At 35.5% G+C, this 72,089-nt stretch overlaps 3 protein-coding genes across 3 annotated transcripts; 1 reads left to right on the forward strand and 2 right to left on the reverse strand.

The window, feature by feature from the left end:
- Window positions 1–11,937: 11,937 nt before the first annotated feature.
- LOC130614647 (uncharacterized) lies at window positions 11,938–19,756 on the forward strand. Its single transcript, XM_057436081.1, has 5 exons — window positions 11,938–11,967; window positions 12,656–12,744; window positions 16,278–16,415; window positions 18,580–18,786; window positions 19,207–19,756. The coding sequence occupies exons 2-5, from the start codon at window positions 12,700–12,702 to the stop codon at window positions 19,348–19,350; spliced, it is 534 nt and encodes a 177-aa protein (XP_057292064.1). The 5' UTR covers window positions 11,938–11,967; window positions 12,656–12,699; the 3' UTR covers window positions 19,351–19,756.
- A 16,990-nt stretch (window positions 19,757–36,746) lies between these two features.
- On the reverse strand, window positions 36,747–38,399 carry LOC130613477 (uncharacterized). The gene is made up of 3 exons (XM_057434815.1): window positions 37,993–38,399; window positions 36,903–37,889; window positions 36,747–36,828 (listed from the first exon to the last, which is right to left on the reverse strand). The coding sequence occupies exons 1-3, from the start codon at window positions 38,397–38,399 to the stop codon at window positions 36,747–36,749; spliced, it is 1,476 nt and encodes a 491-aa protein (XP_057290798.1).
- Window positions 38,400–38,887: 488 nt separating this feature from the next.
- LOC130613478 (uncharacterized) lies at window positions 38,888–41,245 on the reverse strand. The gene is made up of 4 exons (XM_057434816.1): window positions 40,553–41,245; window positions 40,229–40,446; window positions 39,569–40,155; window positions 38,888–39,519 (listed from the first exon to the last, which is right to left on the reverse strand). The coding sequence occupies exons 1-4, from the start codon at window positions 41,243–41,245 to the stop codon at window positions 38,888–38,890; spliced, it is 2,130 nt and encodes a 709-aa protein (XP_057290799.1).
- Window positions 41,246–72,089: the final 30,844 nt, after the last annotated feature.

The raw sequence follows: 72,089 nt of genomic DNA on the forward strand, positions 1-72,089 counted from the left end.
ATGTTTTCTAGCCATGTGTAAATCTGAAAACAAAACAATTTCAAGATTTTTTTATGTTGCGGTTGTGGCACTCTAGCTAGCTCTTTAGCTACCTCTAATGGCTAAAGAATAAAAGTAGCCAAAATGCAGTTTTTGACTAACTAACAACAAAATTCTTAATCAATATTTCTTATGCTAAATGCAGTTAGTAGGTATCGACACCTCTTGTTACTGTCATGAAAACTTACTCCTCAAAATAAAATTGCTGAGTATTTTTTTTTAGCTGGATGGGGTAACGACAGGCTGTTTCCCGTGTTTTTATTTAAACCGAAGTATTATTAAAGTTTTTTTGGAAAATTACGCCTATACACATGTGCAACACCTGTACTAAGCGCTCACTCAATTGTTAGCGACAGATTGTTCGCGAGGCGGAATCTTTAAAATCGCCTTGAGCGATACAGATAGAGACAGCACAGCTAGGCTGGATGCACGGGGTTGTAATATTTAGGCCTTAGGCTAAAATATTTGCGCTATTTGTTATTACCTGAGAAGCCAATAGGAAAGCTTCGTTTCGTTTACAACTAATAAGAGTACAGATTGTAAATAATCTGATCTTCACGATCTTCTAGTATTCTACATTCCTTGGCCAAAGCTTTGGGCTATGACCAAAAGCATTTTGAATTCTTGTTGTACGAATCTTGTCCTTTGGCTGTGCCCATGGGGAATTTCTTTTAGGGTGGGCTTGCTGCTGGGAACTCCAGAGTAGTTTATATTATAGTATACTTGATATAAGGTAAGAATTTTTGTGTTTTGATTAGCTAGCTGGTGTTTTTTAGCTGATCTGCACATGTTTTTGTCTAGTCACCAAGAAGCTAGCTAAGCTATAGAATAGGTAAAGCTAGCTAGCTGCCAGAAAGCAAAGTTTTTTTTATTTGTATTAATAGTTAGCCAACTGGACGTAGGTAGCTATACCCCTTTTTTCTTTAGTTTTACAAGGGTTATAATTATCCATTTCGGTAACTTTCATATTTTTTATCTGAAATCTAGACACTTTGTTGAACGTGCTTGGTACATTCCCTAACCAACCAGAAGCATTTTAGGTACAAATTATTTTTCTCGATTGGATAATATTATACTTGAATTTTGTAAAATCACTTGTCCCTAGCTACAGTAACCCCATCATATAGTAGCTAGCTAGTTAGACATGTTTCATTATGACACAATGGTGTTTATACTTCCAGACCCCAAACGCAAATTGACACGCTAAAATATGCAGGCGATAGCTGAGCCATAGACTATTTTATTTCAAACTTTATATCAAAGATTTGTGTATTGCTCACTTATATTCGGCGATTCGGTTTGACGTCATAATAATTTTTTGGAGGTGAAAAGTTTTCGTATTTTAGGTGAAGAGAGTGCAGAGCTAGACACATTTTGGAGTTTTAAGAACAATGTTAGGAAGTTTAAGCACAGAGGTTTTTTGGGAGCAAATTCTAGATAGCTATGCATTATTTCCAGACAGATTTTTATTGCGGTTACCTTTCGTTAGCTAATTATTCTTCCATTTCCACATTTTTTAGCATTCTTCCCCGTACGAACTAGGTTTGTTTTTCCCCTGCGAAAATTTAAAAATTGCGGATGTAGCACAAATGTGATTCATCAATTAAGCAAAATATCAATCATCACTACAGCAACAAAGCTGAACCGAAAAGCCGAATACTATGTTTTAATCGTTTTTTACATCTATATCATAACAGGGACATGTATGTTTTTCCGTAAGCTGAATATCCAGACCAGATATATATATATATATATATTTATATACGTTTAGCCTTTCTAATTCACGACATCGTCGACATTGGCACAGGCGAATGCCCAGGTGTTAACAAAAATTACCGATTCACGTTGGCATGTTTTCGCCGACATGGGTCTTATTGCAGTTGGGTGTGACTAAATTTACATATATAAGTTTTAATCTCATTTTCTTATAAATTTCTCTCTAAATGTAACTGCGATTTGTGTATGGGAGCATACAATCACAAACGAAATATAAATTGCCAACATAAAACGGAGTTTGCTAACTTAGAGCAGGCAAATGGTAGTTCATGTTAGGAATTTTTTCCAACAAGAAATAAATTGAATTAGAAAGGCTGATGTTTAAATACCTTCATATACTATAAGAACAAAATTATGAGTCTACAATTGCTAATACAATTAAAGAACACTTGAGGGTGAAAAAGCTTAAAATCTGCTGAAATTTAGAAGTTACTATAAAAAACCTGACGCTATTAAAATGAAAGCAGCCTTAAAATTGGAAGAAAAAATGTTTTTTCTTCTTTTTGGTAATATTTCACTGAAATTGTGTTTTACCGATGTTGTACAAATTTTTGAAGAAGTATAACTAAAAAAATCAAATATTTTTAATTAATAATAATTTTTGTATTAGTCTTTCTTACATGTGAAATATGTTGTGAACACTGTGAATAAAATCATGTATATATCTGTCATGTATATACGTTATCTTTTCTGATGGTTTTAAAATTAGATGGATGGATAAAAATGAGTGATAAATATGTTGTGCATGGAAAAGTATCCAATTGTATTATTTTTCCTCATTTTTTAAATGTTTTTTCTTTTTTAGATCAGCCTTTATCAAAACACCGTCGGCATTTTCAAATTAAGCGAGAGAGTAAGAATAACGCCTAAATTCCGAAACATTCAGAAGTTCATTGTTACATAAAAGAATTTGTATATCTCATAAAATGTCCGAAATTTTCCAGCTTAATTTCAAAGACAACAAGTTAAAGCTTTTATTTTTATAGAGAATTTTATAGAGAATGTTGATTGATAAGTTACTTAGAGAAAGAATTAAAGACAATTAATTCTGATACATATCACACCCAAATCTCGGTAGGTTACGGAAATAGCAAAGTACGGTGTCTTTGTTACGTGGTGTCATTCGTAAAGAGTGAGCCAATTACATAAATTTTTAGGATTTACGTACAGGACACTTTGGTTACACTCATAAGTGCAATAAATGCACACATAAAATTTGGTACTTATTACAAAATACCACTGGGTTTGTTTACAAAAGAGAATAGCCTCGACGTTGTTTGATATTGTACTTACAGGTAGCTTAGCTACCCTATAGCTAGATTTAGGATTATTCTAGCCTTTATTACTCAAAGACAATTAATTCTGATATATATCACACCCAAATCTCGGTGTAGGTTACAGAAAATAGCAAAGTATGGTGTCTTTGTTACGTGTCAGTCGTAAAGAGTGAGCCAATGACATAATTTTTTAGGATTTACGTACAGGGCGCTTTGGTTACACTCATTAGTGCAATAAATGCACACATAAAATTTGGTACTTATTACAAAATACCACCGGGTTTGTTTACAAAGGAGAACCGCCTCGACGTTGTTTGATATTGTTCTTACAGGTAGCTTAGCTACCCTATAGCTAGATTTAGGATTGTCTTAGCCTTTATTACTTAATACTCAGTAAAATAGTTTGAATATTAAACTTTTTGGCCAGTATTGTAGCTAGACTAAGTATGAAAGGACAAGGCTGAGCTTTTTGGCTGGGTTAAAAGTCAAAACTTAAAAGGAAAAGTTTTTAAAATTATATTACACATATTTTTTAGTTTTCAAATTTCTCGCTTTTCTCGCTGGAAATTTTTAAGGTTTAAAAACCATGTCCCACAGTAACTTTTTCATCCTTATCCTAATGTCATATACATAAGCTATGCAACAACTTTTGCAGGAAAATAAAAACACATCAGAAAAAAAGATTGTTATTAAAATATTATAAATTAATTTCAAACCCATTAGTCCCTGCAGTCATTTTGGTGTAGGCGGTGTGAAAAGCTAGACTAAAACTATACTAAGTAAAAGTCCTATTACTTCAGTAAAAATTGAAATAATGACTTAAAACTTGGTATTATATGTTTTTAGACCAGTTTGATGAAATGAACCCAAATATTTTTTTTTACTACTATCATAATTTCTGAGTTCCTGAATTTAGCCATTTTTGGAGATGCCGATAAACTTTTTTTGACAGTATATCAATTTTGACAAGCCATGTGTACAGAAAACATTCAAAGTGATTCTCAGGATTAAATATAATTCAAACAGATAAAATGTGTCCCAGGTTTAGGACCAAATACCTTATCCAGCTCAGAGAAAGTAGGAATGTGCTTCTAAAGCACAGTGCCAAATACATAATCTAAATTTTATGCCGTATAAATACAAAGTGGTTAGAAAGTTATTTTTTGTCCACCTGGATCTGCAACACGTTTACTTGCACTAATCGCTCAGCCTAGTGCCACTCACAATTAATTTTTGAATATCCACAGGAACTTATTATGCAAAATGAAAAATGCTCAACTGTATTTGCTTTGGAGAAGTACCAATATGCTTCATCGTAAGTCCTGTGAATGTTGGTTTATGAAAAATATACTGTATCTTTAATGCAATAAGCACTCCACTTGATTTGTAACACATTACACTAAGTGTCCTCCATGTGGCACAGTTTACCCTTTACTGAGTCTTAACCTGGACAGAGACTTTAGGTCTTCCCGCTCCAAGCGAATATTACTTCTGGCTATCACTACTCTCCCAAATTTTGTTATTTCATAAAAGAAACCGTTAGGTTAAAATTTATTTATGAAATACAGGTTTCTGTTCGATAAAAGAAACCTTAACATTTGCAGAAATTTATTTATGAAAAACAGGTTTCTGTTCGATAAAAGAAACCTGAACATTTGCAGAAATTTATTTATGAAATACAGGTTTCTGTTTGTTGCGACAACATATTTAACCAACATGCAATGCCTTACATACCTATCTAGCTATATACTCTAGTCTTGACTGCTCACTGTTATGGGAGGTCCAAATAGCTAGCTAGCTATCTTTATTTAAAATAACAGAATGCCTTGAAAAATCTTTTGTGTAACTAGCTACATAAAAATAATATATTTAGCTTTTGTACTTTATCACGTCATTGTTTAATAACATGGTACATGGCATGGTACTAGCTAGCTTAAAATCACGAAATAAATATTATCCAGATGCGACCATCTTTCATCATCAGACAACAGAAAGGCGTTTCTGTTCTTTACTTCTCATTGTGGGGTACCTCAAATTCTTATATCTAATGAAAAAAAAAGACTTCTTAGTTCCAACCGCGTCTCGTTCACAAGTTTCAGCGCTGGCCAATATGACGGACAACGTCGAGGAACCCTGGGTAATTTTGAAAAAATGTGGTTCTGCCTTATGATTTTCAGTTTTTTGCTGCTGATATCAGCATATTTTAGCCCTCGAGTGCCACACCTCCGTATATATAGGAGTTAATTATCTTTAATATAGATATAATGTAATTTGGTTTTGTTCCAGGGCGTGGCACTACAGATGCAATACTTTTACTCAGACAACTTCAGGAAAAGTATTTAGGAAAGAAAAAGAATCTCTATTTTGCCTTTGTAGATTTAGAAAAAGCTTTAAGCTTTTGATAATTATTGTATGCAGATGATTTGGTTCTCATAGCAGAGTCAATGGAAGAATTAGTTGAAAAGTTTGAGAAGTGGAAGAAAGGACTAGAAGAGAAAAGGCTAAGGGTGAACACAGCAAAGTCTAAAGTCATGATAGCATTGCAGCCAAGTGTGACCTTGTAGTTGGAAAGTGGCCTTGTGGAGTTTGCAGGTGTTGGTTGTAACTCAATTTTTTGTCAGAGTTCAGAGAGTTACTTCCTTTGTTGACTAGCAGAGTCTTGTCAATTGAGTTAAAAGGTAGGTTGTATGAGGCCTGTGTAAGAAGTGTCATGCTGTACGGTAGTGAGACATGGGCAGTGAAGCAGGAAGATCTTGACCGTTTAGAAAGGAATGATATGAGAATGGTTAGGTGGAAGTGTAACATCAGTCTGAGAGACAGAAAGAGTTCAGATGAGCTAAGAAGCAGGCTAAGTATCCGTAGAATTAAAGATGTTATCCAGATAAGAAGATTGAATTGGCTGGAGCACTTGGAAAGAATGGAGGAGGATAATTGGGTAAGAAAGTGTAGAGACTTGATAGTTCCTGGGGCAAAGCTCAGAGGCAGACCGAAAAAGACTTGGCAGGAGGTTATAAGGACAGACTTGATACAGAGGAAGTTGAGCTTAGATCTAGTCTAGATCAGATTGGAAGAGGGTCATTAATATACCCCGTCCAACCCATGCTAGCATGGAAAACGGATGTTAAGCAGAGAATGATGATGATGATGATGAGAATACTATATGTAAAATATTTTATTTATTTATTTATTTATTTATTTATTTATTTATTTATTTATTTATTTATTTATTTATTTATTTTTTTATTTATTTATATATATATTTATATATTTATTTATTTATTTATATATTTATTTATTTATTTATATATTTATTTATAGAAATTCTTTTTTATAAGAACATGAATATGGACGAAATCCCTTTCAATGTTTTTAACGTTTGAAATGCAGCCTATAAATATTCTTGAGATGTTCTTAATTTACCGTAAATGACGAATAAGCACCTGGGAAGGGAGCTTATTTAATTTCGCCCATTAGAGGGGGCGCTTAATTGGCAGGGCAGTTAATTAAATAGCAGTGCTTATTTAGCAGGGGGTGATTATTCTGTAATTTACGTTGTTACCTTAACTTGATGATAATGCTACAAAGTGTAGCACTTAATATTTTTATTAAAAAAATTTGTAGTCAAGCTTCACAAAGCCTTAGAATAATCTTATCATGTGCCCGATGATTTGAGAAGGATCTCCCGAAACGTCGCCTACTAAACTATCATGTTCAAGAAATGATAAACTTTCCACAGTAATATGAATACTGAACAGACAAACCGAAATAATATATCCAACACTTATGTTGTTGTAATATCATTTGTAATAATATTTTTAATAAAATATATATTTTTATAATACGTGTGTTAAACGGTTCTTCTTGGTTTCCGTCCGAATCGTTTAACACATATTACGCTCCTGTATCAATTTATGGTAGAGCACTCTCGTCTTCGTTGAATTTCATTCAAGTACGAAAACACAACAATCACATCATGAACCCGACAGACTTTGGATATTCGTTAAAAAACATCCCAGCGCCACAGAAGAATACCTATATAAAATCTATGATCGAGAAAACAGAAAGTTTTTTGAAGCGCCTCCGTTGGAAAGCACATTTTTTCTTGCACAGTAACCCCGATGAAAGTAATGACACACTAGGAAGCAGTAAGGAGAACTTTGGATTAAAAACAGATTCCGTACCACCACAGATCGTTCTGTTAACACCTTTTGAAAGTGACATGTATGAATTAGTACGAAACATACAATTCCGAAATCAAAACAACGAATTCCAGCAGAAACTGAGAAGAAAAGTAAAAGAAATTAAGTCATCCGACAACTTACTAATTCCCGCTAACAAAACAACAAACTTCTATAACATGACAACTGATCGTTATAAATCACTGCTCGCCGAAAATATCACAAAATCCTACAAAAAGCGCGAACTCAATACTAAACAAAAAACTGACCTAGAAACAAAGATAGCAGCAAAGTCGCTGCGCATAGAAAAGCGAATGGAGTGTTATGCTGAAAACCCAGCATTCTTAACTCTAAAGGACAATAAAGAGAACTTTCAGACGAAGCTGCCGTGCAGATTGATCAATCCTGCGAAAAGCGAAATCGGCATTATTTAGAAGCAATCAACAAAAAGGTATTAGAAGCGTACGGTTTAAACCAATGGCGTAACACATCTTCTGTCATTGACTGGTTTATTAAAATTGAAAATAAGCAGAAATGTCGATTTATTAAGTTTGATATTTTGTTTGAGCCGAATTTTACCCGTCTTTATCAGAAAAGCTGTTGAACAAAGCAATTCAATTTGCACAAACAGTAACAGATATTACAGCAGATACCGTTAACATTATCAAACTAGCCGAAAGTCGTTACTATTCGAACACAACAAATCCACATGGGTCAAAAAACGTGCTAACCCATCATTTGACGTCACAATGGGTAGTTTTGATGGCGCGGAAACATGTGAACTTGTAGGACTTTATATTTTAAATAAACTGTCCCCAATTAGCTATTAACATCAATAACGCTGGTCTTTATCGAGATGATGGCCTCGCAGTAATGGAAAATGGACAAAACACGGAAAGACCTTATCAAACTATTTAAGAAAGAAGACCTATCAATAACAATCGATACTAACCTATCTGCAACTGACTTCCTGGATGTTTCACTCGATTTGAATTCCGGAAAATACTTTCCATACCATAAACCAAACAGCAAGCCATTGTACGTTAATGCGCAGTCCAACCACCCACCAACCATCCTCAAGCAACTCCCTGCTATAATCAACCAACGATTAATCCAACTATCATGTGATAAAGAAGAGTTCGATAAAGCCAAACAGTTCTATCAAACATCACTTGACGTAAGAGGCTATAAAAATATTCTGAAATATGACCAGCGTGATTTAACAAGACCAAACAGAAATCGATTGAGAAATGCTATATGGTACAATCCCCCATATAATATGAACGTTGTTACAAATGTCGGCAAGACGTTCTTGCAGCTTGTATGAAAGCACTTTCCAAAAAACCACCAGCTGAATAAAATCTTCAACACAAATACATTGAAAGTCAGCTACTCTTGCACACCTAGTATGCATAACATCGTAAGTCAACACAATTCCAGCCTGCTCAATAACACGGATGAACAACAAAATCGATCCTGTAACTGTCGATCAAAACCAAACTACCCACTAAATGGTGATTGTTTGAAATCATGCATCGTTTACAAAGCAGAAGTAATTGCGGACGGATCTACTTTGGAGCAAGTGAAGGAGAATTTAAGACGCGCTACAATAACCATGTTAAATCGTTCCGACACAAAAGGTATGAGAATGAAATGGAACTACCGAAACTGATATGGAGACTGAAAGATGAATCCAAACCGTACCAACTGTCATAGAGTATCGCTGCAAGAGCATTCCCATACAAATGTGGAACACGGAGATGTGACCTTTGTTTGTACGAAAAAACACTCATAATAAGATCTGAACCCAAGGGACTCTTAAATAAACGAACTGAGCTATTATCGAAATGTCGACATAGAAATAAGTTTATAATAGGAAACATTAAATAACTAACATATTTCTTTTCCCTGTGGTAACAAACAAACTAGATGTTTTAAACAACTTTCTAAAGTTATGTTTTAATCGTAGCCTGATGATTGTACAAGATACATGAAACTTGAAGTTGTTAAAAAGTTGTAATATTCTTACTTGTTCAACAAACACTATTTTTAAAATACAATACTTATGTTCTTATATACTTTGTTTCGTCCTTAGAACAAAAGATATTTACGCTGGGCGTACTTTGTTTTTTTCTTTGTTTTTAAACTTGTTAAACTTTAGTTGCAGATAACATGCATCGCGTTTTTGTTCTCTGAGAATAATCTCACACTATATGACATATTTTAATGCCATACTTATTATTTCTGCTGATGGCGGAAATCTTTAAGCCATCGGGCTTCTTGTTTTTGTTTAAGTTAAAGCTGTGATAAGTTTTTTTGAAAACTGTTTGACGCCTATATGAATATGCAACACGGTATACCTGTACATAGTAAGCGCTTAGCTAATTGTTAACAGAGTGTATCCTGTGTTGTTTTGTAAATCGAAGTTACGACACAGTTTTTTTGGAAAGGATGATACGCCTAAACGCATTGGCGACACAGTTTACGTGTACTAAGCGCTCATTCTAATGTTAACGATGGCCTGTTTCCTGTGGTTCTGTTTAACTGAAGTTGCGATAAAGTTTTTTGCAAAAAAAGGTATTATACCTATATGAATGTGCGACATTGTTTGCCTGTACCAATCACTCAGGCCGAAGCAAGATTTATTTTTTAACATTTAGCGGGACCATTCTACGAAAAATAAAAAAAGTTGGCCGCCAGTTTGTGCTATGACAGGGTATCAACGAATTGTGAACTGTGTTTTTATTTCAGCTAATGTTGTGGAAAGTTATTGTTTGAAAAAATTAGTACACTAGAATCACCATAATGTTGTGTACCTGAAAAATATATTACAACGGAAACACCATAATGTTGTGCGCCTCACTCGATTTGCGACATACTGTACTAAAGCGCTCCACCTGAATGTGTGGTACAGTTTACGGTTTCTATTAATCGCTCTTCCGGGCGTTCAACGCCGGGTAACACAGTTACTGGTGGCTTAACCCGACGTATCGACGCCGGGTCCCCCGGCTACTCAAATATTATTACCATAGATTCGCATTTTGGATTTAGTCTCTTTTGTTAATTCTAAACTGATGACGTAGTCATAACCCTTTTGTTTCTTTCGCCCACTTCTATTCCTTGTTTTGTTTTTAAACTTGTAGAATCCAACTTTATGGTCAAATCTCAGATATCTTAAACATTTTAGTCATGTCGCAGGTATAATAAAACATTTCCAAAATGTCGCTACACCACAAGCAATAATATTAAATAAATTGATATGCTCAAAAGTCTTCGTATTAATTTTCAAAGATTACTTTTTGTGCATTTAGGAAGACCTTAATTCCGATACAATTTTAAAACTTTAAAGATCCCCGATAATTTGCGTTACGGTGGTGTATTGTTGAGAAAAATTATTCATTTCAAACCAAGATTTTTTAAATTTTTAACAGTTTACGAATATTTTGGTCCTCATAGTATTTTATAAAGTTGATTGTTAATTTTTAATGTTTTGAAATACGCTCGATGTTGATGTCATTAAGGTCGCTATATCTTGAAAAAGCCTTGCAGAAGAGGGCAGATTATACTATAAAGAAATTTTAGATCATGCGGCAAACGTTTTATCGTATTTACTTGCGCGCAGACCTTTTTATAAATGCTCGAAAGCCTAAATATTCAGCTTAAGGACACTGTAAAACCAAATTAATTCCTTGGTGTCATAAGTTTTTATTAATTTATCTTTTTAAAGTTGTAATTAATGCAGCAAAGTTACTGAAGTTTCACTTCAAACGTCAAAATTAGTCGAAACGCGCTGCAATGCCCTTATAATTTTTCTCAAAAAAAGATCGCATAATGCTTCAAGTAAAAATCTTTCAGACTTGTCGAAAAATTCAGTGAAATTTTCTTCGTTGAAGAAATTGTGCACGGTTAACATTATACAAACATTATACATTGATGGTGAATTATCAATGTGTTGCAAAAGCTTCGGGAGCACAGGTGTTGAAGACGCGTGTCTTTCTTTGCAAGTTTTTAAAGAAGAGAAAAAATTTTCCTAACCGATTGGAAAAAAATATAGGCTTTTTGCATTAAAGAATTGAAGAATAAGTAAAGTTTTCGCTCGTTTCTCGGTAGAAAAGTGTTAAATTTAGCATATTTTTCGTAGCCAATCAAAATGCGAGAAAACTCAACCATATGATAAATCTGTTTATCATATGTACATTGACAGTTGCTAAAAGGAATGAAACTAAATAAACCATTCCAGTGCTCAATGTTTTTCATTTTTCGAAATCTTGTAATTAAGATTTTAGATTACATCCGAGATCTTATTAACAGCTAAAGCCACTCAATTGCATCAAGTACTTCTATTTATTCACTATAGAAGCTACCATTTTGATTTTTTTCCCTGACAACACGCGAAATCACTGCCTAACCGCGCTACATCAATTTGGCTAATAAAGCATTTAATAATATAATTTGGCTGTGTAAGTAAAAGTAAAAGTCCTTAACAAAGCAAACATTGGAATCATTTCTAAGAAACGAATCAGCTATATTGCTTTTTTTGTCAAAAGTCATTCAACCGTAAAAATTGATTTGATTGATAACGGGCATGCGCATAGAATGATACAAATTCTGAGAACTCTTTGAACGCTATGTTGTTACTCAGATCCAGGCTTTTTTCTTTCTTTGCGAATTTACATTTAAACATTTCATGCGAGCAAGTATGTTTTATCATGTTTTTTTTCACAGTTTAAGTTGTTCTGTACTAAAAAGGGGCGTAAACGGGGTGAATTAAATACGGATTTGACCGTGAACAATATAAATATATTTCATTTTCTGAAGAAATATTGAGTTTCATAGTATTAACATTTAGTAACCTACATTTAGTAATAGTAATCTTACTAAAAGTAGTTTTTCTTTTTAAAATTTATCACAAAAAATTATTTTATTTTATTCATGGTCAGGGCCTTCTTAATTCATTCATTCAAACCTCGGTAATAAGAGCATTGAAATAAAATAAAGATTTATTTAAACAATGTTTGGATATTGTTAGGTGATGTTTTGTTTTTGTTGTTTGTGTAGAATTTACGGTGGTAGTAAGAAGCAACGTCAGCAAAATCAAAAACAAAATAACGACTTCTTATTATTACCGAAACTTTTTTTGTTTGCTAAACATTTTCCGCTTTTTCTTCTTCGTTAAGAAGTTGTGTGTTTATAGAAATGTACAAAACGTCAAAAAAATATAACATAACCTCTCCGACGGAGTTTTAACGAACATTAATAGTCAGCCACATTAATGACTCTCCATCGTAGATGTTATAATTTCAAAAACACTATGTGATTTCCCGTACCGATTGTTCATCAAGAGATTGCGCCTCACACCTTAAATGTAATTTCCATTTTTTTCAGATATGACCAAAATGTTTCGTGTTTTTTATTGAAATGTGCATAACATGGCTGAACGTAAAGAATGCAGTTGCAAAGAAGAAATAGCAGAGGTAAGCAGTATATAATATCATACGCTTCATCTAGCAAACCATCCATATAATTACATTCAATAATTACATTTTGTTAACAGAACATACTCTTATGTTGGTTAATTTTTCATATACTTACCCTCTTTCTGAGTTTAGTAGGTGCTTTCTATGTGTTTTTTATAAGTTTGTTGTTTAATGATCCGTTTTATAGCGGTGTTGACGCGTACTTAACAACAAGTATACTAACACACTCTATGACGCCTGCGTTAAAATATCAAAAACTTTTGTGTTACCACAAGACCTTCACCATAACGCTTTTAACCACGTTAACGCTGTTACGCAACGAGTGTAAGCAAGATTCTACATGGTCTTTTCTTTAAATTTGAGAAATGTACCCTAGGTTGAACCGAAGCTCGCTGAATCAAAATAGAGTTCAAAATATCTTAATCAACTCGTATCAATTAAGCCTTGTGTCCACTGAGGGCAATAGAACTAATTTCTATTTCTGAAAAGTGATAGAATCTATCGCTATAAATTTAAGTCATCGCTTAGTTTTAGAATCTATCGCTATAAATTTAAGTCATCGCTTTGTTTTAGAATCTATCGCTATAAATTTAAGTCATCGCTTTGTTTAAGTATCTATCGCTATAAATTTAAGTCATCGCTTTGTTTTAGAATCTATCGCTATAAATTTAAGTCATCGCTTTGTTTTAGAATCTATCGCTATAAATTTAAGTCATCGCTTTGTTTTAGAATCTATCGCTATAAATTTAAGTCATCGCTTTGTTTTAGAATCTATCGCTATAAATTTAAGTCATCGCTTTGTTTTAAAATCTATCGCTATAAATTTAAGTCATCGCTTTGTTTTAGAATCTATCATATAAATTTAAGTCATCGCTTTGTTTTAGAATCTATCGCTATAAATTTAAGTCATCGCTTAGTTTTAGAATCTATCGCTATAAATTTAAGTCATCGCTTTGTTTTAGAATCTGTCATATAAATTTAAGTCATCGCTTTGTTTTAGAATCTGTCATATAAATTTAAGTCATCGCTTTGTTTTAGAATCTGTCATATAAATTTAAGTCATCGCTTTGTTTTAGAATCTGTCATATAAATTTAAGTCATCGCTTAGTTTTAGAATCTGTCATATAAATTTAAGTCATCGCTTTGTTTAAGAATCTGTTGCTATAGCGCGTCCACTGAAATGATTTGGATACGGAAAGCGATAGGCGCCACAAAGATTATTGCCATGGATACAAAAATGGATAACAGCATTTCTTCGTTTACTGAATATTTTCTTCAGGTTTTCAAAGATTCTTTCAGGTACCCCTAAAACAATTAAAGCAAAAAATCATATTTCTTATTCCAATAAACCAGCTAAATGTAAATACTGGAGATTCACAATATCTTTTCTCCTTCGATTGCAAGCTCTTTCTCAATTCTTTGCCAAGCATCCTTTTTGGCCCGCTTGTTCTTGTAAAATTGTTTCCCCTTGTCATACAAAGAAGGAGATTTCTTAATACAATTGGAGATTTTCTCCTATCCAAGTGGATTGATTGTTTTTTTGCCCATGATGCTAATCCGACGACTGAACGTGTAAAAATTTCGAATGTTGGAGTTTGAAAAAAATCCTTTGATCTTAGGGATAGGTCTATTTTTTTAAGCGATAAAACTAATTCCGTGTCCACTAAAGCAAGTTCTAAAATTTTAGCGACGGAACAAAGCGATGGGTTCTATTGCCTTCAGTGGAATACAAGGCTTTATTAGGCCAAACATAAAAAAAAAAGCACAGCGGCTTAAAGATTTCCGCCATTAGCAATAGTCTGAAAAAGTACTAAACTTTGAAGTGGGCTGAGTAATGTGGGGGGAACAAAATCATTGAATATTTTAAAGTTTTAAAATTCAATTTTCGATTATTATTGTAACTTTAAATCATAGCTAATTAAATAAAATACAATTATTTTCTCTATAAGAACAATATTAGAACAACAACAATAAGGCTGGAAATTTTTGAACAATAAAAAAAAAGAACAATGGTAAAGCTGATTTCCTCCTTTTCTCTGAAAAACAACATGGAATTATTTTTGAACGCAGCATTTTTCACAGAATCAATTAATACATTTTAGGTCTCAAATATTTGTAATATACTGTAAAATACCAGGTAAAAAAGATAAAATAAGTAAAAAAGAACATTTAGCCAAATTTTCTGATTGTAATAAACAATACAACAGAAGAAATAAAATATTAAAATTACAGATTTCACACATGTAACATTTAAAAAAATTTTTTTGATTCGGGCATTCTAGGAAATGATGACAAAAGTGTAAAACCAATCTTAGCATTTCAAAAGAATGTTAAAATTAGCAGCGATGCGGCAGATATTGTGGATAAAATTGCGCCTAATCACGACAGTGAAGAATGTAGAGTATTTAAGGATGTTGATGACGCAAGTAGAAGTCGCCTTATCAACTTAGTTGATTGCAAAATGTGGGCCTATTTGACGTGTGTCAAAAATGCTGGATAATTGCATCTTCAAACAAATAATTGGTTGTAGAAAAAAATGTAGAGAAAGACAGTTCAAGGACGTTACTTGTATTTATTTGACAAGAAACTCATTTTTAATGTTTTAAAGCTCAAATTATATTCATGCGCGCATAAGAAAGTGAAAATGTTTCTACTTATTTTTACGCCTGACCTCTCTCACGCAACAGAAACGGCAAACTTCAATTCGCGGGCTCGTAAAAGCATCTTATTGGCCCATTTATGTAAGCTGTATGTTAATTTTTTCAAAGTAATGAGCGTTACACCAAATTTCTTGAGTGGCAGAATTAGGGCCGGTGTAAAAAAGGACTAATGAGGTAGTTTGAACAAACATGACGGCAGCTGACTTTAACTATGCGAGATGCTTGTTATTAAAATAATCTTTTTTGAAAAAATTGCTTCATGTTTATGACCAATTGACCGAGCTAACCTCTTCTGGACCCTCAAAAGGACAATAGCTAAACATTTTCTTGTGTCATACACCTTAACGTTTTAGGCATATACACAACGATGTTCTAAAAAAGAAAGAAAATATGGTGTCGTATGAAAGGCTAACATATATACATGCATACTTCCGGCATATAGCCGATAAGCGTGAAATGTTTGGTAAGGACATTTCCCCTCTTAGATACCCTATCCCTTACAACGACGTCAGACAAAAACATATGGGCGAAAATGCCATGATAAAGCATCCAGAAGGATGGGTAAGCTGAAGGTTTCAATAATGAAAGCCAATTGTCCACTCCCCCCTATCCTACAATTTTATATTACTAAAAGCAGGTACACAGGGCAATCAACATAGATCACTTCCAAATATGATATTTAAGATGATTTAAGTTGTTGTTTTTGTGGTCAATGAAAATAAACGTTTCCATCGCCATTACCTTGACTTTCGTGTAAGTCACTAAAGTCGAAAACAAATAGCCCTTTAAGTTCGACCTATATCTCTTTCAACCAATTAATCTGGCTGAGCTTATAAAATGTGTCCAAATTTAATTTAAATTGTGTTCCAGCTTCTTCGTGTAAACTTATGTTGGAAAAGGGACTATGAAGAACTAATGAGGGAAAACACTGGGTTGAAGAAGAATTTTTTTACACCTGAAAAGATAAAAAGTGGCAGTGTGGATAATTTTGAGCTATTCAAGCAACAAGTAAGTGGTTTCTTGAACGTTATTGGAATGTCTGTAGTAGCACAAGTTTATTTTTTAATCTTTGTCTCAGCAAATCTGTTAGAATTCTTGTACTTTTTTTCTAATTCCACATTTTAGTATTACATACATTGACAAATTAGCCTATTTCAATATCCATTTCCATTCTACAAAATACACGGCCGAAATAAACAAATTAATATGAAAACGAGGTTAGTTTAGGGAAAATTTCAATTTTCCAGCGAAGTGATGCACATATAGTTTGTTTACCTTTATTATTTCTCAAATTAACTTGTCAAATGGACTAACTATGAACTTTTAGTAACAAAAAAAGATAATAGCATTTATTTTATATCCACTGGGCTTATTAAAAATGTTGGTTTACATTCTTTAATGGTATTCACCTAGCTAAGTTGGTTGATTTATATTTTAGCTACACTAGCATTGGTTACTACTAGCTAGTTAGAGCTTTAACCAATGTTGTTGACATTTACACTTTATTCTTTGTTAGTGGATATCGTTTATTTTTTAAAACATCTTTAAATAACATTCTGACTTGGCTATCCCGAGCGTGTTGATTGGTGGAATTAGGTTCAATATTGGTTTTCATCGTGTTATATATTCAACAAAATGTAATAAGAGCAATACAATCTTTGAAGGCAAAAAAGCGCTTACTCATCAGTAATTAATAATTAAAAAAATGTTCTGTCAATGACCAGCTATATAATGTTATTACCATAAGTATTGCTAGATTGTTATCCCACGGGTATAACTATGGGTATTGTAATTGATTTGTACCTAAAAGCAAAGTTTAACAATTTATGTGAAAATAACTTTTTTACAGGGTGCTTTTCTTAGACAAATCTGATAGAATTAACATAAAATTGTTTTGTATATACTTCTTAAGTTTCGGAATTCAAACATATTACTACAAAGAAAACTATGTATTTTAATCAAGCAACAATAAAAAGGCATTTTGTGGGGAAACTGATTTCTTTAAAAGCTAAGAGAATTGAGATAATAAAATAGTCATGTTTTGTTTCAAGCCACATGTTGTTTTAATACAATAACATATTTGATCAGTTGGCAGGCGGACAGCACTACTTAACATATGTTCAATACTCGATCTATTTACCACAATAACTTAACCTAATGGTCTAAGAAAATTGAGAAAGTTTTATATATTTATAGATCACCTTACAACTAATAAATGACTTTGTTTTATTTTTTTTTGAGAATAACCTAGACAACATAACAAAAAGATTACAAAATAGCTAATAGAGACCCAATGTTGCTCTGTCAAGTTAATTCCAAATAGAATGAGAACAATTAATCAAATAACATCCCTGTGTGCATAGCTAGCTGTAACATCTTACCCATAATATCTTGCTCAGATAAAAAGCTGGGTAAATTTTTCAGAAAAATAATTATAACCCATGTCATATGAAGTTTTAGTAAACGAGGTAAACATATTAGATCTTACAGTATAGAATGTAAACATTTTAGATGAGTAAGAAACAAATGTTTGTTGGCTATAGCTAGCTAGCTAACACACTTAATATTAATAAATATTTATAATTTTTATCACACTACCACTACTACCCTCTATAAACTTGTATCCACTACGATTCTCCCAATAGGGCAGTTAAAAATTACAAACATTTGTTGATAACTAAGGTCAGAACAGCAATTACAATTTGGCGTCCTGAACTTTATCTAAACTAACCTCGTTTTTATGCAATGCTTTGATTTTCGGCACCACGGCTGATCAAAGGCAATATTGAAAAAGGCTTATTGATACGTTGAAGCGTACGCCTCAGGGATCCACGCACATTTCTACGAAATCATCCGCCGGAAGATAATAATTGCAGCAGGAAAGTAGAAAATATGCCGTCAGTTTAATTACGGTTAAAATTACTGGCTTGTAATCACCCTGTTTACTTTCGTCCATTGATTCCCAAACTTTTAAATATCATAGTTTCACCAATTACGATTGAACAAAAATATTTTCGATTTTTGATTTCGCCAACGAGAACAATATTTCTACATACTCTTGAGAAGCAAGAAACAAAAAAAATTTCGAGAGGAAAAATAAAAATTTACAATGCGCATGCTTAAAACTTTTTGTGCTCGGAATAGTAGAAATTTACCCTTAAGTTTTCTTTAGTTGCAAGAGTGTAAAAAAAAGAATGGCAGAGAAAGGGAAAAAAATCAACAACTCATCTCTAAATGTACTGAATTAGAAGTTCGACTGGATCATATATCAAAAGAACTTGAGATAGCGAGAAGTCAATTGCAACAGAGTAAAAGTTACCGAACTTCCTCAACTAAAGTTAAAATGTCAGCAAGAGATGTAGTGAAAGCCCAATCACAAGTAAGTCGGCGTGTACTCTTCCGCAAGTGCATTAAAATCTTAACATAAACTTTGTTTCTTTTTGAAACAATAAAATAGTAAATAAATTGAAATTTTTTAAAATTGTTACATTTACTTGAGAGGGCCGTAAGAAATGAAATTTATAATAAAAAAATCGCCTTTATAACTTATATGATTTTCCCCACTCCCTCCTGCCTTCCTTCGGTGTAGAATTTAAAAGATGGATGACAGGCTAGTTTCTTTAATTGCCCTTTTGTTTTAGAACATTATTCAGATTGACATTTTGAACTTTTTTTTAGATTTTTTCTTTCTTCCTATATTTTTATTTCACCAAGTACACTCACAGGCCTTTTGTTTTATTTTATTCCTAATTCTTTATTAATCCAAATATTAGGATAGATTCAAATTCCTTTTTTTTAGGCTACGCAGCTGCATTCAGTACCAGGATTACATATCCCAGGATCATTCGTAGCAACTGGGGTAGAGAGAGATAATTTGCGCAGAATAGGCGATGCAACACAATGTATCCAGCAAGTTTGTTATAAACGTTCTAACTCCTTTTAAAGAAGTTACATCTTTGGTAAATTAAATTGATAACTATCCCTCTTTCTGCACTAACATATAATTTGTAATTTTTTAACACAAACTTCCAATCTTAAGGACATGATCGAACTACAATGCCGCATTTTAACAGGTTGTTTCTCCAAGAAGTACTTCTGTTCTCCTAGAGATTTCTTACATTGACATTTCAATTGTTCTGTTCCACATTAGCTCACAATATAAAAAAGGTAATAATAAAAATAAAAATAAAAACGATTGTTATATTTTTTTGTAAAAATATACGCCAATGACATCTAGTTGTACATTCAGGCGAATTTGTTGCAGCTACACAACGCAATGTAGAAACAAGTGTACGCAATTTATTACGTACAGAAAAATCAAAAGGGACATCAGCAAAATAACAACACAAGAGCTAGTTATAGATGCTATGGGGAATGTGTTAAATTGTATATTGCCTAGTAGCGGGATATTACCTGATTGTATTCCCCGTATTATAAATAACAGGAAAACACGCCCTTTGTTTCGTTCTCACTGGCATCTTCGGTTTTCAACTTCTTTGATCTAGATATGGTAAAATAAAAGTGGTAGTTAGGGCGTCGACACCGGGGTGAGGGGGCAAATGGCGCAGGTAGGCATTGCATCCCCACTTTTTTTTATAGATAGAGTTGTTTTAGAAATCACAGGTAACATTGTCATAGTTAGTAGTTTATATTTGCTATTATCAACATCACTGTGGTCATTATGCCTATCGAAATTGTCAAAAAGACGTTTTTCACTTTTTTTTTAAATTTTTATCAAATGTAAAAGTAGGAAGGACTTTTATATGCTCAAAAATATACAATTTAGGGTAGTTTAAAGTTATTTAAATAGAAGCCCGAATTTTTTTTTCGACATTTTAAAAGTGAATTTCTAAACCTTTTCTCTACTGCATCGGAACCAATCATTGTAGGTACTCATGCTTTCTCCACTTTTATTTCTGTATCGACAAGCTTGCAATGATATTTCACCTTCCCCGCAACGCGACTGCAAATTTGAATTTTTGAAGTTATTTTGGTAAAATATATCAATATCTCTCTTAATTCCGAAAATCAATTGTACAAAGGGTCGAAAAAATGACTAATTTTCATCACTAATTAATAATAAGAAAGTTATGAGGCAGGCATTGTTTGGTATCCGAATATACCGTACTTTATTTCACCGCCAAAAATCAAAGTGTTTTTTTAGAAGACATTAATTTAAAAATAGTAAATTCGTCATAACAGGAAAGGTTTGCTGCAAACTTTCTAACTAAGCCATTAAGATCTATAAAAGATTGTATAACGAGTTAATGGTTTTCATGCATTTAAAAATATTAGCTGACTCATCTTTGCAACCACATCAGTTTTTTGGCGACCGAATTTGAGCTTTCCTTACTTTGCATAAAAATGTTTTAAGTGTACCGGTCTTTAACAGACAGCAGACTGAAGTTTCGAATATATGTAACTACGGTGCCGTCGCGCGAGTGATGAGGCTTTCTGAACATATTTCTGGAAAGTAAGAAATCAAAAAATCCAGTATGCAGTAATTTTTTAAATACTTGTTTATGGTAAGCCCTATTCACATTTATCTGATCTACCTAGTATATTTAGAAAACATCCGATAAACCTGATTTTGCAATCAAAACCAAGTTCTTTTGAGTGAGTTTCCATGTTTCCTGCGACAAACCTGGTATTTCGCTCGAAAAACCAAGTAATTCCATCAGAATGTCCCCCAAATGTGCCTTCAAAATATAGCTAATTGATGTAATTTAAATAAAAAAACATTCTGCCAAGCGAGATACAAGGTTACTCGTTCGAGAAACTTGGTTTCTCCAGAAATTAAATCCAAACAGATTTCTGCCATTAGCCTAAAACACTTTAAAATTTGAGGTAGACCTTGAAAACGGAGAATTATGGGGCAAACAAAAATCATTGAGTATTCTCAATTATTATTGTAACTAACCTGCAATGTTATAATACAAATTTTTTACATAGCTATATAAAGTATAATTCTGGAAATTCTAGAATACAAATGTTATGTGTAAACTTCACGATTCGAATATAAAAACTTCTGAACGAGCTCGATAATTAATTCAGCAATAAATACATATCAGCATTTGAATATTTCAGTATTTAGGTCTTTAGTATTCAGGCCTTTAAAATTTACTCTCTTGCTGAAGATTTTTTGAAAGTGCTGATGGTGCATGGTTTGATAACAGATGATCTAAAAAAGAAAGTACGTTTTTAAAATGAGAAACAAGAATACAATTTTACATAAACTGCATTAAAATCAGGTTGGTTAATTATTGTCTTATTAACCTTTCTTTGCCTGTTTGATTTAAAAAGGGAATTTATTAAAAAGATACAAATCAATGCCGTGATACACAAGGTATATAAATATATGTATATAAATTTAATCAAGCTGGCTGTTGATCTTTGTTAAACAAGTAACATACACGTTTTTTTATAGGAAACCTAAGCATTTGGTTGAGCCTGGAGTCTCTTTAATTTTCGATAATTTGAGTCTGAAAAGTTTTTCTAATTTTCCTTATTTGAGCCTAAAAAGTTTCTTAAAAAAAGATTTTTTATTTACAATGCTTTTTTGAGGTATGGACTATGGTTTGCACAGTATCATACAGAAATTCATTAATTCGTTTCTTACTTCTGACCTTAGTTTCTTTCTGACGCAGTTTTAAACGTTTTTTTCTTTCTTGGAAATTCAAACAGTACATTCTAAAATGGCCTTAAGGTCTTCTTTTCCATTGCATTGTAGAATAACAAACATGTCTAAGAAGCAGTTAACACTTTTTATTATGTTTCCTCCCCTTTTTCTGTTATATGTATATAGTTTCTTAATGTTAGAGATTTTCTCAGCCTGCTCAAGTTTCTTAAAATTTTGACTTTCTGAGTCTAAGATTTCTTATAGACTGGTTTCTTATGAAAAAAACGTGTATTAAGCAGGTCATACGTGATTTTGAAACCTGTGGACAATACAGGACTTATTTTGTTAAAATCGATTTATTGAATTTAACAAATTTGATCGTTTATTTTCTTTTTTTGATTCAAATTCTAAATTTTAATTTCTTTCAGGGAGTCGGATTAGTTGCAATTTTTTATTTTTAGGAAACTGATTGGTCATTGTCTTGTTTGACAAACCCAAAAAGTTGAACAAATCTAACTTATGAAATTTCAAATTGACAAATTGAATTCAACAAGTTGAAACAAAAAACACACAATTAATAAATTTGCAGATTCAATAAATCGATGGTCCTTTCGTAAGATTTTTAATAATCTAAGGAATGTTAGAAAAATATTTTGTGATACTTTGGGTGAGTTCAAGAAAGGTTTTCAAGCGAACTAGGCACTCAAGGAGAACTAGCCAGTAACAGAATAGTTAGCCGTTCTCAATGGCATGATAGCTTAGTGGTTATAACTCTGGATATTTTGTGTGGGAGAACGGTATTCGATTCCCCTTGGTGCAATTTCTCTCAGGGGAATTGGGGAGAAGACACAGTGCGTGGGCTGTTGAATGTTGCAGGGAGTTGTCTAGTAGAGCACAGACCCTAATGGGGTATGCATAGCTTAAAATGAGCATTAAATACTCTAGGACTCCCCATCTAAGCCATGGTCCCTTCTGGAAATAATAGACAGGGTATATTCGTTGATAATTGTGAGGCTAACCATATAAAATATACAGATCATCTAATTATCTATGCAGATTAATTGTATATTTTTGTATACTTGTATAATTAGCCGCTCATACAACTACTTTTACCATAGATATTTTTTACTTAAATTTCCACACTTTTCTTCGTTATCCCATAGCCATCTATTTTTATATAGATTCACATAAAGTTGTGCTTTGTAAAAAACCTGTTTTTCTCTGATTAAGTTATCGAACAACAGAAATAAAACCACGAGGTAATTCATAAATAAACACGTCTTACTAGAGGACTGTATAAAAAAACAAAAAAAACAACAAGAACTCAAAAATGCAAAGAGCATGCGTAAACTATACAAAAATAAGAACCCGTCAACATATAAAGCGCATGCGTAAAACTTAATAATCTTTAACAATCCCCCCCGTGACGCTAGTCACTTTCTTCGTTCGCGAAACGTCGTTTTAACTCCCCCAGAATTGCCGCAGTTCGTTTGGGGCGAGCTAAGATGTTGTTTTCGTCTTCGTCTACTTCTTCGTTCATTTGTTTCTCGATAACAGGGCGACCACATTTCGTTCCCAAGAGATACAATCGATTTACTGGACGATTCACTATTGTTCCAGTTCATCCTAGCTTGACTTGTGCAGCACGTACTTTGTCATCGCTTCCAGGAACCAACTTAACCACTCTACACAATTTCCACATGTGCCTAGGTAACTTACCATCATACACAATAACAACGTCTCCCTCACTAATCTTTTCGGCACCACTCTTTGATACGCGGTTCACACTCTGACGTAAAGATAACAAATATTCTTGAGACCAACGCTTCCAAAAATGGTCCAGCATTGCCTGCAACATACGTCTCCGTCCTTTAAATTCCGAATCATCCATTATTATCTCCTCACTTCCCAAACTGCTACACTCCAGTCGTCTACCGTACAACAAGTGGTTAGGTGTTAATACATCCTAGAGATAGGAAAATGCGGATGTTAGGACAAAAATCCCTTAGCACTTTACCATTTTACGTCAAATCATAGATCATACCCGTTAAATCAACAATAGAAGAGTCCCCCAATCCCCCAATCCCCGCCGTGTCCCCCCACCCCCACCCCCAATCCTCGCCGTGTCCCCCTATTACAGTGATAGGATTCAACTGTGTCTAGCGTACGTGGTAATACCATCAATGATAATAAAACATAAATAACAACACGCAAGCAGTTTTTGTTATACAATTAAAACATCTGTCAATCAAACGCTTATAACAATAGGATTTTACATACCAGAAAGTTGTTTACATAAGAAAAAGTCAAAACGAAAGTAGCCGTTGCTAAGGATATTTGGTATGTAAGGAATGCATTGTTCTCTATTGTTATTCTGGTTTGATTGACATTTAATTGACGTCATTCTTTATCTAAACAAATACCATATGAAATAAACTGTTGTTATAGCCATCACAAGAGCGATCTTCTCATCTTCATGTGTAGGGGTATCTTTGTGTTTATCAGTAGTAATGTGTTTATCAGTAGTACTAGTAGTAATAGTACTATGGATAGGAATATGTCTATCGGGGGTCTTTTTATCGGTAATTTGTTTATCAGAAATCTTTTTATGTGATTCAGCTGTTTTTTCAATAACATTAACCTTTCGATTAATCCCAATGGTCAGATCTTCACCCGATATTAAAATCTTGTTGTTGTAACCTACCACCCCTGTTTTAATTTTGAGATTCATGTCACTAGGTAACATATAAATGCCTTGTCCAACCGAATAATCAACCTTACTTGAAGCGTAGTTTAACGTATCCTGATAACGTTTAATGTCCTCTTGAATATCAACTCTACGGTTAACAATGTCTTCAAGGTTGTTCATAAAAACTCTTTGAGCCGTCAAAGCGCTTGAATCATTACCCAAGATAGAAGAACGGGATGAGGCTTGCGAACTAAGAACAAGATAAGCATACGCCCTAACACTGCTTGAAATCTTTACAAGGCCTGTTTTTGTAAAGCCATTAGATTTTTCCACAATCCATCGTGTCATGGAGTCGTCTGTGAAATAACTCAAGCCCGGAGTTGGATAGTTTTTACGTCTTTTTTGATATGAGCTGAAAAAGTATTGACCTCTGTATTTCATAGGATTAGAATCGACGTCATATTCACCACATATTTTTAGAAATTCTTCGTTTGAATAAGGATTGTCATATTGATTAAAACTATCTTCAAAAGGTAGAGGTGTCTGCGAGCGCTTAATGATTCGTCTAATGTGATAATAGACATGAAAACGATATACCGATCTGATCATAGATCTACCTTCTTTCAGGTGTTCGGAACTGACTCCACAAGCACTTGAAGCACACCAAGTGGCAAAATTGAGTTGGGTTTGCCATAATTTAAACGGTTGTTCATTCCAAATTTTCATACGTTGTTCGTTTTGATTCAGTTCGTAATTGGTAAAAATATTAGGCAAGACAGCAGGAAAAGAGCCATTTTCGGAGACAATAATGGTCTGTTTGTATAGATCCTTCCCATCCAATATCTGAAGGTCCAGTCCTCCATTTGGCTTATAGGCCGCATTTGGGTTGTATTTGAAAATGCTATCCATTCTTTTTGATTTAAATAATTCCACTCTCTAATATAAGAATGTATATCACAATAAATGACGTAAATAGTGAAAAGACAATCTATTTGTATCACACCATATACAACGAGACCGGCAAAAAAGAAGTTGCAATCATAGAGACGTTTTCGGACAATGTTACATATGAAATCACAGCTCCACTAAAAGTGACCATTGGAAAAGACGAAAAGTTGCTACCGAAAGGAAAATACACCGGCAGGGAGCTGAACGCATCTTTAGCGGGTGATGTCACATCCACACCATTAATCAAAGACCCTCGAGTAATCAAAACAAATAAGCTAACCAACATAACAGAATTACATTTCAATCTGAATGAATTGGAGGATGCATTAAATCTTAAAAATGGTAGATATAGCGATAACCTGCTAACATATCATATATCTGAGTATGGTGATGTTACACATATTGAGCCAAAAAACCCACAATATAAGAAACTAAAGGGTGGTTACCTTCAATCACTTACTTTGAAAATAACTGATCAAAATGGAGATCTGGTAAAAAATCTCTGGGAACAACAGTTGTCCTTCACATAAGAGAGACGGCAGACAATAGGTTTGAATAAAAGGTCATAGGTCTAATGAAGTATACGCTAACTGAGATAAAAGTAAAAATAAAATAAAAGTAATAACAAACATGGAATACGGAAAAAGGTTAAATCCTGAACGTTCTCTTAGAACTGCTCATGGTGTAAAAGGCTCACACCAAAAAGTAATTGTGACACACAATCTAAGTGAGATTGATCAAAACCAGTTACTTTTGATTAGGTTTCCTAATTTAGGTAGCGATGATGTTATTGTTCCAGGGACTTCAAAAATAAGTTTCGACGTTGAGCTCGAGTCAAAAGCCGACACGAAAAGAACATTAGTCTCTAACATTGGAAGAGCTATTGTAAAAAAGTTGGCCATCAAGTTTGAGGGTACCGAGATTTTGAGCATTGATGACTTTGATCTTTTAGGATGCTACAGAGATTTATGGCTAACCAAGGATGAAAAGAGAAATGCAATCAGACAAGGCATCATATCCAATGATGGGTGTACGGAAAACTGTATGAAATTGAGGGTAAGCGCTTCGGATAAAGACGCATCTGATGTCTCAGACAAAGCCATTGCTGATGCATACAAAAACAAGTTCACCATACCACTAGATTTTGAAATGTTAGATAACACGATTCCATATTATCAAGCTGGATTAGGTAATAGGTTATGTTATGAAATCACATTCAATAATTATGACAGGGTTGTATTATCAACTCCAGCCAAACCTTCGGGTTCTGCCACGGCACCAGCACCGGATGCTAAATACAAAATAACTAACATATCTCTCGAATATGAGATTGTGACACAACCAACCTTAGCCAGATTCATTTCAAATGAATACGAAAACATGGCTTTACTATACGACAGGTTTTTGAGACATAGACAAATAAGAGTGGATAAGTCGGACACAACGTGGAATTGGTCATTCAATACACCTTGTAAATCTTTGAAGGGTATATTGGTTTTGTTTGAAGACGAACAAGCCTACAAACAAGATACCGGTAAGTTCTACAATCCGAAAATTAAAAAGGTATCCGCCATAGTTGAGGGTAAGCCTAACCAACTTTTTGCTCAAGATATGCAGCCGTTTGAACATTACAATGAAATTTGTAAGTATTTTGCCGAGGGTAAACCAAAGAATGGCAATGCCAGCGAAATCAAAAAACATCTGCAATTACATGATGTAAAAGTCTCCGATTACTTAACTAACAAATATGCTCTATGGTTAGATTTCAGAACCATAGATGAAAACTCCCTGCATGGGACCGGCCGACGGATTGAAAATGCAAGTAAGGGGATCACCCTACAAATTGAAAAGACAGCAGAAACCGCAGAATCCCGTAAACAGAGGGAAGAATATAAAGCGGTCATGGCACAGCAGACGCCTCAGACACAGCAGACGCCTCAGACACAGCCATCTCAAGAAGACAATGCCGGAGAGGCAGAACCTACCATCGTCCCAAATGAAAAGCCTATGAACTACGCTATAGGGGGAATAATAGCCATCGGTTTGGTTGGTGCTTATTTTGTGTATAAACAGAAAGACAATGTACTATTTGCTATAACTGGGCCTAAGGGTACCCCACCACAAAAATCCAAAACACCTGTGAGAATAAGTAAACTTGAAATGGAATAAAGGGATATTATTGCGATATAATAATCTCACAGTATATAATAACATGGACAAGAAAAGTATCGTCAACGATTTATATCACGCATCGGTCGTCTGCGTTTTCGCTGTCGGCTATTCGATGCTAGGAAAAAAGGTGTTAAAAATGTCACCACCCTCAATTCAAAAGTTTGACTTGGAAGATACCGGAAAGCTAGTAGCCATCGTCGCCGCTAGTGAAATGTCAAGGGAATACTTAATTAAGCAAAAGATTATACCTGAAACTATAAATATCTAAACATGGCTTCAATTGCGATGATGTTGGGAGGGGCCTTAGCCAATGCTTTGGCTTTTACAGGCTCAAGCTATCTCTTTTCAAGCTTATCAAAAGACAGAATTGATAAGGAAAGAAAGCGTCATGATCTGGCCATAGAACAATTACAAAAAGCCCAGGTTTTGTGGCAACGTAAAAGACAAGAGAGAGTAGACTTCATCAATAAGCAGCTCAGACTTGAAAAGAAGGCCGAAGGAAAATTCATAGAGCTAAACGATGCAATGCGTGAATATAAAAAAGTGTTTGGAGATAAACTTGAACCTTTACCGCAGGAACCTGTATTGAGCGACTTTTATGCACCGAGTCAGGATCAACATGAAAGGGAATTGGCCTTTATCGCGCTAAGTATGATCGGTGTCGGTGGTGCTGTGTGGTATTTCGAAAGATAGCAAACTGTTGCTAGGTAGCACAAAAAGTATGTTACATGATGCGTGTAACATATAATCTATACAAGGATCTAACGCTTTGTCATGAGATAGGTGTATATCAGACCTCCGATTCTAACTATCAAAGCCCACAAATTTTGACTCAACCAACCTACCGCTTCTTTCGCTCGATTGAGTATCCATGATACTATGGATCCTAATATACCCGGTAGAGCCGCAGCGGCCGTCCCCGCCAACCTTCCCAAGAGAGATCCCAACGCATTCAACTTGTTTTTTATCCAGGACCGGAGGTCCTTTGCACTGCCCTTTTCATTATTTTGTGCGTTACCGGTGGATGACCCCCCACCCCCAGGTGACAAAGCTTCTACGAGAAGGCCGATAACCATACCAAATGCCGTTAGCACACTGACAACAGTAATACCCTGCTCACGGAATAGTGTTCGTATCTTTTCAGACAGTGTTGTATCTTTGTCAAGTACTTTGGCAATAGTCTCCTTGATGCTTTTTATTCGACTGTTAAGTATACCTTTGAGAATATCGATAATCTCTTGTCGACCTTTCAACTCATTTTGCAAACCTTTCAACCTTTCTTTCGCTTCATTTTGTTGTTCCTCGGTCATATTTGGTGTGTTTTCCATCTCTTCCAACTTGTTTTTTTCTCTGTCAATATGCTGTTCGAGCTGAACCTTTTTTGCAACTTCATCCTGAAGACTTCCTCTTATGTGTCTCAATGATCTATCCAATCCTAGCAATTCACGCATAGGATATTCAAATAGATCACCGGTCTGGGTTGCTTCATGGTCTACAGATTGTTTGACCAATGAAATTAAATCTTCCGTACTGTTTACCACATCCCCAGATATAGCTTCTAATTCTACATCACTTGCTGTTGTTATTTTAGATGACGAGGGTAGTTCTTCTTGTATTTTGTTTAGCTTAGCAGCCTGTCGGGCTGTAATCTTACCTTTTGGTATGTCAAAGCCTAAATTACGCAGCCTTCTCTTGCCTAATATATCTGATATAGTACCGGTGGCCCTTAGTCTTCCATTGTTTGTCAAAGGTTCGTTTTTACCTCTGTAGTATAATTCACCATCCTTAATTTCAAAAAGGTCTGTATGTAGCACCTCAGGTTTTGACAGGGATCCTTCAGATAATCTATCATACAACACATCAACCATTTCCCGCAAAACTCTGGTACGTTGAGTGGAACCTCCTCCGAATGATGTTTCTTCCTCACCCGGTGTGTTTATTTGTACTCGCGTACGGTCCCTGGTGGGTATGAGTGGTAAAGTTTCATCGGTACCTTCATCCGGTCTCCCATGGTCTCCAAAAGGGTCAATGTCTGCCATTTTTTATTATTTAGAGGATAGTTTTTCTTTTTAATAACCTAAAATGGCCGATCTTAAGATTTATCTAAATTTACCCACCGCTCCTGAGTATTCGAGTGAGCAAGACAAGTTTAACACAAATACAGTTAATTCCCAACTTGAAGAGTTGGTAAAATTACAAAAGAAATTCCGGGACAAGGAGTATAAATATAACAAAGCACTAGACCGATTAGCTATTTCACTCTACATCTCAGAAACCTTAGCCATTTCCACCGGTATTGGTACGATAGCAACCAGTGCTACCCTTGTTGGAATTCCCATTTCTATAGGACTTTCCAGTGTATCCATAGGTGGAGCTATATCCTGTACTATTATCTCAGCATATATTAAGAGATATCAAAAGAAATTAAATAAAGTCATGAAATTATGTGATGTTGCAACATCTGCTATTGCTGTGTTTGAAAACTCTTTCTCACGAGCATTGAGTAATGATAATATTAGCCACATGGAATTTCAAACTTTGTGTGGTATATACTACGAAGCTCTGGAAAAGATGAGCAAAACAGATAGAAAGATGGAGAGTGAAACACGCAATCAGTTTGAAAAAAGTTTAATGGCGGAAGTCTAAAAAAGGCGTTAAATCAGGAACAAAGTTAGTAATGTGTGCCTGTATACCACTCACATGTTTCATGTGCTATTTGAAAAATTAAAAGTAAGGCGGTTTATGACATTATGCGGCCTTACCTGCCGGCCGCCCTGCGCGATCCCCGGCACAATCATCTTTACCAGACAGGTAAAGATACTTTTTGTCATTGTCATGACTTCGTCCCCCTCACCAACCTTGCACATAATCGGGAGGTAAATCTGTATCTTCAGGTATTAACATCAATTCCTCTTTTACAAAAGCTCGTCTGGGTCCGTCTTGAACATAGTACATTACACGGTTACCGGGTTGCGCTATTACCTCACACAATCTATATGTGTTTTTCGACCATATTCTATCGGTTGCCCGTCTCCGCCCATCATCATGCTCTTCACCGGGTTGCAGTAGATATCTATACAAGCCATATTTAGGTAATTCTACTTCAGGTGGATAACTCTCTTGATTAACCAAAGGCACCTCTTTCATTATAATAGCATCTTTTGGTTTCATACCAATCATCTGCGTCTTTGTATCGTTTAGCCTATCAATCAGTTTATACAGATGCTTAACCCATGTAGATAATACCTTTTCCGAATCATTCAGTTCTTGGGCATCTTGTATTTTGAATAAATTTTCAGCAAGTATCTTGTTCAACGCCTCAACAAAAGCTGTGTGCGTATGCTTATATTTTGTAGTCGCTCTTTTAATTTCAACCTTATGCTTCTCCAACAATTTTGATACATCTGCCTTGAATTCTGAACCGTTTTCACATTGGAAAGTTTTCGGATAGGTTAATGGTCCTGCCTTGTAGATGTCCTCAATCATGGCGGCAACCTCTTTGGCTTTCTTACTCCTCAAAGGTCGGGCTACTTTATATCTGGAGGCAGCATCGATTCCCGACAAAATGTACTTATATTTATTACCATACAGTATGTCACTGGGCATGTACAATAAATCGAATTGATGTAAATCATTAGGGGTGGTAACTTCATAATGTGGTCTTTCAACATGTTTTGGGGCGGGTAAATGTACTTGCCAAAATGCTTGTTTTGATAGCCACTTCTTAATCTCCTTTGGCTTGAAACCGAATCCTCTTAAATTCTGAATAGCCTTTTGTCCTTTCCATAAATTTTGAGGTTGATAGTAAGTCTCTTGAAGTTTTGACATGTTTTATTTATGCACACCTTTATTTATCTCCTTTTTGTTATTATGTAGTAAAAGTATTTTTACTGATTATATATAAAGATGTCTGACGTGGCTACTCAAACTGATCTACATTGTGATACCACCGATGGTGGTGTACCCGACTACAAATTAATGAAACTCAAAGAGTTGAGAGAAGTGGCTAAATCCCGTGGGATTAAGTATATTTATGGAATGAATAAAGCTATATTGCGTGAGGTGATTGCGAGGAATGATATTGATCCATCCTACACCATCGACCTAGATAGCAAAAAAGAATGGTATGGATACTGTTCCAACTGGAGGGTAAACAACAGAGAAGCATATCTAAGATCTCAAAAACGTTATAACGATAAGAGATCTTCCAAAAGGTTATTAGACCCAGAACGGTTATAAAACCATCTTAAAGATTCATAAAATCGTATATCACAAACCAATATGACTTCAGCAATCACATACATTAGAGAACACAATATTAACTATGATCTTTTAGGGGTCCCCGAATTAAGAGACCGAGCGAGGTACCTTGGCATACGTGGATATTCGTGGCTCGGAAGGTCCGAGCTTATCGAATTTATCGAATTATTGAGACTTAGACCCGGACCCCCCAGACTGGTACCGGCGCCGATACCAAATGGATCAGCACCGATACCCATGTATCCAATCGATGAGTATAATGTTGATACCTTGGATGAATCGGAAAAATGTATAATTTGCTATTCGAAACGAAAGGAAGCAACTATTGTTCATGGGAACACCGGGCATTTTTGCTGCTGTTTATCGTGCGCATCTATATTGAAATCGGGGTTGGGGGGGGGATAAATGCCCCATATGTCGCGCATCCATCGATCTTGTCATTAGACAATATAATTGATTTGTTGGGGTCAGATTGTTTTTTTGTTACTCACGCGAGTAACAAATGTTATGAATCTTTTTTTTGGTTTCACGATTGTATAAAACCATATTAAAGGTCCACATATAGTATATCACAACCCGATATGACTTCGAGAAATACAGTTTCCGAATTAAGGGATCTCGCTAGAGAACGCGGTCTACATGGATACTCAAGGCTCATAAAGGCTGAGCTGATCGAATTATTGACAACCACTACCGTGTCAGCACCGGTTAGACCGTTACCCGTGCCGAGATCCACCAGACCAGTACCAGCCCCGAGACCGAATAGACCAATACCGGTGCTTAGACCCGTACCAGCGCCTAGACCTGTGCCAACTCTTAGAAACGCACTTCTCCAAGGTCTTATTAATAGTGGAAAAGTTGTTCAAAATGCGGTAACCAAAACTTTCAAGCGTGTGGTAAGCTCTTCTAAGACGGGAAAGAGAATGCTTTCTAATTTTATCGACTCAGGGAAAAAGTTTACAAAAGCTTTACCTAAAAATATTCCTGATGGACTTTAATCTGTGAAAAAAGGTGTCAATAAAATTATAAACTTGTTCCAATCAAACAAAAAAGAACTAGAAGGTGTAATCGATGAAGAACAGAAAAGACGCTATAATAATGTTTTGAAGGAACTAAATGAAAAACAGAAGAAGAGTGATGAGGAAAACCCATATACCCCTATTGAGGAAGCGTTTGTAGGTTCATACAAACGCTTCAAGATAAGCTCGGATGGTAAGAAGAATGTCAGGGTATTTTTGAAAAAGGTTCATCCTATCGTCAAGAGGTTGATGGGTGACGTGCTCGGGCAGAAGAAGTCATTGAAGACTCAGGCGACCTTGTGGGTGAGGTGGGTAAGGGATGATTTATCCAATGAGGTAATTTAGGATGGGAGAGAAGGGATGATTTATCCAATTTATCTAATCCTGAATCCATAGTAATGTATGTCGATAAAGCTTTCAACAGCTATATGGAGATGCTGCACGCCCACGATGACATTTCCGATGTTTTCGATCGGATGTGTAATAAGATAATCGAGCAGATTGAAAACCCTTCTCTACCCGCCAGCGGGTTCACAATCGAAAGGATCCTACATATGCATGTGGACTTTCATAAACTGAAATTAACCAGAGGTAGTTCTTACTTGCCGCTACCCAAGAATTTCAGTGGAAAGCGATCTGTGATTAACCCTCATAACGAGGATGATGATGATGAATGTTTCAGATGGGCTATTATCGCTGCGCTTAACCACAATCTGATCAATAATCATCCTGAGCGTATCTCAATTCTTAAGAAGCATGACAAGTATAATTGGGATGGTCTAACTTTCCAAATGGCGCTAAATAAAATAGATTTGTTTGAGAGAAGGAACCCCGATGTCGCTGTGCATGTTTTGACAAAGGATGGGAGAGAAGGTATCTACATGTGTCGCAAGTCGAAGCATCTGGATCGTAAGGAGACGGTTGTTTTGTTTTTACTGTGTGAGGGGGATAAGAGACATTATATCGCTGTTAAGAACTTGAGCGGTGTCCTGAGCAAGGCCAACTCGAAGCACAAAAATAGGGAGTATTATTGTTTGAATTGTCTAAATGGATTCTTAAGCGAACAGAAAAGGGATGAGCACTTTGAGTATTGCAAGAATAACGATCCCGCTAAGATTCAACTCCCTGAGGAGGGTAGCACCTTAACCTTCACTGATGGTAAGTTTCAGCTCAAAGCTCCATTTATCATGTATGCCGATTTCGAAGCTTTCACAAAAGAGTTGCCCGAAGAAGAGAGAAAATGTGGATCATCTACTGAGAAAGTTGGTAAACATGTTCCCACGGATTTCTGTTGTTATAGCAAATATGCTCATGGTGAAGTGCCGGACCCTTTGACGCTTTACCGCGGTGAGGACTGTGTTCCGCGCTTTGTAGATCATGTAGTTTCTGAGGCGAAAAGGTTATTTAACATGTTTCCTCAGAGAGCAATGGATCCACTGACGGAGGAGGAGCGTGACAGTTTCAAGAGAGCCAGGGTGTGCCACATTTGCATGGAAGAATTTGATGACAAGGATGACATCAAGGTTAGGGATCACTGCCATTTCACCGGCAAGTTTCGCGGGGCTGCCCATCGAGAATGTAATATCCGATACAAAGTGCCTAATTATATTCCAGTTGTCTTCCATAACCTGAGTGGATATGACGCACATCTATTCATCGAAGAGCTTGCTAAACAGCATGGAGAGGAAGGTATAAGCGTCATTGCCGAAAATAAGGAGAAATATATCTCTTTCTCGACGGGTGTTAAGGTTGGTGAATACATTGACAAAAATAGAGAGACTAAAGCCAAAAAGATAAAATTAAGATTCATCGATTTGTTTCGTTTCATGGCTAGTAGCCTGGATAAGTTGGTAAACAATCTCTCTGATGATCAGTGAAAAAATCTTCGAAAATTCTTCAATGATGATGAGCAATTCAAAATAATGAGAAGAAAGGGTGTATACCCATATGAATATGTTGATTCATTCGATAGGTTTAATGAAACTAAGCTTCCGTTGAACGATGACTTTCATAGAAAGTTGAACATGAATGGTATCAGTGATGCCGATTATGCGCATGCCCAGAAGGTGTGGAAGGACATGGAAGTTGAAAATATGGGTGCTTATCATGATATCTATCTCAAGACAGACGTTCTATTGATTTCTGATGTTTTTGAGACTTTTAGGGAAACATGCTTGACAAACTATAAACTGGATCCTTCACATTTTTACACGGCTCCAGGATTAGCCTGGCAGGCCTGTCTGAAAAAGACAGATGTTGAGCTAGATTTGTTGTCCGATATGGATATGTTACTCTTCATAGAGAGGGGTATTAGGGGCGGTCTCTGTCAGGCTGTTCATAGACACGCCAAGGCCAATAACAAATATATGGGCGCTAGATATAAGGTGGATGAAGAGGACAGCTATCTCCAGTATCTTGATGCAAACAATCTGTATGGATGGGCTATGATTCAGAAGCTGGCGACAGGAGGGTTCAAGTGGATTGATGCTAGTAAATTTACTGCTAAACTCATTTCAAAGTTAGCTGCAGAAAATGGTGAAGAGGGTTACTTCCTTGAGGTTGATGCAAGATATCCACGGGAGCTTCATGATACACATAGCGATCTTCCTTTCATGCCTGAGAGGAAGGTGATTAATGGCGCCGAAAAGCTGACACCGTGTCTTTCGGACAAGAAGAACTATGTCATTCACATCCGTGCACTTGATCAAGCATTGAAGCACGGTCTCATTCTTGAGAAGGTTCATAGGGTACTGAGGTTTAAGCAAAGCGCATGGGTGAAACCGTATATCGATTTTAATACCGATCTGCGTACCAAATCAACGAATGACTTCGAAAAGGACTTTTTCAAGCTGATGAACAATTCAGTCTTTGGTAAAACTATGGAGAATCAACGTAGACACAAAGACATACGCTTGGCTACCAAGAAAGAACAATATGAGAAGCTGGTGATGAAGCCCAACTTCAAGGGTGCTATCTGTTTCTCAGAAACACTGATGGGCATAGAGATGTCTAAGATCAAGATCAAACTGAACAAGCCAATCTACCTAGGACCGGTGATCCTCCATCTATCTAAGATGGTTATGTATGAGTTTCACTATGATTACATGAGACCGAAATATGGTGGGGATGTAAAGCTTTGCTACATGGATACAGATTCATTCGTGTACCACATCAAAACCAACGACTCCTACAAAGATATCGCCGACGATGTAGCTTTGAGATTTGACACTTCAGGGTACGATAGGAGAGATGGTAGACCTCTACCATTAGGTTTGAATAAAAAGATCATAGGTCTGATGAAGGATGAGTTAGGTGGTAAGGTAATGACGGAGTTTGTCGCTCTTAGGGCGAAGAATTATGCTTATAAACAGCCAGACGGAAAAGAAGACAAGAAGTGCAAAGGAGTCAAGAAATGTGTGGTGAAGAAGACCATAGGGTTTGATGATTATAAGAGATGCTTGTTCGATGGTGAGAATATTTACAGAGAACAGATTACCTTTCGATCCATTAAGCATGATATTCACACGGTAAAAACAAACAAACTCACAGTCAATGCGGATGATGATAAGCGCATAATAGTAGATGGTATTACTACGTACGCTATAGGCCATTATAGACACAGTTGAATCCTATCACTGTAATGGGGGACACGGCAGGGATTCGGGGGTGGGGGTGGGGGACACGGCGGGGATTGGGGGGGGGGTGGTGACTCTTCTATCGTTGATTTAACGGGTATGATCTATGATTTGACGTAAAATGGTAAAGTGCTAAGGGATTTTTGTCCTAACATCCGCATTTTCCTATCTCTATCCTCACAATCATCATCATAGTCATCACAAATAGGTCTGTTATTCAAAATCAGTTCTATCTCATTCATCAATGTTTGTAATTCGACAAAATTAACGATACTTTTACCTACAGCCTTTTTGATACAACGTTTCACACAAGCTACAAGTCTCTCCCATATACCACCCCACCATGGAGCATGTTCGATATTAAATTTCCACGTGATAAATCGATTTGCAGCAAATTGATGGGCATCGTCAGCTGTAAAAACGGATCCATTATCTGATAATATGGTTGAAGGGCACCCACGACGAGAAATAAAACGTGATAATGAATTTATGAAGGATTGAGACTGTCCATTATGTACAACGTCCAAAGCAAGAGCACGGCTTGATGCACAAGTATATATTACAACCCAAGTTTTATAAAGCGAATCATCTTCTCCAAACACTGGTGAACAAAACAACGGCCCGAGATAATCAACACCGGTAGTACAAAACGGGCGGGAACCTTCGAATCGAAAACTTGGTAAATCAGAAAGTTCAGGGTAATGAAACGGTCTTGCATTATAGCGTTTACAGATGGTACAAGGACGCAAAATTTTCTTAACAAAACTTCTACCTTTAGTTATCCAATATTTTGATCTTAATTCGGTTAATGTTTGTTTTACACCTCTGTGTAACACGTTTGAATGACAATAATTTACAATTATTGCGGCTAAACGATGATCACGATTTAACATTATCGGAGCTTTGTTATCAAAGGGAATGTTAGCATATTTATATCTACCATACGAACGAATGACTCCCTCTTCGTCCTCTCTTAAACTTAAATTCTTTTTTAACTCTTTGTAATCACCTTTGCTTTTCAATTCAATTTGATTTTGCTTCGTCCATAACACTTTAGCTTCATGCAACTCTTCAGCGATTACGTAATAGTTTAATGTTAGCTTTTCTTTTTTTAAACTTTTTCTCACGTTGCGAATAAATCTTAATACGTATGACGTAACAGGTAACAATTTCAAAAAAACTGTTATGCTTTTCAATGCTTATTAAGTTTTCTACAGTGTTTCGTTCCACATCAGCGACTAACAATGACTCAACAATCTCTTCTTTCATTTCCAGGGAATCGCCAAAATCGATGTTTTCATTTGAATCTTGTAATGAACTTTTTGCATTAAAAAAATTTGTTTCTTCTTGTAGAAAGTCTGGACCCCTCCACCACAGCTCATTTTGTAAAGCATCTTGACTATGGTCTCTGGTGATAATATCTGCAGGATTGTTCTTAGATTTTACGTACAACCATTTTCCCGCTTCGACGTTTTTTCGGATTTCAACTACTCGATTATGAACGAAAGCTTTAAAAACTTTATTTTCTGCTTTGATCCAACATAAAGCAATCTGTGAATCATTCAAACAAATGACGTCATGAATATCTACCTCATCTTTTAACGCTGATGAAATTGATACAATCAAACGATTCAGTAATAAATTCCCCATTAACTCCAATCGAGGTATAGTCAATTGTTTTATTAAAGGAGCGATTCTCGACTTTGAAGACACCAACGATGCTTTTATCGTACCACTGGACAACGTAAAACAAAAATAAACACAGCAACCATAAGCAGTTTCACTAGCGTCAGAAAACCCATGTAATTCTGTTCTTTTTCATTTTAAATAATGCTATATTATTTGAATTTTAACGCTCTCTTTACAAATCTCTTGAAATAATATTTTCAACTTAACCACCAAAGGTTGAATAAACCCAATCGGATCCTAAAACCCAGCTATCACTTTCAACACGTTTCGTTTCGTAACAACAATTTCCTCCGCTTTGGTAATGTAGTCAGACAACGCTGTAACTAACAAACCTTCTTCATCTCTTCATGTGATTCCTAGTATTTTATCGTTGATGTTAGCGACATCCTTTTTATTTAAGATCTCGTCACCCTCATCACATACTTGTTCTTGTTCGGCAATGTATTTTCTCAAGTGGGCGTTGTTCGTTCTCCACTTGCGCAAATCAAACCTTTAGCAAATCTCACCTTCAGCTTTTTATACAACTTGACACCTTCGGAAACATCTTTGACACCGTTGTTAAAATCGTCCACATAAAAAAAACTAAGGACCTTTTTCATATACTCTGGGTCAATTTTGCTGCAACGTTCGTTATGTTTTCGAACTGTACCATTTAACAGAAATTGCGAACTACTAGAACCAAAAATTACTCTCGTATATCTAATTTTGGCCAGCGTGCTTTCATCAAAAATGTCATTATACCACAAAAAACGTAAATAATCACGATGTTCAGGATAAACGGATATCTGTAAGTAAGCTTTTTCAATATCGGCAGTCAATCCTATGGTATGGACTCCAAATCTTAATAAGACATCATATAGCAATGGGTTTAAACAAGGACCCTTGTACAAACAATCATTGAGACTACAGCCTTTGTTTTTCGCACTCGCATTAAAAACCACACGCAATTTTGTTGACTTCTTATCTTCGCGGACAACGGCACGATGCGGCAAATATGTTACTTTCCCAATTTCGGCAGGTGATGTGACACGTTCAACAATACCTTCTTCTAGTTGCTTGGTAAACACTTCGTTGTACTGTTCTAATAAACTCGAATTTTTGTTTAATTTCTTTTTTTAACTGCGACAAACGTTTTATACTCAACTGATAATTGTCCTCGATCACTGGATGACTTTCTTTAAACGGTAACTTTACTTCATAACGATTGTTATTAAATTTAATCTCACCAACAAACCTCTCATACACACCCACTTCACCCTCTGACAGAACTCCCACACTATCCAAATCCCAAAAACGTCCAACCTTTTCATTCAACAAAGAATCATCAGTGTTCAGCTCGACAGCAACTTTCATAACATGTGTTAAATTTACTGCACTTTTCTCAATATCATCACCACTAACAAACGGACCACTCAACAACCACGCCAATTTCGAATCAATAGCTACGAATCCTTCATCACTACACTGTTTAACTTTTCCAGTCACGACCTTCCAATAAAAATCAGACCCAATCAATACGTCCATTTCACTACTACCAGCGCCCTTATCAGCCAAACTGATATTTTTCAAAAACGAAAACTGTGCTCGTACAACATTAATTCTCTGTCCATTCAACGGAGAGCAAATAATTGGCACACCAAAATCCTTTAAACAAACCTTTTCTTCTCCAAATCCCTTGTTGACTTTCCTGGGTTCATCTGAATTATTTCCAAATGTTCTAATAACAATGTTTTGGCTGTTTCCCAGTTTTAATTTTAAATATTCCACGACTTGCTCGGAAAGATACGTACGCTGAGATCGCAGAATCCATCAAAACTTTCACTGACATATTATTACGACTGCACTCCGGTGAGTGAACGATACAACTAGCGGTTTGCAACAGTACAGAATTTATCGAATGGATCATCATGTTGGTTGCACTTTCTAACTCGTTTTCTTCACCTGCAATTCCGGACTCCTTCCGACTATCTTTCAACTTATCACTTTCAGATCTATCGCACAGGGCTGTCTGGTGACGTAACGATTTGCATAAAAAAACAAGAATTCTTACTGCGACAATCTCGTATTTGATACCCCGGTTGTATACATTTGAAACAAAGTTTATTTTTCCATACGATATCGCGTTTGGTTTGTAGGTCGGTAACAACTGAGCATTTGTCGTGAAAGTGATCTTGTTTACAAAATGCACAACGTAAAACTCGGTTTCCGGTAAACAACGATTGTGTACTGAACTTCGGTACATTTTCGTATTGATCTCCATCGTTGAGGTTATTTTTAACAAAGACACAACTTTCTCTGGCGGTTATCTCCCTTTTAAAATTTTCCATAAAGTCAGTTATTTTCCAATTTTCTTTTCCCAAATTCCGACTAATTTCTAAACGGATATCATTTGACAATTTTTCTATGACGATTGGAATTAACATCGGCCCGTAGTGCTCAGAATTTATACCCAAAGCGAGGAGAGATCGCACATGACTTTCAATGTGATCGTAAAGGTTACGTAATTCTTTAACTGAATAGCTGTCACCTGCTATTGCTTTCAATTTCAATAGTTTGCTCTGCGACGATGTTATTAACTGGGGATTCCCATAGCGTTCAGAAAGAAGTTTTAGAGCGTGTTTGTGATTTTCGTTAATTAAAGATATACCTTCAATGCATTTCTCGGCCTCTTCTTCCACATAACTACTTAAAAACGTGAATTTTTCAACGTCACTGATCGAATCACTCATGTTTACTGCGGCTTCAAATAAATCGTAAAACTGTTGCCAGCATAACGGATCACCACCCAACTTTTTGATTTCCACCATTGCCACGCAGGGCGGAATCTTTAAAATCGCCGGATGGAAGATAGAGATATATATAGATATATAGAGACAGCGCAGAGCGTGGAAGCGGCGGGTAGTTAGTCCCAGTATAGATACTGTGAACTTTTTCAGTTCATTGCATAGTTTACAGGCTAATAGTTTTCAACCAATGACAATACAGTATTAACATTTTCGACCCGTCCCAAAGTCGCAATTTTTTAGGTAGCCAGAAAGCCAATTTTCTTGCTGGTGAAAGAGTAGAACTGCTATATCTGCATTAAAAAAAAACGACGAAAAAATACGTATTAATATTGAATTGTCTGTTAAACGTTCCAGAGCCAACCGAACATACCGAAAAGTTGAGCTAGGTATCACCTAGAACATTCCAAATAGCTAGCTAGCTAACATTGAAGAAATTTTAAATTTTGGTGGTGTTGAACTGAATTATAGGTAATTAATATTTTAATTTAAAACTTCCCTGTAGCTACAGTATTTTTCTAACTTAACAGGGAATAGTATTTTAAGTATCTAGGCTAGATATATAAATCTTTAAATATTTACAAAGTTATGCCGTGCCATCATGATGTATACTGACTGGGAAAAAATAAAGTATAGCTAGCTAGCTATATATGTACCACTTTTGCTAATTACATACCTTCCAACACTGGAATCCTGTAAAATGGGAGATTGGGTGAACTTAGTTTAGGGTTTCTGTGAGGTGCTGCCATAGTTAGTGCCAAGGGAAAAAATTTAAGATTTTGAGCCTTACTCTAGATCCTAAGAAAAATTTTGCTGAGTTTAGAAGAGGTTGCCGATAAGCTGCAAACGCCCGCATATGTGGAGGCGAATTTGAGAAATTTTCGAATTAAATTGGCCCAAAACCGCCTGCACTTTCACGAACTCGCCCGGAGCATTCCTGAAGTGCAATTTCTTGTAACATGCAGACAAGGGTGCCGACTCGCCGAAAACGCTGTGTATGTCAGGGCGGCCGCAGGCGTTCTTTTCGGGGTTTTTGTCTGTAACGGCCTAAAATGCCTGGGTCTGTCTGAAACCGCCTGAAATGCTACGCGGGCAAGCTCCTTGGTTCTCATTTAAATTCTTACGAGAAGAAGGGAGGTGCTATTTTGTCGTCGGACTTACAGTTTATTATTTGTTAGATTTTATTACAGCTATTTATAAAATAAATGATATGGAAAACAGTCTTCCACTACCATTCCTCAATATTAAAAGAATAAATTATACATGGTAATAAATGTTTAAAAAATGTTGTTTCGGGTTGATCTCGGGTTTCTCCAGGCGAAATTTCAAGTTTTTATTAAATTGCCAGAACTCGACCGACAGGCGGCGTTTCCGACAAGTCGGCAACCTCGTTCATGCAGTCGATAGTTGAAAGAAGGCACTTGAAGATAAAGAAGTTAATAAAGTTAATATATAAGTTTTTATCAAGTAAATTTTATTGAAAACTATCGAAAACAGTTCTTTTAAGAACTTCACTACCATTATATTATATAAGTTTATTATTTAATTTTGTGAATCATTATTAGTGTCCCTTTTTCTTTGCTTTTTGGAGCATTATTCGGGTCTATACAGGTTTTTGTCAGGCAAATACTTGAATTTTTTTTCAGACACCAAACTTGCTCGAAAGCACCTGCACTTTTTACGGCATATGCAGCTTATTAACACCCTCGTTGGTTAAGGGGCTGCTGAAAAAAATTTTTGGGCCGTGTTTGTGGGATATCTTCGTGTATTTCACGGACGGAAATCCGCTAAAGAGGGGGAGGGAGGTCGTCTGAATCCTAACTGCAATATACTGCTAACGGGGACAAAAAAAAGCCCCTTAACGTGTATACCTAACGTAAATGTATGGTTTTTATACAATGAAATGCGATATATAAAAGTAGGGTGACCCTATGGATTTCTCCATGGGTAAACTATTAGTTAGCCATATTTTGTTTGTTTGTCAGTTCGTATTTTGTCTGTTTGTCTGCCAAAAGCGTCTTGTGTAAAACCACACAACATGTAATGCGATACATTATGGGCAGCCCTGTGAATTTTTCCATTGGTAAACGATTAGTATATATTATTAATAGCCATATTTTGTCTGTTCGTTGGACACCCTTTTGTATGTATAGGAGTCTATACTCTATAATAATAATAGCCATATTTTGTCTGTTTGTCTGTCAAAAGCATCTTGTGTAAAATCACGCACAAAATGAAATGTGTTATATAAAGGACGGACGACCCCATGAATTTTTTCAGGGTTAACAATTAGTCTTTTTATTGATACTAGACGTATTTTGTCTGTTTGTCGACTAAAAGGGACTTGTGTAAAACCACAAGCGAAATGAAATGTAATATATAAAGGACGGGTGACCCCATGGATTTTTCCACGCATAGACGATATAGCATGATATATGCTGTTTTGAAATTATGTGATTAAATAACTATATAAAAATGTAAATATGAAGGTCTCCAGGAATTAAATCCTGTCATACTGAGGCTGGGCATTTCTTAACATTTTTAAGATTTTTAAAAATTTCTTATATTGAAAAAAACCCTGCGTATTTTCAATTACAGGTCAAGAAGCCACACAATTTTTTTACTGAAGTTACATCCTGAAAAATTTATTCTAAAAATAACAGTCTTTTTTTCTCAACGAAAATAGTGTTTTAAAACAAAGAAAAGAGAAGAATAAAAAGTAAGACAGTTTCGGCCTAGAAGCATTTTGCTAGTAAAATTGAAGCAGGTCAAAAATAGGAAAAAAAACGTGTATACAACCAGCTAATCTAGCAAACTTCGGATTACAACAGGTTAACAGCTAGTATTTTATAAACGATTTTCAGGTTATAATTTATTTAGGAGTGGGAGGTAAGCTGTTTTAAGTGCATGTTTCAATTAAAATTAGCGTCACATACTTTTTAACTTGATTTTCTGAGGTATTGGTATCTTAGCAGACATAAGTTTGTTAATTTTTTTTATTGAAACAAAAAATTACAATGAATTTCTTTTCTTTTTTTAGGTTCGACAACCGTGACTCGGCAGAGTATAAAAGAGAAGAAACTCGACAGAGTATAGTGAATTAATAGTGAAATTATTGGTGGACTTGATAGTGAACTTATCGGTGAATTTAGTAGTGAATTTATTGGTGAAATTACAAAATGACAGAGGTTTCTCTAGCTTTTAAGATTTTTTTTTCTCGATCACACGTTACCACCGCTAATATGAACCCCGCATATAAAAGCTGTCGCCGTATGGTACTTTTACTTTCTGGTGATGTTGAAACTAATCCCGGGCCTTGCACTATTCTAAAGTCGGTACAGGGATCCTTTCATCAAGGGGATGTTAGGCTTGGAAATGTTACTGGTACACAATGTATGTGTAATTCCCTGTTTGCGATCGTTTGGTCGGCTCTTAAAAAAGTTTCTTTTTGGAATCCAGGTGATCTTGATCATATCCTCTGCGAAGGAACAAAGTTGTACACGAGCCTAAGTTACACAAACCAGTACTTGAGTACAATTCACCTCCCAAATAGTTTGACTGTTAAAAACGAGGTCATACAAATACAAAGTTTAGAAAATATTTCTCATATTATTACAGACGATAGCACTTCATTACGCACTTTTCATAATTCATCTGAATCCGATAAAGGGCAAGGAATGCTGGGCATTATTAGCGGCGTTAGTTTTGCTATAGTTTGGGACCACCCACAAATTTATTTATTTGATCCTCATAGCCGAACTAGTTTAGGACAAATAACTGAACAGTGCGTCAGTCGTTTTAAAATTTGATTCATTGCAACATGTTGAAAGCTACATACGCGAAATATACGTCACCTCTGGCAAAGCAATGTGTCTTGAAACTCAATATTTCAAAATACTCACAACTGAACAGATATCTGGTAACATTATGCTTAACATTCGCAGCAAAAGAAAACTAGAACAAAACAGGAAGTACCGTCAATCCGAGAGAGGCCGAGTGAAACAAAGAAATTCAATAGGCAAATATCAGAAAACGGAACACGGCCAAGCTAAGTTGAGCGAGTCGATAAGCAAATATCGGAAAACGAAACAGGGACACGCTAAGATAAAAGAGTCGATAGACAAATATCAAAATACAGTAAATGGTCGATCCAAGCTAAGAGAGTCGAAAAGTAAATACAAAAAAACGGAACAGGGCCAAGTGAAGCAAAGGGAGTCCGTAGGTAAATATCGGAAAACAGAATACAAAGATGCATTATTAAATCTTTCACATTGCTGGAAATATTTTAAGATTGCTGAACTAACGGAAGTTATGAGACAGCGTGTTGATCAACATTTGATTGAATTATTAAACAATATCAGAGTGGGAAAATTAGAAAGGCAATTAAAATCTAAATTTATTTCACCAAATGACCCACATTACCCCAAAAATGCAATTCATATATTTGCTGAAAATCAACCCGCCTCTGAGCATAACAAAAAAATGCTTAATAGCATAACATCGGACGAAATAAATATCGAATCTATTGACAAAATTCCAGAAAATATACCCGTCCAATTAGTACAAAATCTTAATTCTCGCCCTCAAATGGAAACAGGTGGACTTGCGCGAAACCTTCTGTTAAAACTTCATGCAAAAGTCATGTTGACGTCAAATATTGATGTATCTGATAAACTCATTAACGGACAGATAGGTACTGTTCATCGGTTGAAAACCGATAGCTCAGGAAATATAACAAGAATATATTTCAAAATGGAAGACATGTATACTGGACTTAAAGCTGTGAGAACAGATCCATATGCTATTCAAGAAAATGTTGTTCCAATTAACAGAGTAGAGAAAGAAATCAAATTTAACAAACATAATCCATCTTCACCTTCTATGAGACGACTGCAATTCCCACTAATGCTGTCATGGGCCTGCACTGTTCACAAGGTTCAGGGAAAAACGTTTGATAAGATTGTTGTCTGTTTTGATTTATTAAAACAACGAGCCTTTCACTCAGGACAAATCTATGTTGCATTAAGTCGAGTCACAAGTTTAGACGGTTTATACCTAACGGATACATTTGCTAAATCAACCATTAAGTCAGACACACGAGCAACAGAGCAATACAATTACATGCGAGAACATTCAAAATTGACACAAAAAGAAACTGGTGTAATTAGCGAAAATTCTATTATGGTCACTTTGCTTAATACAAGATCCTACAACAAGCATAAAAACGATATTAAATCCGACCGCGTTCTCATGGAAAGTGATTTATTATGCCTAACGAAAATTCAGATACCATGGAACTCACATTGCGACTCAAAACTAGATTACTTTACTTTAATTCCAAACAACAATGTGGACAAATTTTTTAGTTGGTTATAATGAAACTATAGAATTGTTTGATATTGTGAAAATTCCTGGTCCAATATTTTTTAGAATGACAAAAAGAACGTTTCACGAAAACGCTATTATTGTTTTGCTTCTATATCGTAAAAATTCCCTCAATAGAGATGAGTCATTATACCTTATTCAATATTTTTTGGGAAATGAAACTGTTGATATTATACTCGGAGATTTTAATGTGAATGCATTTAGCGATGAAAACTATTTCCTTCATTTTTTTACTGGATATAAACAAGTCGTAACCTCGCCAACCCATATATCAGGTTCACTTATTGACCATGTCTATATCCGTGAGAATGTTTTAAATACTCTTAATGTCGAGACCTTCGTTAAAACTGTCTATTTCAGTGATCACGATGCAATCAGGCTTAAACTCTCTCTCTCTGATTTGAAAAAAACAACCTATGGAACATAAAATCTTTACAGACGACTTCAAACAACTTTTTTCTTCGTGTTTTCAACCTCCTTTATTTTTTTTGGCATTTTAAACTTTTAAATTAATACTGTCCTCGATCGCAACGCATATAATTGCTTTCCAACATGTTTGCTTAAGGCGGAAATCTTCAAGCCACAGGGCTTCTTGTTTAGAGTTAATTTTGGTAGCTTCACTCCAGTTTTTGCTGTATAGCTAACGGTACTTCTTACAGATAACGTTTCCTCCGACGAAAATCGATTTAAATACGTTTTCAGCTTCAATTTAACTTCTCCTTCCATGTTAAAATTAAATGTACTTTCTGCCTCTTCTGCTAACACCTCCTCGACCGTTTCCTCTTCCGAGCTTAAAATTAAATTTTCAATTTCTCTATCATATTCTTTGTTGAGTATGTCTAAATCGATACTGGGAACTAACTTGTTCCGTCATTTTATGAGGAAGTGTAACGAACAAAGGTACCGTTACTTCTGAAACACAAAATAAAACAACATCGTGACATGAGCTACAATATACAAACTCTCTCAAAAAGAAGAGAAATCCATATCACCATAGCAACTTATTGTACTCATGATATGAAAAAAATATTTACAACTCGTCGAATCAAACGACATTTAATAACGCTCTGTTACCACAGCCATCCAACAACATAGAGACATAGTGCCCAAATCAACTTCTAAACGACACTTGACACCTAAACTGTTTTTCAAACCAACTAAAATTTATATTACCATAGCAACAATATGCACCACCATTGTGCTTCAAAATATCAAACAAAAAATATACTTTAGAACGGCCTGTTGACACAAATGTTCAACAAAACGTAATGCATTTAGCCGTGTCCGACTCTGAAATTAGCCGTACTAAAATCCTAAATTGTGTTTTACTTATAAAAGAGACCTGAGTACAAAGTTGCAACCGGTTTCTTAAATTAATCATAACCCATATCGCTATGGCAACAACTAATACTCACATTGCGCTTTTTTGAAAAACACGAACAACAATCGAAAACGGCCCGTTTAAACGGCCCTTCAACTATATATGGCTGCACATGTCTTAAAATCGACCTCTTTTCTCTCGAGTAGCTGTCGTAGCAAGACATACATACGCAAGATATACATACGCATCATGAATCAAAACGATCCTTTGAATTTGTTTCAGTTGCACGACAATAAGAACGGTAAGTTAAAAAAAGAAAGTTGTTCTTACTAACTGATGAGAATACCTAAACAAAGGTATGTCCCACTATCACGAGGAGTTATTGATTAGTCCGTGCTAGGACGGGGCCGAAAACTCCAATGACGGTAGAAATCAACTGATGATCTCATTATTCAGTTAGTTTTTTTAAAAAGAAAGAAACACAAATTGCCAATATCAACACTTATATATTGGTAGATAACCAGAGCAAACTACAACAACATGTTCGCTCGAACAAACTGAAACTAAACCAATTTGATCGTTCAATGTACGATGGGGAAAGCGAGAGGGAATAACACACTGATTTTCACACATTGTTTTACAGACTTTATGAAAGAAAGTAGTGAAGATAACAATCCACTTTGCAAAAGTGACAGACAGACAGAACTGGCGTATTATTATATAGATTACCATGTAAAAGATTGACCATGTAAAAAATCTGTTTTTCTCTGATTAAGTTATCGAACAACAGAAATAAAACCACGAGGTAATTCATAAATAAACACGTCTTACTAGAGGACTGTATAAAACTAAAAAACAACAAGAACTCAAAAATGCAAAGAGCATGCGTAAACTATACAAAAATAAGAACCCGTCAACATATAAAGCGCATGCATAAAACTTAATAATCTTTAACATGCTTCAATTAAAACCAAAAAAAGGAACAAGAAACGATTGTGCAAAAAAGTTATTAATTTTACTGTAGCCAGCAGTATGTTGTATTATTAAACAACAATGTGTTCACTATTCTGATTTCAAGAAAAAACATGGAAAAGACGCAGTTAGCTGTAAAGAACACAAAGCTTTTAATGGCTAATTATACTAAGCGTAGCGTCTAAATATCCTGCATCGGCTAACTATACATTCTGTTGCAGGCTAATCATCAGTTAACCCTGACTGTTCGGTGGAAGCAACAATAAACTTTTGTCACGTTTCTACAACTTTTTCGCAAAAGACATAAAAAAAATCCTGTGCGAATATATATCTTTTTATCTGATAGAAGTTAGCCTCTTTTTCCCATAAAAACAGGTTCACTTCACTTTTATAGTTATGTTCACAACTATAAAAATTGAGATAGCTAGCAGCTATCCAGCACACTTTTCTCACTTAGCTATATATAAAATAGCTAATTCCTGATAAAATACACGAATTTAAAGAATAGTGTTTAGCTTCCCAGCTACATCAATAAAGCTACAACATACGACTAATCATACCAACAAGGGACGACAACAAAATTTTAGTCATGGCCTTACACAAAATGTTCTGGCCACACGGAGAGTACACAAACTCTGTTCAGATTGGTTATTAAATTGGCAAAAGATTAAAATGAAGCATCTTTATTGGCTTTCGCGAAAATAGAAATTTTCTCAAGATTTTAGCCTGGACACAAAATTAGCAGCGTCTAGGCTCTGGGCTGTCTCTATCTATCTCTCTATCTCTCTATCTCTCTATCTCCCCAGGTTATTTTAAAGATTCCGCCTTCGCCGCCGGAAATAAAGAAAGAAGAAGAAAATCGATAAGAAGAATGAAAATAATTGTGCGCGCGTATTTTATTATGGGCGGTAGGAATTTTGTCATCCCACTTGATTTTGTTTCAAGTGCTCTTTCACAATCATCGAATCGAGAAGAACGTACAAGAAGTGTAAAGGAAAAAATTAAAAGGAACAAAAAAACGAACCAAGAAAGAAGAATAAAATGCCTTCAAACAACACAACACAACGTGGTGATACAGGAAGAGAAAAGAAGGATAATCAACTCTCCTTACTTTAGAAGGACAGAAAATTTAACACCAGTGGCATTGGCACAGAATCCCAACAGCACATCAACAAGACAAGGTTTGTTGTGGATGATATTCTTCCCTTTTTTAATTAATCGTGTGTGAAAGTATTCTTTTTTTTAACTTTGCTTATTGGAACCATTACATTGCTATCTTCAAAATTATTTTTTTTATATAAATAAAAAGCTTGCACATAATCATGGTGTGCAGAACACCTAACTTCTTTCGTACGGCTATATGTGCAAATTTGTCCTTCGACCGGTACATGGATTACCTTAAAGTGATAAATTTTTATGTGGATTTATTTTTGCGAATTCAATATTTGTCGCATTTTATGTGGATGTATTTTTAGGAACTTATTTTTTGCTGAGTTTGTTATGTGTTAGATTTGGTTGGAAAACATATTAAAACACAGTTTTATCTCTTAATTTTGCAAATCCAGAATTTTTTGACATTTTTCGTGGATTTATTTTTGCCATTTTGCATGGATTTATACTTTTATTTTTCACCCTAATCTCTAAAAAATTAATCCACGCCAAAATTTATCACCATAAGGTAACATGCTAATAAAAACCACTATTTTGTAGATGAAAATAGTTATGTAATACATATTAATTCAACCAATTTCTTAAAAAAAATGTTTACATAAAATATAACAAATTATAGCTAACTAATTGACTAATTCGCAAAAATTGATACCCCCAAAACACAATTTGTTTAACTGATTAGTTAATTATTAACAGCAGTGTGTAGTAAGGAGCATAAAGTATTAGAGTACTCAAGGCTTGGGGAGGAAAAACTAAGGTGATGACGCACCCAATTTTTCAGTATTTATTATGGCGTGAGGGATGAGATTGATGAATTGTGGGTGTTCAATGCAGTTTTTATGATCATAACAATCTAAACATGTATGGCCAGGAAAGAAACCATAAACATTTAGCTATGCCAAGATTTATGTCTCTGTTGAAATATTCTGTCAAAATAAAGTTTGAAGAGTACCTTTAGTTCTGTTTGAATATGAATAAACAATCTATGGCGTGTGATGCATAGCATCAAAGGAGGCATGCGTTGAACACATACCATATTATGAGATAGTGTATGGCTGAAGCGTGAGAGTGATCACACACCATTCCTCTCCAGGCCACATAGCTCATTCAAGCTTCTGTATAAATCTCCATACAAAAAAGAAAACACTCCACCATATAGCTTTACTATATAAATTTTCATAAAAAAAAATTTTTATTGTGAAGTTTTATGTTACACTAATCTCGTTTCCAGAGCTCTTTGATGTTATTTGAACAGTATTTTTTTAAAAGGGGAAGGTTTTGAAAATTTTTTTGTTTTCCTGATTTTGTGAAAAAGATTGCTCATCAAATTTAAGTTTCCTTAATGTTTAGGAAGGGAGAGGATTGCAAGGGAAACAGTACTTCTGTCACTTCATCAGGTTGTCTACTAATTAATTCTGTTATGTAAATTTTGGAGAAAAAGAGTCTCTTCATGTTCTGTAAATTTTCTCATAATTCATTATTTTAATTGTTGGCAATTTTTCAGTTCTATGTGAAATAACTTGAAAATTAATCTAGGGTTTTGCGATGAATTTATAAAAAGATTCTGAAATTTGAATTAAAAATTGAATTTCTCACCAACAACTTGTAGCTTGTCGACATGAAAATACATCAAACGATGTGTCGTCATCTACAACATCACCAGCATCGTGCACTTTGAACACTCCTGCTTTATGTACTTTGAGTACTACTTCAAGTAAGATTTAAAACTCTTTGAAATCTTACTTATCTTACTTTTGATATACAAGCTTTTGAATTTCATAAAAGGCATAATTACGTCACTTGGGCTATTTAATTTCCCTAGTGTATATAAATTGCATATTACGATGAATTCAACTGTTTTTAAACTGTTTATACATTTTGCATTAACCTGATGATGGTACTATGTACCGAAATATATTTTCAATATTTCAAAGTTAGTGGTACTCAATTCCATGAAATTTCATTCTTGCCACAACAATATTTCTACCTTATTATATGATATATGATTTAGGCTTTTGATGCGATTTCATCTCTTATAATAATACGCTGAGTGTGTCTGTCTGTGACAGGCAAAGTGGATGTGTTCATTTTCCTTTGATATCGCCGAAAAGTTATGTCTCAAATGTTAAATTTTCTGACGTAACGGCGCGACGTCAATAACACTACTTTAACGTCAATATCCTATATATTAAATTAATGAAGCCATTACAGTGCACCTAAAACTTTGAGGCCAAATAACTTGAAAACGAAGTGGTGACGTCAATGATTTTTCACCGCGTGGGTAACTAGGGAACACCTAGGACCAATTTTGGGTCCCCAAATCCGTTTCGGAATGGACGGGTTAATGACGTCTTCAAAAAACCTTCAAACCTTAGTATCTCTGCAACCGTATGTCAAAAGTACATAATCCAAGGCAACAGGTATACAAATTTCTAAAAAAATGTTTACAGTTTTGACGGGTCATTGCTGACGTCAACAAAATCTTTAAGCCCTTATATCTCATTAACCGCTCATCAAAAGCACATGATCATAAACATTTTCTTGATCAGCAGTTTAAGCTCTACGCAATAGAGGCAACGTGAAAACAAGGTTCTAATTTCTTTTTTTGTGGATGGGTTGCTGACGTCATCCAAATTGAAATGACGCTTCTTTTTCATTTCTATCCTGCCTAAGTGGATTATTTCAAGCTTTATCGACTAGTCTATATAATAATACGCCAGTTCTGTCTGTCTGTCACTTTTGCAAAGTGGATTATATTCTTCACAATTTTCTTTAACAAATTCTACAAAACATCGCCTATAAAACTGTTCTGTAATTTACCAAACTGTACTGTTAAAATAGTATTGACGTCAACGGAAAGTATATTAAAATAAGTGAAGACATTACAGCGCACCTACAACTTCGAGGCCAAATAACTTGGAAACGAGTGGGTGGTCAATGATTTTCTACAGCGTAGGTAACTAGGGACCACCAAGTTTCCCAAACCTGGGTCCCCAAATCCGTTTCGGAATGAACGGGTTGATGAGGTCATCAAAAATCATTCAAACCCCAATATCTTTGCAACCGTTTCTCAAAGATACATGTTCCTATACATTTTCTTGATCAGCATTTCAAGATCTATACGATAAAGGCAACAGGTATAGAAACTTCTAAAAAATTTTTGGGGGTTTTGACGAGCCATTGCTGACATTAGCAAAACTTTTAAACCCTCCTATCTCCTTAGGCGTTCATCAAAAGCACATGCTTGTATACATTTTTTTGATCAGCAGTTTCAATCTGTACACATTACAATCAAAGAATAAAACAAATTTTGCCAATTCTTTAGGGCTCTGCACTGCTGACGTCAGCAAAACATCAAAACAACCTATTTTGCCATTGTCCATCTGTCTACGTGGATTTATCCACGTGCCTTATCGACTAGTTTATTAGCCAAATTCATAGGCCGGAGGAATGGGCGCTAATGTTTTGCTTGTGGGGAAAAAAATCCATAATGGGGGGTTTGTTGGGCTTCTAAAGTGAAGCAAATGGAGTTAAACACAAAACGTCCAGCTTTATATTATGTTTTAACGTTATTATAAACATTTAGCTGCATAATCGTACAGTTTAACACTTGGTGAAGACCTTTCCGAATATACTGGATGGTGTCATTACAAACGTTAGCTAGCTAAAAACTACAACAAAAATGGTTAAGTGGTCTTGTGCATAAGCCTTGCGTTTCAACAACCACACAACTTTGGGTATTGATGGGAAATCTTTAAAATTTTATCGTTTACCAAGATTAGAATCTTTAAAATCGCAATATCAGAAGATTTTAAAAACAGATGGTATTAACTGGAAAAATGGGTATATTTGCTGTAAACACTGGAGCTCCAATGAGAGATTATCAGTGACAGACTTGCCAGATGTTGTCGTTTCAGAAAGAAATTTCCAAAAGCTTGAACAGAAAGGTACGCTCCTAGTGGTTTTAGTTTTTCAAAATTAACATATGTGCCAACTACTTTTATTCCAAAGCTCTGTAGCTCTTTGACATCGTTATGTTCCCATTGAAGAAGATTTTCATTATTTAAAATTGAATTTGTGACATCTTTAAGTGCTTACATAAGGATGTAGTCTTGTTTTATCATAAAGAAATTACTGTTCACAGTCTCTGGGTGATAGGATTGTAAGATACAGAATTCTGCATCAGTACACTGCATTTGCAACTGGCACTGCACAAAGTATTGTGAAAAGCCATTAAGTGATTCCAGTGGTCCATCATTTTTTTGTCCTCTTGTCTTGACTTCTAATAAAATTCCTGCAGGGCCAAGTGCATCAGGGCTTGCACCATAATGGTTGTCAGTTAGATCTGTAAAAAATCCACATTTTTGTGCAGTTGCTTTTGACTTTAACTGAAAATTTTTGATAGCATCATTCTCAAACTTTTGACAACGGGCTATATTTAGTATGAAAGATATATCCTTTTCAGGTTTACCAAATTTCACAACATCCCATATTTCTTGAAACTTTTTTCGCCCATAAATACCAAGAAGGGCTTGGAGTCTACTACCAGTAATTTTCATATATCTAGCAGATTGCCACGCAGTGGTGTTCTGAGAAATATTAAAATAATTTGTACCACGTGGCTTTGGAGCTTCTAAAAAACTGATGTCTATTATTACTTCCTTATTACTTGGGTTCATTTGTTTATTGATATCAGCATGTAAATTTTTAATTTCATCTGTTTTATGAGTATACACTGTAAACGATTTTTCAATTGGGACAGCTGCTTTATTTTGATTAACTATTTCGTTTATTATGTTGGTAGTGTTTGTTTTAGAAACTGGTTTGTGGATATATTCTACTATTCTTTGCTCTTTGTTAATGTCATGTCTTATAATATTTTCGTTGTATAAGGCTACACCACAATAGTCATGATCAGCTAAAGCATTGGCTAGTTTTAATGTGTATTTGTATTGGAGTTTTGTTGGCCAAGTGAGGTAGTTTTTCCCAAATCAGTTTTCATTAACACTTGGTAGACATGCTGTTCTACAAGTTTTTCATTTTTGAGTTTTTCCTTTAAAGTTTTCATAATTGAAGTGACATCTCTTTTAAAATAAGATTCACTTGGATCTGCAGCATTAAGAACAACTTTTCCATTTTTCTTTTTTACATTTGCTGACTTAACTTTTATAGCCTTTAATGGAACCATTGGAATAGAGCCTTTTTTAGACCGCCGATGCCATTTTTGTAACTGTTGTGTCACAGTCAGTTCCAAAATTTGATTGCCAGTGTCGTGGAAATGTTTTAAAAATAACAAAACTGCAAGAACGTGACAGCATAAGCCACTTGCACCAACTGGACAACCGCAATGAGCTTTTTAAAGTTACCCATTTTCAAAAACAAGCACTGCTGGCCTTGCTTCAGTACCATATGACTTTTTGACCATTGCTTTTACATATGTACACAAATTATCAACTAAAGTTTTAACAGTTACTATCTTTCTACTCTGTAACATTCTAATAGCCTTTTCTTGCTGGCCTAAACTACCGTATGTTTTCATTTTGCAGTAGTTCTTAAATATATCTTCATTGATAAGTGATAGATCCTCATCCTTTTTACACCATTTACCTGTAGTTGGAGGAATATCTGTGGGATCTAAGCTACAGCTAAACTTGTATTTTTTATTTGCTTTGTCTTCTAGACGTTTTACTAAACGAGGATATCGCATAAACTTTCTAATTTTCATCTGCAGTTCTTGAACTTTTCCTGTGGCACACTGACCTATATTTTTTAGCCATTCTGAACATTCTTCACGGCAATAATTGCTAACATCCTTTGTATTGTCCATGTTTATAAACTTTGATAATCGATATCATAAATAAACTATATACTATTGCAATATACAACGTTTTTCTTCGATTTATTATTATTTATCTAGCCAAGTACATCAAAACAATCGCCGCCATTATGATTTTTTCCCTACAAGTGAATTCAGACGAACTTGACCGCGCCGTATGAATTTGGCTAGTATAATAATACGCCAGTTCTGTCTGTCTGTAACTTTTGCAAAGTGGATTATATTCTTCACCATTTTCTTTGATAAAGTCTGTAAAACTAGGAACCACCTGGGACCAATTTGGGTAAGTTTTCCAAACCTGGGTCCCCAAATCCGTTTCGGAATGGACGGGTTGTTGACGTCACCAAAAAACCTTTAAACCCTAATATCTCTGCAACCGTTTTTCAAAAGTACACCATCCTATATATTTTCTTGATCAGCGTTTCAAGATCTATACAATGAAGGCAGCAGGTATACAAATTTTTTAAAAAATTTTTTTGGGGTTTGACTGACCATTGCTGACGTCAGCAAAATTTTGAAACCCTTATATCTCATTAACCGCTCAACAAAAACACATGATCATATTTATGTTCTTGATCAGCGTGGTAACCTCTGTACAGTACAGGCAACGAATAAAATAAATTTTGCCAAAATTTTTTTAAATTGCAAAAAATCTTAAACAACCTATTTTTCATTGTCCCTCTGCCTAATTTCTCCACGGGCCTTATCGACTAGTCTATATAATAATACGCTTGTGTGAGTGACCATGTGAATCCACGACAGGCAAAGTACGGGTCACTTTCTTACGACGGGGCGTTATGCTAAAATTTACCAAGTAAAAAAAAAACGCAAATCAGGGGGTTGCTATTTCTAAACATTTAATTCTCTATTCTTATTACTTTTAAAAATAAAACTCTTTTTTATTTAAAAAAAATTAATTTTTATTTTATTCCTAAATGTTTTTATATGTTTTTTTTGTTTTAAAAGCCCTGTTGGTGGTTATAGATAGAATAATTTAATTTAACCCCCGGTTTACCATGTGTCTCACGGAAACAAAGTTTATCAACTGAAAAAAGAAAACCGAAGTGAAGAAGGTTGTCTCTTTTTCAAAGTAATCCTGAAAAAAGTTATTTCAAACAGTATTTACTCATCATGAGGTTAGATTAAAGATTATTTGTTTCTCCTATCATTTTTGAGTTCTAGGACCAAGATTCAAAAAAATGAGGAGAGAAAGATGGCGGACGGACGTGTGTGCGTGTTTTTATTAATTTTATTATTGTTAATGGCTGGGGATATTGAAAAATGTCCAGGTCCATGGAAAGAACAGGATTTTACAATTGTGCACCAGAATATTCGAGGTTTGTCAAGTAAATTGGAATTATTAACTTACTTTAATTAAAATCATAACATCAAGATTTTTGGAGTAACAGAAACTTTGTTAAATGATTCTTTACCTACGTCGTTTATTAATATTTCTGGATATACATTTGAACGGAGAGACCGTGTTTCGCCGGGAGGAGGAGTTGGCGCTTACATTAGCAACAGCTTAAATTATGTTAGAAGACTCGATTTGGAAACTTATGATGTCGAACGCATTTGGTTAGAAATATTTTCCGATTACACAAAGTCTTTTATTGTTGGTATACTTTATCGACCACCGAATACCTCAAAACACCTCAGTAAAAACTTTAACAATAATTTTCAAAAAACTTTAACAAAAATAAATAACGGAAACAAAGAACTCATAATACTGGGAGACATTAACTGTAATTATCTTATAAAAAATAACAATAAACCGTTGAAAGATTTACTATCATTAAATGGCCTTATACAAACCATCAAGGGACCAACAAGAATTATGGACACCACTGAGTCGCTTATTGATGTTACTTTGACAACAAAACCCAAGAATCTAATGGAAATTAAAATCGTTTCAACCGCGCTGAGTGATCATTATGCCATTGGGTGCAAAAGAAAACTTAATAACATTAAACAACAGTATGAAACAATAAAATGTAGAGATTATTCAAATTACAATTCTGTTGAATTATCTCGCGGTTTGAGTAATGAAAACTGCGATTCAGTTTATGCTGAACGAAATCCCAATAACGCCTGGGATACATTGAGAGATATTGTAAGTCGGAATTTCAACAAGCATGCCCCAAATATTACCAAAAAAGTCAAAGGTAAAAAATCGCCATGGTTGACACGTGATATAAAATCGGAAATGAATTACCGAGACATGTTGAACAGAAAGTTTCGTAAATCAAGAACTTCTACTGACTTTGAAAAATTAAAGAGTCAAAGAAACAAAGTAAATAACTTTGTTAGAAAGGCTAGAAACGAACATAGTAGGACACTCCTGCAGGAAACGGCAAACGATCCTAAACGATTTTGGAAAACATTGAAAAGTATTTTTCTCTTAAAAGAAAAAATCTCAACAGTTAAATCTTTTATTATTGACGGCATAAGACACTTAAATGCAAAATCTATCGCATCACGTTTTTGTTCTTACTTCTCTACCACCGTTTCGAAACTGAAAGCCAAGGTAATGCCACTGAAAAATTTCATCTGGGCAAAACCGAAGGAAAGTAATTTGAAAACAAGTACTACCTTTGAGTTCACTGAGGTGTGACCTCAGTGAACTCAAAGGTTAATGAAGTTTGCATGCATCTCAAGAAACTCAAACGTAGTAAGGCTTGTGGTTCTGACGATCTTCCACCAGGCATGTTGAAAGACAGCGCAAAACACTTTGCAAAGCCTGTTTGCCATGTCATCAATGCCTCACTAAGATCTGGTGCAATACTGTCCGATTTCAAGCTGGGACAAGTGACGCCCATTCACAAATCAGGACATAAAGATGACATGGACAATTATCGTCCAATTACCGTCTTGCCTGTTTGTTCGAAAATTCTGGAAAAATGTATTCACAACCAGTTATGTAAATTTCTAGAACAGAATAAACTGTTATCTGAAACTCAATTTGGCTTTAGAAAGAAAAGAAACACGGAACTTGCTGCCACATTATTTCTTGACACAATAAGAAGGAATATAGACAATGGAGAGTTAACTGGTGCAATCTTCATAGATCTTAGCAAAGCCTTCGATTCGCTAAGTCACGCACAAATCATTGAAAGCCTGAAAAGTCATGGTGTTACAGGAATTGAAAAGGAACTTTTCATTGACTACCTCTTTGGTCGGAAGCAAACTGTGAAAATAAATAATGAAACATCTGAACCTGAGTCAGTAACCTGTGGTGTACCGCAGGGCTCGATTTTAGGTCCCCTTTTATTCTTAATTACCTTCAATGACATTGGCAGCGTCCTTTCAAACTGTACTGACATACGTTGATGACACTGTCATTTATGTTTCTGGTAAAACAAAAGATAGCATCGAAAAATTGTTGACTGATGACTTCAATCGTGTTGCAGACTGGCTCGAAATGAACGATCTTGTTATAAATATGAAAAAAGGGAATACGGAATGCATGTTGTTTGGCACTACTCAACGTATCCAAAAAAAGACCTTGGATATAGATTATCGGCATCAATCAACCAACAATTCACCAACTCCTACAAGTATCTTGGTGTAAAATTGGACCAAACTCTTTCACTATGTGAGCACATCGAGTCGACATACAAGAAAGTTAGAGGGAGATTATACTTGCTTCAGAGAATCAGACCCCAGTTAACCATCGAGACTGCATCAACAATTTACAAGACCATGCTGATACCAGTTTTCACGTATTGTTCAATCATTACATGTTATTCTACCAAGACGTTTCAGCTAAAGTTGGAAAATTTAGAAAAGCGAGCAAATCGTATTATATACAAGAAGAACGTGCCAAGAAAATCTAAACCAGCATCAATTAAAGATCTGTTAAGGAAACGTCTTTACCTTCAAGTTTTCAAGTGTGTTCATGGAGACGTGTGTGAAAACTTTGCAAATTATTTCAAAAAATGACAAACAACACAAGAAATAAAAATCATTTACTACGACTTCTTAAGCTGGAATCAAGTAGAAAAAGTTTCTTTTTTAATGGTGTAAAAACGTTCAACGAGCTTCCTCTGAAAATACGAGCTTCGACATCAATAGAAGATTTTGTAAAATTATATGAAGAGTTTTTTTAATTTGTAAATATTAATTTACTAACACATTTTTAGTTATTATTTTAATTTTTTTTACTATTTTTGGGGGGCTGGGAAACAGGACCCATGGAAGAACAGAAATTTTGTAATTATATATATTTTGTATATTTTACTAATTTTTGAATAGAAAATCCTGTATATTCGTAAATAAATAAATAAATAAATAAATAAATAAATAAATAAATAAATAAATAAATAAATAAATAAATAAATAAATAAATAAATAAATAAATAAATAAATAAATAAATAACAATATTCATGTTCCCGAAATTGAATTCTAACGTTCCCGTTTTTCTAAATTGTTCCCTAAATTGAAATATATTATTTCAATTTCGGGAACATGTTCCCGAAATTAAAATTTTTGTTCCCGTTGTTCCCTAAAATGAAATAATAGCATTTCAATTTCGGGAACATGTTCCCGATTCTGAAATTGATGTTCCTTTTTGTTCCCGAAATTGATTTTTTAAAAAAACAGGTTCCTTTGTTTTGTTCATCGGCTACATAAGTTCAGAAACGCGTCCAAGCATGTACTGTATATGCAAAGAAGGAGAGCACTGTTGTTCTTGAGTGCGGGAAAGTTTCTACTTCCCTGTTTGTTTACTTTTGTTCTAGAGTGCAGGGAAGCTTTTTTTTTAAGATAGATGTACTTATATTACATGGCTGGCTATAGCTGGCAAAGCTAAATAATTTTGCAGCTGATGTAACTGATCCTTTTTGAAAGCAGCGGTTGGCGGTAGCTTAGTCAAGAACATACTGGGCTTGTTCAGATTTCAGATGGATATAGCTAGCTATATATATAAAAAATTAAAACGAGTGTTGTGGTTTGCCAATCAGGAAGAACTAACAATTAGCCTGTAACACAGAAGTATATAGTTAGCTTATATACAGGATATAATTATACTGTATTTGGTAACTATCAGCTTAAGGCTAATCATCAGTTCTTCCTGACTGTTTGTGTGCTGGTTTCGATCTATAACGTTGTGATAAATCCATTATGAATTGAGGGGTAGTAAAAGAAACAGTACATTGATAACTTCGTAGTTAGCTATAGCATCAAAAAAGTCCATTGCTTTAAGATTCACAAAATGGCATTTTAATTGAGATACAAATGGCTTTCATATTTTTCAGGCGTATTTCGGACTGTTTCCAAAAAACTATATTTTTAAAAATGGCATCACATTTTGGATGCAAAATTCAAATAACGAATATTGTTTGATACTATATGTATATTCTTTTTAATAACTTGTGGTTAACTTATTTTTAACGTTAAAGCTTACTTCACGTGACAAAAAAGTTTTAAATTGAAGCAATATTTGTTTGATTTGATTTGATTGATCATTTCCAGCCTCTAATAACCGCTGATCATTCGCTAAAAATTCGAATGAAAGAATTCAAATCACTTGTTGAAAAACACGAAATCGAAGATATTCTCATTAAGTACGGTGAAGAGACACTTTTATCAAAAGTTAGAACGGAAAGAAAAAATTTCCTGCAAAGCAAAAAGAGAAAAACCGGCACTTTAAAAGATTAATACGTTAATGCTTGACTTTTTTGTAATATATTTTTTGTTTTCACACGCATCTGTTTATTTTAGGATCAGCGTTAATGTAAGAATTATTGACGCTACTTTTTGTTTATGTAATCTTTTTCCCCCAAGTTTTCATTTATTATTTTTTTAAAAAGCTGTAGAGAAAACTTCCCTTGTTCGAACCATTGTAGTTCTATTGTCGAGGATAGGATACGGACGTTTTTACTAACTGTGCTTGTGTATTACATTTTGAACGCTATTTCGTTATTAATTGGACGTAAAACTAAGATGTTTTCACGTAATGAAGAAAACGCAAGTTGAGTCGTTTCCCAAGGTTTTTTTATTTTTTGCGAATTTTAGTTTGTGTTTAAATATGCATTCTTTCCAATTTCTTAAACAAAATGTGTTTATTTTAAAGAAATAAATATTTTATTTGCTTCAGTTCTTCTTTGTACTGTACGTATATTTTTCGAAATTTACTATTAAGCATGATTTTTTTTTATCAGGTTAGGTCGTAAAAGCAAATAAATTCAATATCGTTAATCATCTTAATAGTATAAACAAGAAAAAGAGCATCTTTTGTCTTACAGAAGGCTTATATCACTTCATTCTAGTAATAAACATAAATTGCATTACATTACTTTACGCGCTTCTTTACTTTCTTTATGCGTACTATAGGAGGTTTCATTTCCCTAGTTGCCGTCGTCTAAATTTCCGTCCTTTTTACGTAAGATCGATAATGACTGGTCCACTTCGGAATAAGAGCCCTGGTTAGGACAATAAATTTACAACAAGCGCTCAAGTCGAAAATTTCTTACAAAATATTTTTGTGACACCAGTTGTTATTAGTCTGCTCGAAAAGATCATGAGAAGATCATTGAACTTTGGTAATTCGATAAAATGAATTTGATTTTGATTTTTAGGCACAATTTTTTGAAGCCTGGTCACGAGTGAAAATTATTTGTGATAACTTTCTGAGGTCGATGTTCACGCACGAAAAACATTTTGTAGACCAGAACGGATAAACTAACAAAGCGTCGCAAATATGCAATTTTAAGTTGTTGTGTGATAATCTAAACTGAAAATTTACCGATCTTTGTAGGAAAAAAGGTTGTTGTGTTGTGAACGTTTTTTGAAATATGTGGTAGGACAGAACATGTTTTCCGTGTGTGCACATTTGCCTTTACAGTATCATGTCACAATTAATTCACACGTACGCAGTATTCATTCTTTTTTATCCAGGCATAAAGTTCAAGTCTCGTGTCCCTGAGAAGATTCTCTCACTAAGTAACCCCGGTACTCCCCCCCATTCCTAGAGACCTCGATTCCGACCTGAACTAGCCCTGTATTCGACGAAATATAATATGCCACACCAATTTTGAGCGAAAACAAATTTATTTAATAAAAGTCTGGAAAATGTAGGGTTTTTTTGTGTGTTAAAGTCTACATATAGAAATGCACGAGATTTTTTCTAGAAGAGCTCTGCATATTTACTCAATCTAGCTATGAAGCGTGAAAGCAATGACAACGGTTTTTTACTAACAATTTTTGGCTAGTTGCCATGGTAACCCGTTTCTTCGAAAATTGGGCCTTTTGGACAACATTCAATGTTTGCTCTGGCCAAAAAGGAGAAGAAAGAGTGCTGTTTCTACAGTTTTGATGTGCGTTTTTGTATTTTTTTAGACCTGTGCACAAAATAATAAAATATTATTTTTTTTAAAGTGTCCTTGTCTGTCACAAAATCTTGCGTTAGTCGCGGAAAGGACTAAAATGCAGGGATTCAATTCATATTGAGGAGAATACTACTTTTCATTGAATTCTCAATTAAATTTTGTATCCTGAAAAGAATAGAAAAATATTTTCAAAATCTAAAATTTTCCGACGGGGTTTACTTTGTAATAAATTTTGATCATCTTCGTTTTCTTTTATCGGAAAATTGTTCAATTACCGTGAACAATACTTCACACACTTAGGGTTTAACAAAGGAAATACAAAACCCAAGCTTGTTATTACGAAAAGTTCAAAACCTTTTTCTTTCTGCATTCTCGGCATATACGCACACGCGCATCGTGAGCTACGCTAGCGAAGTAGACTTTCTTCGCGTTAATTTTCTGTGCTTCAGGGCACAAACCACACTTAAACAAAAACAAGCAATTTGAATACCTCCGTCGGCCATTAAACATATCAGCGTAAGTTTAGGTGACAGGTCATCAAAATATTTTGCAATATCAAACGCTTTTACCGGTGCGTTTCGAGCAGACATGTATTGTAACAACCATGTTATACCAATGATGAACAATTTTTAATCGAAAATATAACAGCATCCGCTTCGCAAAGAACAATGTCTTATTTCTCACGGCTTTTGTCACGTCTCCACCTCCATTAGTTACAACAGCCGTTAAAAATGATCTTTTATTATCGGGGAATTTAGATTGCGTATTAGCGAATGCGACACAGGCTGTTTAACGGTTTACTAATCACCACGATAGTGCAGGATTCATTCTATAGACATACACGGTTTTTACTCAAAGAAGAGGTAGTCGCTAACATGCAATCTTTTAATTTTATATACCACATACAGTAAAGTAAATCTAGTGCCGATTCCGTGTACGGTTCTTGACTATCGATCATTTTTCTTCAGGCAGTAGTGGAACTCTGGGTCTAATTTTGGAATGTTGTTAATAATCTCTTAAGACTTGGGCAGCAGCAGGGCAACCAAGAATTTTATGTTTTTATTCTCAACATTCCGCTGACAGTTACGACACCCCATCTTTCTGCCAATATGTACGCTGATGCAGATACATTTTTGCAATAATGAAGTCATTCTAGATAGTTTTCTTGTTGTTTTTCAGTGGTATCTTTTTCCGTAGGATGTGTCAAGAGGAAATGTAGCGTTTTATTTAAAAAATCCTAAAAACACTTAGCTATAAAACGAAATAACAAGAAAACTATGTTCCGCGCCGCGTCTTAAAATGAGTAATAAATAGTTCCCGAAATTGAAAATTGAAAAGTTTGATTATCGCGATTTTGGACTTAAAAATACATAGTTTAATTTTGCTGCATATCAACAGTTGAGAACCCGGGCGTGCAATACTTATCACATCATCTTAAGCTGAAACAATTTCTTTGACAGTGTTATGGGAACGCGCATTCCAAAAACATCATGTTCCCGAAATTGAAAATACGGATTTTGTCTCGTTTTAGAGGTAAACGAGACACCCTTAATATGTATTAGATATATAACACTAGCGAGGATGTCCAGGTAACCATTTTTGCCCATTGATGTCTCAACATAGTGTTGCAAAGGAAGATAAAGCTATAGATCGTGCTGTCACGAAAACGGTTTTCGGTGCGGTTTAAAAGAGCAACTAAGACTTGCCTTGTTATACTTGCAGAGGACATTCTGCTCTCCAAAAAAACTGTATTTTGTAGATAGATAAGTGATGTTGTTGGTGAAATTAGGTGAATTAAATGCGTTTTAGTTAACATATCAAGGGCTTGCTCTCAGGGTCTATACCAACGTTTGACGGGGGTTTGGTAGGCGAAATAAATATTGATGTTCCCGAAATTGAAAATAGTTCACGGATGCCACAAAGACATAAAATTATTTTAAATATTAATTCACTCAGAACAACAATTACGTTCTAATTGAAAATAACCCAACCAACCCGAGTTTTCATTGCCCAAGCTGTATTTAGAGATGAAAATAGTTGTTCCCTTGATTTTAATTTCGGGAACGTAGTGTCCAATTCATGAATCTGCAAATAAATAAATAAATAAATAAATAAATAAATAAATAAATAAATAAATAAATAAATAAATAAATAAATAAATAAATAAATAAATAAATAAATAAATAAATAAATAAATAAATAAATAAATAAATAAATAAATAAATAAATAAATAAATAAATAAATAAATAAATAAATAAATAAATAAATAAATAAATAAATAAATAAATGAATGAATGAATGAATAAAAAAATAAATAAATAAATAAATATAAATAAATAAATAAATAAATAAATAAATAAATAAATAAATAAAAGTCAAGGCACATGTTCAAAGAGAATTCAAGTTGTAATCTTCCGTCATAAGCTTACTTACCTTATATTGTGGTATATTGTTGACTGACTAATACTTGCTTTTGCTCAACACAATATTTTTCTTAGTCTTTTTAACAATATCTTTATTTCATTTTTAGGTTGAAGCGCAACGCTCCATGACTTATCTTCCCGTGACGCGCTTCGTTAAGTGACTTATTTCTTCTCTATGGAGATAAATCACAAACTAAAAGTCAGGGCATGGAATCTTATGCATTTATTGTAGGTAAGTTGTTCACTATTTTTTTTTAATTAAATGATACTTAATACGATGTGTCTGTGACAGGCATATTGGATATGTTCATTTTTCTTCTTATTTGTTAAAAATATGTCTTTTAAATGCCAATCGACAAATAAAACGTTACAACGTCAAAGATTTTAATTTAACGTCAATAGCTTAATTTAAATTAATGAAGCCAATACAACACTTACAAACGGTTAAAGATAACTATCATTATCTTATTATTATGTATTGCCAGGCAACATCAAAATGCGAGTTATGATTTTTTTTCCAATGTACTCCTGCCTGAGTGGATCTTTCCACGGGCCTAATCTACTAGTATCTCTATAATAATACGCTAAGTGTGTCTGACTGTCTGTGACAGGCAAAGTGGATGTGTTCATTTTCCTTTAATGTTGCCGAAAAATGCATCTCTAATATGGTAAATTTCTGTCGTTACGGCGCGACGTCAATATCCTATATTAAATTAATGAAACCATAACAGTGCACCTAAAATTTGAGGGCATATAATTTTGAAATTCTGGGGACCGCGGATCGAATCCCGCTCACTACTTGGCAGTATGTTAGTGATGAACAAAATAGTTCTTCTTCAATATGACATAGTTTACACTTGTGAAAAACATTTCTTACCTGAAGATATAGAAATATGTAAGTATGCTTTCCACCATGTACGTTCAGTAATGTGCTTAAACTCTACTCTCAATGCCATCACATTTTTGAGAGCTAGCTAGCTAGCTAGCTATATGTTTTTTTAGTTCTTTTTAGTTTACACTAAAAAGATGACAAAGAAAAAACCTATCTTCGGGGCAATACCCAAGCCGAACATGCCGACTAGGAGTCATGTTAGAAAAACCACAGAAAGAAAACCTCCAACGATTGAATACGATTGTGAGCAAAGAGAGGCAGAATACATTTATCAAGCTAGTGTAGGGATGGAATGTAACCATACTTCTTAAAAAACACGGTCACACTCTCATAAAAACTATCACACAGAATTTTGCTTGTGACGTCACAACTTTTCGTCACGCCCCATTGCACAAAAATCTATTGATATGCATGAAAAATCCCCAATAAGCGCTGCTTAGTCATGCATATCAAGGGTAAGTCCCTAACAGCAAGTGGTGGGAAATTCCCAGCTTACTCGGCAAAACATTGAGCAAATGCCAGAGCACCCATTTTTCAAAAAACTATGTATATAATAGAATGAACACATATACTGTGAAAAAAATTACGCGATATCGCTAAAAGCCGTGGACTTACGGGGTATTATAGGCTACGCAAACAGAATCTAATTGAATATATAGAACGTGATGTTGCAAGCCAGGAAAGATGGATCAAGGCCGTCGGTGAATATCCCGACGTCCTAGCTCTGGTGCCAGATCGGTTAAAGACCCAAGATATATGTGCAGCAAGGCTGTTTGAATGAATACCGGCATGTTCAGGCACGTACCGGACAGGCTAAAGACGCAGGATATGTGTAATGAGTTTGTTGAAAAGGAGCCCTGGGCACTCGAACATGTACCGGATCATATAAAGACGCGGGGCATGTGTAGCAAGGCTGTTAGAATGAATACCGGCATGTTCGAGTATGTCCCCGACAGGTTCAAAACACAGGACATGTGTGATGAGGCTGTTGAATTGTACCCCCTTATGTTCGGGTACGTACCGGATAGATTTGAGACGCAGGACATGTGTAACAGGGTAGTTGAAAAGTATCCCAGGATGCCAATATGGGTACCGGATCAATTCATTACGCAGGAAAAATGCAAGAAGGCTGTTGGGGAGTATCCCTTTTTTCTCTCCTATATCCCCAACAGGTTCAAAACAGGATGAAAATGAGGATGAAAAGGCAGATTGTGGGGGTTGGCTTGAAACGTTATCTTACAACATAGTTGTAAGATAATACTACTATAATGAAGATGAATGAATTTGAAAAAGATACCTGGCTGCTCAGGCATGTGCCGGATCAATTTTATGACGCAAGACATGTGCAACAAAGCTGTTGAAAGAGATCCCTACATACTGGGGTATATACCGTACCGGCTCGCGACGCAAGACATGTGCAATAAAGCCGTTGAAAAGGATCCCCGGTGCTCAAATATGTGTAACGAGGGCTACTTTTTTAGGGTTGGTGTGAAACGTTATCTTACAACATGGTTGTAAGATATTATAATAAATGTGCATAAGCTGTCAATCAAAATTTAATAGCTTTGGAAGTGTAGTAGTCATGACATTTATAGCCGGTATTGGTATCTCCCTGCCGCTAATGGCGTTGGCATGATACAAGAATCAGAGAAGTATAATAAGCAGAAGATTCAAGACCTATGGGATCGCCTTAATGCCTTAGAATCATAAGATAAATGGAACAATGTAAGGACTGTGAAAGGGTACTTGACGAGTATGACAGATGTGCCTACGGACGTAGGTTTGTGGTAAGCGGTATAATGTTGTGCTGGTACTGCTACCATGAATATATCACATATAATGGGGGTAGTTGCGCATGTACAATTAGATGCAATTCTTTGAGGTCGTTCGAAATAAAGAAGATGCTACGATTTGAGAATGAGCTTGTCAAACCTAAATTATTCTACTCATTTGCTCCTACTTTCACGGACGTCAACGATATCAATGTGGACTACCTGACAGTGTCGGATCCCATTCCTGCTAACGGGAGTAAAGATCAACGGTATATAGTAGGATACCATACACGGGACCTTGTGGTTGCCTTGAGGGTGAAAACACCTAAAATCTGGTCCCCGCATGGAGTGACGCGGTACAACGCCAATGCAGTACCAGCAATGAGTCTCGATTTCGAAGAGTACCCCGATTGGGTTGAGAAGTATCGCCAAATCTGGTCCAAGATTGGAGAGTTGATTTCTGAGCAATTCACGACAGAACCCGTGAAAAAGGATCGTTATGTGAACGCCAAGCTCAAATACTACAAGGATGCAATTACCACTAAATTCTACGGTATGCCGGTACCCTATGATGAGTCCTGCCAAGCCAGTGCCATCGTGGCTGTTTCATCAGTATATGTGCAAGGCAAAAACTACTTACCCCAGGTACATATTACGGAATGTCGGTACAAAGACTTAAGAAAGGAATGGTTGCTGGGTGAGGATTAAAAAGCATATACTTTATAGGCCTTGTATGGCCTATAAAATATACTAAATTAAGGGCTGTAAACAGGAGATGTGTCTACATAGTGCTTGCATACTGTACAGATTGAATTTTTTTTTAAATCTCATCTTTTCCCTCTTGCCTTCCCTCCTCTCGGCCTTTCGCAACTAGCTGGGCACGCTATTGTTCATTAATGGCATTCACGATACGATTAAAACGGCGCCGCATCTGTTCCTTCAATAGCATATACTTTTACTTCTCTCGAGATATTAGGATGTACTCATAGTCACTGATTACACCATTTTCCATTGCCTTTGAGATGAGATCAACAATAGAGTTCAATTTCGATTCGGCGAGTAGCCTTATACCTCCATGTTTCTTGGATTTAACACGGAGCCTTTTTAAAGCGTTCCGGAGACCGGCTTGGCCTATACCAGCTGCAATAGCGAGCCCCCCCTCCAATTGCAATGGCCAGGGGGACCCCCAGGCCCGATGCTATAGCACCAAGTCCAAGCCCCGACGTGATAACGCTTATGCCAAGCAGCCCTTGATCAAAATCTTGATCTTATCTTCTGCTTGGCTATTGACGATACTCGCAATATCTTCTATCTTGTACAGACCGTTCATGATCTCGATACGAGTCACCCTCTGACCAGGCCGCACTTTACGCATGGTAAAGTCGTTATTGCTATACAGGTGCATGCAGGTCTAATACTGATCGATTTAGAGGCTATCCTACTATCCTGCCCCAGGTAGTCTTCAAATATCGTAGGCTTCTCGATATCGGTGATGTAAAGTTGTTTCATCTTTTTTTTAAGAAAGGATGAACATATATTCATACAACCCCAAGGCAAAGTACAAAAGTAACAAGGGAGAATGGGCACTTAGTGTAACCAACCTAGAGCATCAGGGCTTGTACATCTATCTACAGACTCGCACATTGAGGTGGCATTCCCTGAATTCACCAAATATGCCATAAAAATCCTTACCAATTTGCTGAACAACTCCGTTAGGGTGGGTTGGACAGGACAGGCGTTGGACTACTGGAATATCCAGGTGAATTTTGCCACCCATTGCGCAACCACGCCATTAGGCATATCCGCCAAGCACATGACAGGCTCCGTACCCCTTGTCAACTCGATCTTCAAATTCCATTTCTATTATCACATGCGCCGAATTCTTGCAGGATAAAGGTCCCCATGCCGTATGATGACGGTTTTTCTCAGTACAAAATCATCTACTCAACCTCCGGGTCTGCACAAGTGTTTCGCGAGTATGGTGCAGATTCCAATAGCCTCTACATATTCAAGGCCGTCATATGCTCGCTGACAAATGGTAGATGGTGACCCCAAATTGATGGGGATTGGGCCACATTTATCATTCCGACAAGTCAGGGTCTGACATCGGAGGGCCTGATCAAGCTGTGCGTGTAAGGGCTTACGTGAACCTATTGCTAGGGTCCCAGGCAGGGGCCAAGGCCAGCCTTCTTGGTTTCGGTGCTGACAACTACACAGCAAGGTAGATTTGATTGCAAAAATTTGAGGCCATGGTACAACGTCAAGAGAATGCAAGGCACGACATCACCGATTTCCAAAAGGTGCTGCAATATGCCCGAACCCCTGTAAACTTTGCCGTCATGCCAGGCGTCTACATGTTGCCCTCGGACATGAACCTGCGCATAGGCAAAATTGCAGGGTACAACAACAACATTGTGATCGCGCCTGCCAACGTGAACGTGGAGGTTCAAGTCGATGTGAACAACAAGCCTATTGTCAAGCATACTACAGCACCTAGGCATACCCTACCTCCAAAGCATACTACACCCCCCAAGCATACTATCAAACCACCCATACATACTACACCACCCAAGCATACTATCAAACCTGCTACACCTATTACACCTCCTATACATACTCCTTATCATACCGTACAGGCTATACCACCCACACCTCCAAAACATACCATACCACCTACCATACCTAAACAACCCCCACAAAATCAATACGAGGATACCAAGCCCGCATTAATAACGACAGGGGTTGTGATCATCATTGCCTACATCTGGCTTAAATAGACTTATTTCCTCATATAGAGTACGACAAAGCCAGAGGCTGCCGCAATGACCATGTACAGATGTTTTGCCTCGTATTCCACGACTGTTGCCGCTACCCTCACAAGGAAGGATACAACCGTACCAATAATCCCGGGTAATGCAACATCCGCCTTGGATGCTAGGTATTTGAGAAATTTTCCAAGCCTTTCCAGCTGCTTCTCTACAAAGCCTTTTTCTGCACCCGCTGCGGAACTTCCTCCCGCAGCACTCCCGGCGCTTCCTCCCGTAACGGAGAGTACAATGGTGCTTATCAGTAGCCCAATAGCAGAGACTATACTCGTTATAGTTATACCCTGCTCCTTAAACAAAATCTTAAGCTTCTCAAGCAGAGATGTGTTATCTTCAGCGATTTTCAACAGCGTGTACTTGATGCGTCTCAGCTTGGGGTATATGTCAGTGGATAGTATGCCGTGTGCTTTCCTTATGGCCTTCTTTTTATCGTTCAGATCTTTAATCTCCTTCTTCACCTTTTCTATTTCCCTTTCAGGATTAGCTTGCTGTCCTTCGTCTGCCCCAGCCTTCTGCTTCTCAAGTTCTTTCACCTTGCCCTCTGCCTTGTTAATCTCGCTGTTGTATAGAATCATCTTGCTTTTCAAGCTTTTTAAGTTACCCCTTAATGTCGGAAGTTCGAGGTGAAGCCCCCTTCTTTCACGTTCGGTGATGCCACCTTCATTAGGCCCAGCAAACGATGTGTCTTGTATAAGGCTCTCCGTGGCATCTACAAATTCGTCGATCTCCTCTAACGATTCCATCTCAATATTTTCAGCCCCGCCCTCCTTCTCTATTTTACTATATTTATTCAAGAGGTTCTGGGCCCTGAATTTACCACCCCTCTTGGGTGTAACAAAGTCGACAAAGCCTAGGCCTTGCAGACGATTGCTACCTAACAACGTTTGTATCTGGTCAATGGCTTTTAAGGTATCATCTTGATTCGTAATCACTATTTCCTTG

The sequence above is a fragment of the Hydractinia symbiolongicarpus genome, chromosome 11 (assembly GCF_029227915.1).
Source record: "Hydractinia symbiolongicarpus strain clone_291-10 chromosome 11, HSymV2.1, whole genome shotgun sequence".
In the NCBI taxonomy this organism is placed as follows: domain Eukaryota; kingdom Metazoa; phylum Cnidaria; class Hydrozoa; order Anthoathecata; family Hydractiniidae; genus Hydractinia; species Hydractinia symbiolongicarpus.

Excerpts from the sequence above, each read along its gene's own strand:
- LOC130614647 (XM_057436081.1), top strand. The coding sequence starts at position 12,700 with ATGGCTGAACGTAAAGAATGCAGTTGCAAAGAAGAAATAGCAGAG. Across the intron at positions 12,745-16,277 it reads GCAAAGAAGAAATAGCAGAG|CTTCTTCGTGTAAACTTATG; the intron begins GTAAGCAGTATA and ends ATTGTGTTCCAG. Across the intron at positions 16,416-18,579 it reads TTGAGCTATTCAAGCAACAA|TTGCAAGAGTGTAAAAAAAA; the intron begins GTAAGTGGTTTC and ends AGTTTTCTTTAG.
- LOC130613477 (XM_057434815.1), bottom strand. The coding sequence starts at position 38,399 with ATGGGGAATTTATTACTGAATCGTTTGATTGTATCAATTTCATCAGCG. Across the intron at positions 37,890-37,992 it reads GAAGAGATTGTTGAGTCATT|ATTTATTCGCAACGTGAGAA; the intron begins GTTAGTCGCTGA and ends ATACGTATTAAG. Across the intron at positions 36,829-36,902 it reads AGAGATAGGAAAATGCGGAT|AAGAGTCACCACCCCCCCCC; the intron begins GTTAGGACAAAA and ends AATCAACGATAG.
- LOC130613478 (XM_057434816.1), bottom strand. The coding sequence starts at position 41,245 with ATGGTGGAAATCAAAAAGTTGGGTGGTGATCCGTTATGCTGGCAACAG. Across the intron at positions 40,447-40,552 it reads TACAAACCAAACGCGATATC|ACAGCCCTGTGCGATAGATC; the intron begins GTATGGAAAAAT and ends TTACGTCACCAG. Across the intron at positions 40,156-40,228 it reads ATGGATTCTGCGATCTCAGC|AACATTTGGAAATAATTCAG; the intron begins GTACGTATCTTT and ends CATTGTTATTAG.